Genomic DNA, 72,089 nt, shown 5'->3' with positions numbered 1-72,089 from the left:
GACAAATGGGTTAAAATAATCTCTGATAATCTACGCTCACTGAGGTGGAAAATATCAAATACAGGCTCAGCAGCAATGATTTCATTGAGAAGTTGGACAGCTCTTGGAATATGAGCCATTCGATTTGATAATTCGAAAATTTTCTATAAATTTTTGGTTGGTTTGGTGAGCAATCCTCAAATTCTTACAGTATCCAGCTTTAATGTTCCCAGCCAACTCAGGTAAAATAGATACCCCAGTTTTGTTTTCTGGGCTTGATTTATAACCTTGCTACATTAAAATAAGTAGTGAGTTTTGGGTTTATATGGAATTTAAAATTAAAAAAATATATTTTGATACAAAAATCATCTATGTAACTTGAAATGCCGATTACTTCCACTACCCAACATTCTATGGAATGTTGTCAGTTTACAAATGAAGTACAGGAGTTAAAGCTTTGATATTTGAAATAAATTTAAATACCTTATGTAATTTATGTTTGACATGCCTGAAACTATTCTGATGTGATTAATTGCAATATTAGCAACTGTTGAATTTGTGAATTCGCATTAAAAATTATACTGCCGTTTTACAGCACACTCTCGTCGTTAAAGGTGGGGAAAAGTAGACCCAAGCTCGTAATCTGCCTAAAATAAACTGCTTTTACTATGTTTCAAACTATAAAAGCCGTTATCACGGTGAACTTCACACCTGCATTATTTAATACATCGCAAAGCATCAATTCAAAAATACCAGGTAACGTTCAGATTTTCATTGAATTTCCCGAAATTAGCTTCATAGCATGAAATCCGTTCAATTCGAACTAAAACAATTACACTTTAGAATGACTAGGTTAGTTCAAATTACTTCTGAACTTTATGTACACACATAGGTATGTTCACTAGAAAGGTAACCGTCTTGTTTGAGCTTTATCCCACTTAGTATTCCTTCGGGCAACATCCGACAGTGAACCAACTATAATTTCATTTGAATATAATCGATAGTTGCCCTAAGCTGCCCTACGGATAAACACGTTTAAACTTTCCAGTAAAAATTAATAATACAGTCTAAAACTTAAAATTAAACTATCTCTTGATATACTACAACTTAATATGAAAACACTGGATAGTTCTTCATAAAACATTTCATTATGATTTAAATATTAAAATGGCTATCGTATCTAATGTGTAATTTCGAAAGAGACTTTGCATGTAACTATATATATGTATGTAAATATTGTTGGTTCGTAAATCCGTGACGTCATCGAACAAATGAATATTCAAACAAATTTAATAAAATTTTTACTATTAGATTGGCCATATTTAAACGGTTTATATTACAAATACCGAACGAAGCCGGGTAAAAGCACTAGTTTAATGTATAGTAAGCTGTATGTATATATACATATGTACATATAGGTACATATGTATGTTTGCTTGAAAGCAACCTTTTTGTGCTTTAACATTTTTAACATTTAAGGTAACATTTTTTTTAATGTTTGTCACATAAATACGTATTTATGTAGTAGAATCGCTTCATATATGACCCCATATATAGGGTTGTCAGATTTCATGCAAGTCAAACCGGGACACTCCCCCCAAAAAAAATCAGATCTTTGACTTTTCTATAGATATATTTTCAATCGAATGATAATATTTAGAATATCTGTTATTGATTTTTTTTCCTTCTATTTGTAATATAAGTAAATGAATGAAAAGTTCTACAATTACAATGAAGAAACAAAAGATAGACTTCACTGAGATGATAAGTGAAAAAACCTAATAAGGTTTTTGATGCTTTTTCTTCAGTTAAAAAAAAGCTTTTAAAGCTTCAAAATATTGCGTTCTATTTCAGGTAATAGTGATAGCCACTTAGCTTTTGAATGTGATTCGTCTTTCTGTTCTAACAGTGTGTATTCCGCGTCTGCGTGTGATGAATCATTCTTAGTATGAGAAAATTATCGATTCAAGATAAATTGATTGATGCCTGATCCACATTTTTCGTCTCCATTCTACACATAGTTCTCCAAAAAGTATAAGACAGAGACAAATAGTTCTTTGTTGGATATTGCTGCAGTGTTTACGAGACTGTCTGGTCCAGACATCGACTTTTTGTTTATAGTTTATGTTAATTCTGAATTAAAAACTTCTGTAGGAATTTAAAAAGTAGTAAACCAGGAAATTTGGGAGAGTTCCGTCCCGAGAGTTTTGTTTGGGACACCGGGACACAAGACTTTAAACTGGTGACAATCCCGATTAATCGGGACGTCTGACAACCCTACCCATACATGAAGCGATTTTTCGTTGTAATTGGTCAGGTGATTTATCGTAGTGACAAACAACAAAGTTGGTAAAGGTCCTTCAGAACCACTTCGTCACCATACGACTACCGGTGGGCGCTTGAGCTAGGTTCGAATCACCACGCGCCCGCCTATAGGCACATAATCCCCACACCTTAAATAAAGTTTAATAAATTTTGGTTTCTTTACAACGACATTTATGAATAGTTTTTAAATCTAATGCAGTTGAAAAAAATCTAATACATTTTTGGTGAGTTTTTGACTATTTTTGATACAGGTAAGACAACGTGCGGCAATGGAGTGGTCCATTAACTTATAATATTAATCGTTATTTTAATTTGTTTTTTATATACATGTGTATATATAGAACTGGTGGCCTGTAATACGTTTATTCTGCTTTCCCGAGATTCTGGACACATCAAATTACAAGAAATGATAATAATTTTCGAATTAAGTTAAACAGGCATAATGTTTTTGGAACTGAAAATTGGTCTTCTGCCACTTTTAAAGGCTCATATCTTTCTTATATCATTATTTATTTATTTATTTTTTACATATATACTAGGAAGGCCTTACAGGCAAACCCCAATGCACCTTCCTGGCCAATTACAAAATACAATTACAATTACAATGCAGCATTTTTATTACAAGTCGTTAAATTAACGAGACATCTATGAATTGTACATAAATTTTATTGTACATTAATCGTACTTAAAATAGTGGTGACATAGTAGGTAGAAAGGATTTATAGGCAATTTTTAAACGGGAACCGTTTCAACAATGAAATCACAGAAAATTGGCAAACTCTGATAGGAAACGATCGACCTGGAGTCACAATATCCAAGTCTGACCAGCAGCACTACAGATGTACTCGGAAAAATTCTTTTCCAATCGAAGTCAGCTCATGCGATCGAACCCGGCGCCTCTCGGTGTTAAGCAGAAGCTTAACGGCCGAGCTATGCTGCTGGTTTATAATTTTTTTTTTTTTTTTTATTTACACCAAGAAGGCCTTACAGGTAAACCCAATGCGCCTGGCCAAAGACAATTATATAAACATATATGTACACACAAATACTTACACGTATACACAAATACACATACATACATACATAAATATAAAAATACACATATATACATATACATACATACACACCTACACATATATATATTCACATATACATATACACATACACATACATTACATACATACATAAACATACAAACATTATACATGCATATACACATAAACACATAAATACACATAAATAAAGATAAATTACTCATATATATAAAAATAAAAAATAGCATACATATATAAATAAAGATAAAACCAACATACATACTACACATTATGCTAAATAATAAAATAACAAAATGAAAACAACAAGGTTAAATATGTATGTAGCTAAAAGTCATTTAAAATATGCTGCCTGACAGAACTGTATGATGCAGTAAAAACATCAAGGCTCCCAGAAAGCAGGTTAAATAGTCGAATGGCTCTTGAAAGGGGTGAGTCATCAAGCACATTAGTTCTGGCCCGAATAGGCAAGAATAGAGTTCTGGAGCGAAATTCTCTCAGTTTCTCAGGTACCCAAGTTTAAGATTACACAGAACTTCAGGAAGATTCACCCCTTAGAATTTTTAGAAAAAGCTTACCAAGAGAGTTTATCTTATATATATAGAGGCTCATGTATATAGAGGCTTAGAGTTTAAAGCTTATCTTATATATATATAGAGGCTCATGTTTTTCTTGCAGGCCCGAGACTAACATGACATATTAAATCAAACAAAAAGTGGTTGTTACAACAAAAAATGTGACGCTCAGGAAATCGATGGGTTTCTGCTGCGTTTCTACCTATATTTACTTTACAGCTATGGATTGTGGGTCACATTTATGGATTCTGGTTAGACTTTAGTTAATTATTTGCCTGTTTATTCTTTATTATCCACTTTGCCAAGCCCGGTTGACTCACTATGGTGACTTACAGCGGGAATCCATTGATACCATCAACACTTCCAACTTTATCAGTTTGAAGCAATAAGTAAAAGTAAAAGATCAGCTGCATCCTCAATTTTCGTCTTGCAATAAACATTTCATAAAATAATTAGGAAAAAAAACACATTCTAAGAGATATGTATATTAGCATGGGGTAGGCGGAAAGGGGTGGCGTTTACGTGAAGTGCAGTTCAGCCGCTTTACGAGGATCAGTGGTGCTCATTAGGTGGGTCGCGTGCTCTCACTCCCCACCCATCCTCTCAACCCTCATCCCTCACAGCTTCCCTCGCTCCGCACTTCCGGCGGGACCGCAACTGCACCCCGTGTACCGAAACTGGCCTCCCCCACAACCCCCCTTCGCGTTTGTATAATTATTATTTCTGATTATTCCGCACCATTGGCGCACACCGAAATTGCCCGGTGGATGCTCGCAGACGCCAAGTGGTTTTCCGTGTATTACTTACTGCGGTAATCTTGATACCACCGTAATTACCATACACACACAAACACCCCTGATAGGTATGCACATACCCCCACAATAATATATTAGTTCAAAGTTTGCAAATTGAGAATGTTTCGATCCGACCAACTCGGCACCAACTGATATTACATGTAGATATATGTATATGTGTGTGTGGGTGGTCGCGAATCTCGCACACGTGCACTCTAGATATTAAGTTACCGTTCAACACGTGTACAGTATCGGTTAGTTTGAACGTATAACCACAGGTTGTTCGAGTTCAATTTGTATTGTTGTTTTGATTGCACATATTTGTGCGTTTGATTTTATGCATAAAAAAAATTCTCGAGCTATTGGTTGCTGATTTTATTATTATTTTATTACATTTTATACCAGGAAGGCCTTACAGGTAAACCCCAATGCGCCTTGCTGGCTAATTACAAACATTACAGCATTTTTATTATACAAGTCGTTGAATTACGAGACACTGAAAACTCGCAGATTAACGAGACATCTATGAATTTTTACATAATTTGTACATTAATCATACTTAAATAGTGGTGACATAGTAGATAGGAAAGTTTTTAGCCAATTTTAATCGGGAACCGTTTTAACAATGAAATCAGAGAAAATTGGCAAACTCTGATAGGAAACGATCGACCTGGAGTCACAAATGTCCAGGTCTGACCAGCAGCACTACAGATTTTTTATTTTTTTTATTTTTTTATTTTATTTTATTATTTTTTTTATTTCATACCAGGAAGGCATTACAGGTAAACCCCAATGCGCCTTCCTGGCCAAATTACAAACAATACAGCATTTTTTATTATATAAGTCGCTAAATTACGAGACACTGACTTAAACTCGACAATTAACGAGACATCTATGAATTGTACATACATTTTTATTGTAATATTTACATTAATCATACTCAAATAGTGGTGACATAGTGGGTAGGAAGGATTTTTAGCCAATTTTTAATCGGGAATCGTTTCAACAATGAAATCAGAGAAAATTGGCAAACTCTGATAGGAAACGATCAACCAGGAGTCACAAATCCTGGTCTGACCAGCAGCATTACAGATATACTCGGAAAAAATATTTTCAATCGAGGTCAACTCATGGGATCGAACCCGGTGCCTCTCGGTGTTAGGCAGAAGCTTAGCGACCGAGCTATGCTGGCTGTTATGTAATATATGGAAGTGGACCAAGATCTCATGCATCGTTGGATTGTTAAATTAAGCCCAAATTCAAAGTAGATCAATCTTTACTAATTGTACATATTAGGTATTCTAAATATACTGTTACGTACGCCGCGGATTGAGCGAATTGCACTTAGACCAACGGATATTTGTTATCGGATTAACTAAGTGCATGCACTTACTTCCAAGGATTATATCTGGACTCTAAGTGCATTTAGGCTAAACAATGACCGTTATTAGTTATTTCTCAGAATCGGTACGGGGAGACCCAATGTCGTGGAAATACATATCCGAATACGTGACTATACAACAGGTAAACAGATTAGGCGTCCTGAGAGATCTACCCTTTATAAGGCGGTACGTAGGCGATATCATGTCATTCTGGACTGAGCATTGTCAGTGCGTGTATCTCCTTAATCATCAATAAATGCTGTGATACGACTGTTGGCCTTTTACTTGGATCCTCCACCCACCCCTACGCAACAATACCGTCACTACCGGTACTACGGGAAAAAGTCTTATGTCAATAGAACCGGTATCTAATTTCAGTAGTAACGGTATCTAGTTTCGATAGTACCGGTATTTAGTGTGAGTAGTAACGGTATCTAGTATCGGTAGTACCGGCTTCTACTGATGGTTGTGCCAGTATGTAATTTCGGTATTACTGGTATATACTGACGGTAGTACCGGTATCTATTGTCATTAGTACCGGTATTTTTATTTATTTCAGCAATTAGTGAAATAAAAGTCAATTAATTACCAATAAAATATTAACTAAATAGTTGTAGGTGTATTATTAATTATTTTAATGAATTAATGTTTGAGACAGGACCCTCTGCCCTTTATCATTATGAAATAAGTGCTTTGGGTTTGCTTAAAAAAAAAGTAAAACGCAATGTACACTCGTAGCATATGCTTTGTGTGTGACAGCAGCAACGGTTTCTTTTTTACGAGGAATGGTCGAAAATGTGTGTAGATGTTGTTATTGGGGATTTTTTCAGAAAACCTGTTGACGAAAGTACGAATCTCTGATAAAGAATTAAAATACCGAATAGGAACAAAACTAAAACCACCAGTCAATCCGTTTCATTGCCATGTTTCAATTGATAATGAGTTAATAATAATGTTCTGGGATTGAGTAGAATTTTTTATCAACCGTACCAATATGCCAATATTAATGGGTCGATACGATACGAGAAAACCCAGACTGAGTCACTAGTACGAGTTAATCGTAACGTGGCATCGTCCGAGTGACCAAATTATCGAACTCAATCTGGGTTCACTCGTATCGTATCAACCCTGTATGAAGCGACCAAAATTATACATTGAGATCACTTACTGAAGATACTACATTCCAAAGAAAAAACATCTAATAATAACACTGTTCGACACGAAAAATGGTTCAGGGACGAGATATGACTTTTCTTATAGATCTATTCCTAGTAAGCACGAATCTGGTAATAAACAAGGTTGATTGATTGATGATTTTTCTAAGTGGAATTTTATTTCATTCTCATATAAAGACAATTTAATATATTATCCCTATTAATTCAATTCGGTTCGTGTAAATACGAGTACATACTAGTACGAGCTTTTAGCTCGCAATTTTACCGATTTAAAATTCAGCACACTTCCAATTAATCCTTTTAAACGAAAACAAAAAATATTGTGGCCAGAAAACTATCCCAATAAACGTGTTTCAATAGAAAATACTCAATATAAAATAGTATTAAAAGTGGGAAAAAAGTAAATATACGTACTTTTGACTTTTGATTTGAACTGGACGACTACTTAAAGACATTTGAAAGCTGAAAAGTACTACAAATGAAAGATAAAATACCCGACTATAGATTCCAATATTTATTTTGAACAGGAAATTGACAGATTTTGAGATATCGACTGAATAACACCAAGATATAGAAAAATCGCGTGATTTAAAAAACACATATATCTCCGAATCTCGAGCCAATCAACATTTTTTATTACCAGATTCGTGTTCACTGGGCATAGATCTATAAGAAAAGTCATATCTTGTCTTTAAACCAAAAAAAAAGTCGTCATTTGTCGGACAGTGTAATTTGTGTGCTCCAAGCAATGACTTAATAAAAATACTTCACCTCTACAAGATTCGTTCGATCCGTTTCCAGTTTCTGACATGAGACATCTGCAAATGGCCTCGATCTGATACTTAAGATACATATTCTCCGTATCTGTTCACGTGTTATATAATGTTTATGACGACAGACATAACAAAGAGCGCACGCTGTGAATATTCCTTTCGAGAGTACAAAAAGGACGCATCTGAAATTTGAAGTACACTTAACTAGAGTGCATTAGTGAGCACATGTCAGATGTAGACAACTGGCGCACCGCCACGTTGCGAAATTGTTTTTACTAATGAGGGCCGACAACGTTTATTTACTTGTCGTAGGACACCATTGCAACTACGTAGCACGTAGAGATCCGTAGACATAGAGTCCACATGCCGTCGTACGTGCTACGCCAACAGTAGAAATGCACACGACAAAAACAGTCAAATGTCCACCGCATTGCTAAAACATTCGAACGTTTCAATTACAATTTTTTTAATGCTTTTATAAATCTGTGTGCTTCCATCGTAAATGCATACTTACTATAAATATCACAGTGAATGGAATCTATTTACATATATAAAATTGAATGTCTGTCTGTCTCGTATAGGCATCTAAACCACTCAACCGATTACGATGGAACCTTCAGGATTTGTTGTATGCATGTCCAGGAAGATTACTGTGAAAAAAAACGGGAAAAAACCTTTTAATAATAATATTCGTAATTACGATTTACCGACGCGAAAGTTTGAAGCGTCATTGTGTAGTCAAGGAAATGTGTTCGCTGGTAACCACGTTACCAGTTGGTTTATGACGACACGGCGTTGAAGACGTTAGTTGAGCTCCAAGCATCACTTGAAACGGGATCGGGAACGGGAACGGGAACGGGAACGGGAATCGCATGTCTTATTATGGCATTGCAATACATGCCGGGTTCAGCTATTAAATATATATGTACATATGTATACATGGCAAACTACCCAAGCTCGAATGTGTAGATGGGTCGCACTCGGCACTCACGACTCGGAATCGGCATCTACCATATGTACAAATATGTGCAACACACACAGGCGGCCGAAAGAAATGAGAGTTGAAAAAATTATAATCCTTAAAAAATACGAAACAAGACATCGCATTTTTTTTAAATGCATTTACATTGTCTTGTTTTATACTTTTGGTAACACACCCGAACTATAAATGGGGGAAATAACAGGATAGCAAATAGCGAGCTAGGTTTAAACAGCCATGTTTTTATAGAGGTTTTACATCTTAAAATATTTTTGTTATTTTTTTATATACAAAAAATATCAGTTTTTTCCTACTTGAAAAAATTTTGAAAACTTATGCTGCCTCTATTATTTTTTATGTTGACACAGATGGTTGTATTTGTTTTTATTTGATTGAATAAACATTAGACAAACAAAAAAATAATAACTGACTAACATACCTCTTTTAACTTGGACATTATTAGCAATTAGCTGTGAGATTTTGGTATATTTACTAAAAATCTTTAAAAATGAAATTAAATGTTGGAAATTATGTGGCTCACAATTATGTAAGCTATCAACCCTTCAAGGCTTTGTATCGACATACAGGACGCCCTGTATATTAGAGAATCTAAACACAACTTTACAAAACTCGAAATCCTAGGTGGTAGTTATCTAGGGTTTTTTTTTGGATTAGCTACAATTTTTATACCTGCTTTCTATTGGATTTCTAAATAATTCTAGTTGGAAATTTTGGCAAAATTTTCAGCGTGGCGGGCTTTTAACAGAAAAGACGTCAGCACTCGAAGGGTTAAATGTGATGTCGTCGAATCGAAATGACTATTATAGTACAGGGAGCGTTATCGCAGACACACAGACACACAGAATAGCGATATTATATATATATATATATATATATATATATATATATATATATATATATGTATATATATATATATATATATATATATATATATATATATATATATATATATACATATATATGATACATAAGTTAGGGTATTGTATTTTGGGGAAATATTTAAGGACCAGTGCTACTTGAGTTTGTCATGGTTAAGGTCTGCAATTAAATCCCAATTAAATTGGCTCAACTTGGCCCTCAAGGCAAATAAAATGTTTGAGACGCCATTTTGAATATTATAACCTAAAACAGTTTGTTACCTTCGGGACGCGTTGTAGCGAGCATGCGTACATAACCACAAAAGTTTAATTTAAAAAAAACTTTTTTGTGAGTTGATCCGTGTACTTTGAGCTGATGCACGTGCATAAAATTTAGATACATATATGATGAAGAAAATTGTCGTCTGTGTAATTGTCGAGGGGGCTTTTAAACGTGTGAGCGCACACGCCCGTGTAGCCAGTTGCCTAATCCGCGCCTGCTTTGCAAGCTTTTCGCAGGTGCTTGGTTCTCAAGATTTAGTTCTCTCGGAGCTTTCAAGACCGGTGAGCTTCTTGGAGGCGTGCACAAAGTGTCGCAAGTGCGCAGCGGAACCGGATATGAAGATAACTTTGTAGCGCGTTTATCGCCCCAAGAGGCTGTCGTTATCTGCCACACGGACGCACTCTACGCGAATGCCTCTGCACTTTTACTGCGGTATTCCTCTTTTACCTCCTACCCCTAAAAAAAAGGAAAAACCGACGAGGAAATCGTCGACGGTCGTGATGTTTTCCAGACGTGAGCAAGAAGCAAATGGTACACATCTGCAAATTTTACCCCCGATGAGTTCATATTATTTATATGCATATTGCATACATGTGTCAATGAATAAGAAACGGATGCATTAAATACATTAAATACAGAAGATTTGTGACAGCAGGTAGGATGATTTTTTTTTGACAGCAGGCAGGATGGATGATTTTTTTTTGACAGCAGGTAGGTTGATACATATATTGAATTTTGTAACGAACGGATTTACGCGCTTTTATCTGATCTCGCGGTGGAAGTGCAGAGGGCGTTTACTCCGTTATTCTTCCAAGGGTCGGGTTATGTAGAAACGTGGACTAACCTTGGGATAGTTATATATATATTTTATTTTTATTTTTATTTTTATTTTACATATATACCAGGAAGGCCTTACAGGTAAATCCCAATGCGCCTTCCTGGCCAATTACAAATACAAATGCAGCATTTTTTTTATTATAAGTCGTTGAATTGCGAGACACTGAAAAAACTCGCAAATTAACGAGACATCTATGAATTGTACATAAATTTTTATTGTACATCCATCAAATTTCAAATAGTGGTGACATAGTAGGTAGGAAGGATTTTTAGCCAATTTTTTTTTTTCCGGGAACCGTTTCAACAATGAAAATCAGAGAAAATTGGCAAACTCTGATAGGAAACGATCAACCTGGAGTCACAAATCCAGGTCTGACCAACAGCATACTCTGAAAAATTCATTTTCATTCAGGGATAGAACCCGGCACCTTCTTGACGGTAAGCAGAAGCTTAACGTCCGAGCTATGCTGCTGGCATAGCTCGGACGTTAAGTCCGATATATGCCAGCATAATATAAATATATGTATATAGTCGGGGAGGTTCCTCACTGCAAGTCGTCTTCGTTGATAACAGCTTCCTCGTGCTCGGGAAGCGGGCTCTGCGGTCGTCTCCTCGTTTAAGCACCGCTGGTCAGGTCACAGCAGCGGGAGGTGGAGGCAGGAGACAAACTCCGTACTGCCTCGTGTGGACACAAGATGGCGATCTCTGGGCGTCTCTGAAGACGCTCGGCGGAGATGCCGGATGGGGAGGTCCTTCCCGGATGATGGCTGGCTGTAGAGAGAGCTGCTCTCGATACTGCCCGAGAGGGGTATGGTGTTGGCGCGGTTAAGTAACTGGTGGCACCCTAAAGATTACTACCGCCACCAACTGAAGAGACACTCGGGAGAACGTCGCGTTACAATTTGAAATTAGCTTCTGAAATTTATTTTTAAATGTGTTGTTTCTTATGGGTTTGGTGCATCCTCTCTAAAATCGCCAGATAAACGAACGACAGATTAACAGAACGGCAGCTTTAAACGCAATTCTCGACTTCACGAATGAAAAATTGCACATCAGATGACGAGTAACCTTTCAATGTGCACAGATGCAATTATTAAAATGGTAATTATTAGAATTGAGTTGGATCTTTCAGGCGAGTTTAATAAGGCAAGATTCGATAAGTTCCGAATTACGTTTAGAGCTGCCGTTCTGTTTATCTGCGTTCGTTTGTCTGGCGATTTTAGAGCGGATGCACCAAACCCAGAGTAGGTATGTTGGGACTTCGGGTAGATTTCGCTTAGTGTAAGTGCGAGCAGTGCGCACGCATAAGATACTTTTTATTTTATTTTATTTTATTTTATTTTACGGTCAAGAAAAAATTGACCATTTTACATGTTGGAAATAGAGAAAGAAAAAGAAAAAAAATTAAAATGAAATATAAAAGAAAAATACACATACATTCATATACTACAAAATAAATTACATTATATTAAAAAAATATTTAAATAAAATAAATTTCATGTTATATTTACTAACAATGAATAAATCGACCATGGATAATTCGTTTCCAACTCTGTGCAGTCTCAACATAGCTGAGTTCAATGAGTAATTAGTGGTAAACCTGGGCATATCAAAAAGATGGTTACATCTAATTGATCTACCCGGCACATGGAAGCACACTAAACTCACCAAGTCAGAGCATTTAATAGTGCCATTAAGAAGACCACACAGAACTGAAATATCGTTAATTTTCCTTCTGTCATATAATTTTAGCAAATTAAGTTTCCTATAAATAATAACGTTACTGACATAGTGATTATGACTTTTAAAAAATTTAAATTTGATGAATCTAGTGAACTTTATTTGCACTGACTCTATTATGTTAATTTGTTTCATTAAATAAGGAGACCAAATGGTAGAATTGTACTCTAATTGGTTTCTAACCAGAGTGGTGTATAAAATTTTAATCGTATTTACATTTTTGAAGTGAGTACTATTTCTTATTAAGAAACCAAGTGTTTTGATGGCATTTTTTGTGATAAAATTTATATGAGAATTAAAAGTTAATTTGTCGTCAAAAATAACTCCTAGATCTTTAATTAGCGATGATGATGGTAATGATTCATTATTTATATGATAATTATAAATAATTTTGTTATTTGACCTACTGAACCTGACAACAGAACACTTCTTAATGTTTAAATATAATTTATTAAAAGAACACCAATCGTTTAATGAGTTTAAATTAGTTTGTAAAGTAGCACAATCGTTAGTGTCTTTTATACATTTAAATATTTTTAAATCGTCTGCAAATAAGAGCACTTTAACATCATTAAATATATTTATAATATCATTTATAAAAATATTGAATAGGACTGGTCCCATGTGAGATCCTTGGGGAACGCCACTAGTTGGATTAAAGGAGTAAGATTTAGAATGGCCGATTTTAACTAATAATGATCTATTGGACAAATAGCTCCGAAACCAGTTTAGTAATACACCGCTGATTCCGATACTGTTTAGTTTATATAATAAAATCTCAATATCAACTTTGTCAAATGCTTTACTGAAATCAGTGTAAATTGAGTCAACTTGCAATTTAACAGATAAGGCACTAGAAATAAAATTTTCATATAATAATAAATTGGATAAGGTAGATCTACCAGAAGTAAAACCATGTTGTTGTGGAATAATAATGTTATTAATGAAAGGAATAAATTCGTCTAATACTAAACTTTCAAAAAGTTTTGGAATAGTTGATAGTTGACAGATGGCTCTATAGTTCATTACATTATGTTTATCCCCATTTTTATGGAGAGGCATTAAATAGCCAGACTTCCAAGAATTGGGAAATATACCAGTGGAAATAGATTGATTAAAGAGATTAAAAAGAGGATAAGTTAATACATTGGCACAATTCTTGATAAAAATTGGGGGTATGTTGTCAGGACCCGCAGATTTAGATATATCTAAGGCATTTATTTTGTTAATTAATTTTTGAATAGATATATTTATAGAATGTAAAGGTGAAATCAGGACATTATTATTTACAATGCTATAATTAGAATTATTGTTGTTGTTTTTGACATAGATCGATTTGAAAAAATCAGCAAAAAGATTGACTGAATCATTAGTATTGTCAACAAATTTACCGTTAAGTTGAATGTTTTCTGGTATATATGTTTTATTGTTGTTTAATTCTTTAGTAAATGACCAAAAATATTTGGAATTTGAATCAATGAATGATTCTGTTTTTTTAATATAAAGTTTAAAACATTTGTATATATGTAGTTTACACAAAGCTCTTAGTTTTTTGAATTCAATATATATGTGTGTAGAGTTATAAATTTTGAATAATTTGTGCACACTTTTTTTTTTATGTATTAGGTTTTTTAATTCGGGACTAAACCATTTTGGAAAAAAATGCAACTTATTTTTATATTGAGGAACATGGTTGTATATACAAGAGATTAATAATTCATTCAGCATAATGACTTTTGATTCAAAGTTAATGTTATCGTTTAAGAACGACCAATTAGTGACATTTAATTGGTTCATGATTTCGTTATAATCGGCTCTGTGAAAATCAAAAATATTTTGCTGAATTAAAGGTAGATTAGTAGATTTATTTAAAGTAATAATAATATCTAGGGGTGGATGATGGCCATCCACTGGAGATAGAACATCATGAGATTTCATAACGTTAGTGTTTTTGAAATTGGAAAAAACTAAATCTAAGACACGATCATTCAAGTTGGAAATAGTATTAAATTGTTTAAGACCTAAATTTAAAGATAAATTTATAATTTCTTGATGAATTGGAGAATTTTCATTCATTTCAAGGTTTTGCCAGTCCAAATTTGGTAGATTAAAATCACCAGTTATTAAGAATTTTGAATCAGGATATTTTAATCTGATTGTTTCAATATTATTTATAAAATTATTATATACACTAATGTCAGAGGATGGAGGGATGTAAACACAACCGAATATGCACTTTACATTGAAAATTTGGGTTGATATAAATATTTGTTCGATGGAATTGTTTGTGTTGATGATGACAGATGATGAATGAACTTTTTTAATAAGAATTGCCACGCCACCGCCTCGAGTCTTCGTACTGGTGTTTATGTTTCTATCATATCTATACATATTGTATGTATGAAAGTTTAGTTCGGAGTCATTTATAAGGTTGTTTAGCCACGTTTCTGTTAATAATATGATGTCATATGCGGAAGCAGCTATAGCATTTTTAAGGAATTGTATTTTAGATATAATGCTTCGAACATTTTGGTAATATATTGTTAGTTTTTTGTACTATTTTTATTTATTATTTTAGGCACTCCATTAAAATATTTTATTATTAAGTCACTTTCACCTTTGTCTTTTCTGGTATTCATTTCGATCCACAAATTGTTTATATGTAGTCTTTGCATGTACGTTAGGTCATTTTTTATTTTAATTCCTAATTTGGGTCCTTTTCTAAGTAATGATATTGCTGTTTGCTGTACATCGAGTTTAACTTTTAGGGGCCTTGGCTTCGTACCTTGTTTTAATCCGATTCTATGAGCGGTGAATTTGTGGTTAGGTAGCTCGGCTTTTGACAATAAATTTGCGATTACATTATTGTCGTCATTATTACCTGTTTCAGTAATGTCAAATATGATAACATTGTTTTTTCTATTTTTTCTTTCTTCCATTTCACTAACAAGTTCCAATGTCGATTCAATCGTGGTGGGTGTATCTTTAGACATATAAATTTTGGTAGCTGACAGCTCTCCTTCCAGCATTGCAATATTACAGGACATTTCGCCTACAGTTTGCGAGATATCAGAGGTGAAAGGCATCAATTTGGCCATTTGGTCCTTGCTAAATCTATTGACAGGGTCCATGAGGACTTGGACCATACTCTCTAATATTTTGGAGACGCTTTGCACGTACTTGGCCATTTTATATTTTATTTAGTAACAATGAAGAAGTAGCAAAAACACACTTTGGCGACACGACCGAACGCGACAACGAACACACTTCAATTCAATACACGTGTCGTTAATCTGTGGTTCAGTCTGTCTGGCGCTTTTCGATCGTTTGCACCGCATCGATTAAAAAGTCGTCTCACTCCAATCACCCCCTATACCATGTTTTTATTTTCAAATGACTTAAAATGTTTCTTTTACCTAATTGAATTGTGTACAAATTCAGAGCCGCCAAAAGAAAATCCGGGTCTTAGTGAAGCTACGAACCCACTCTATATTTTTTTTTCGTTACACATACATAAGACAATTTTATTTATATTTTTGTAAGATCGCCAATTTAGTAGTCGGCGGTCATCAGTGTAAGACAGGTAGTGCTGGCTGTTGCGAAGTTGCGACGTTCGTTGAGGGGGTCACCAGTGTAAGATCGCCAATTTAGTAGTCGGCGGTCATCAGTGTAAGACAGGTGAGAGGGTCACCAGTTATAGAAACAGGGGTCACCAGTGTAAGACAGGGAAGGTATGTTGACCGTATCCCGGTCTAACGAAACACGTGTTGTGTAGTTTGAAAGAGGATCGTTTATTTGCGTTCAATTGGTACAATGGTTATTGTATGTACGAAGAGGTTTCTTCGGAGATGTGATCTAGTTGAACTCTAGAGGCTCACTCTGCCGGTGGAGGTTGCTGCGTTGCTTTATAAACGTTTTGGGTTGAAGTGTGTCGTGTGCACATCTTTTGTTCTTGGTACTCGCGCTGCCCTAGTTATGTTTTATGGGTTCATACGCCTGGACGTAGTTCGTGGTTTTTATGGGTTCAGTGTGTTCTTCCTTTGTTTCCCAGATACGTGTATAGAAACACGTGTCGACCTTTTGACGAGGCGAGCGTGTGCCATGCGTTAATGACTTTCCTGGATATGTGTCGCAGTGAACTGATGAGATCATTTCAGTTGTACTATATGCCTACATTTTGTAACGCGACGTTCTCCCCATAGTCCCATAGGGCAACACTCGCCTTTTATTTCGAGTGGCCACACAGAAAAGCGCGCCATATAGGCACGCGCGCATCGAGAGCGAGCCTCTCACCCGCCATCCATCGCCGAGAAAGGATCTCTCCTGTGCACGTCTCCACGGGGAGACGGGGCTCAGAGATCCGCCATCTTGCTGAAGAACCGCTGTGAGGTCGAGTGCAGCACCCCTCCCTCCCAAGAGTTCCAGCCAACGTCCTCGTATTGCTCACGCTATTTCCGAAGAAACATCAGACGCGAGTGGACCGGCCCGAATCGCAGAGCCAGCTCCCGACCACGAGGAAGCTGTTATCAACAAGACGATTTGCAGTCAGGAACCTCCCCGACTATATAAACTGTATCCCAAGGTTAGTTCACGTTTCCCTATAACCCGACCCTTGGAAGAAGAACGACGTATCCGCCCTCTGGATCTCCCACCGCGAGATCAGTAAGCGCGCGTAAAACCTTTGGTTTTGGCGTTTTATGGCATGAAAACTATCCATAATTTAAATATTATAAACTATGACCTGGGCCCTGGTTATTAGCATCGGCTGGTATCCCCTCTCATCAGGCCTGTGTACACTGTACAAAGGTAAATCACATCGTCCCATTGATTTATATATGGCCGTATTTAGGTGTATTATGGTGTTTGTCAAAATCAAAGCCACTCCTTTCATTCATAACTTTCATTGGTGCTCTTGCGCAGCTGTTGCGCATGCGCAGTACGATCTTAGATAAGGGAAACTCATTCAAGTATCTAAAGTTACGATTGTATACCTATATGTAGTGTGTAGACTAAATATAGAGTTCTAGTCGCCTTTGTGAACCAATTAAGTCTTGGAACAAACACTTCTGCCAAATATCCAAGACCCCCTTCTCACCTTCGTACTTCTATCGACGTCCATTGCCTCAAGACGAGCTGATAAGCTATCTATATATAGTTTACAAGCTTGAATATCTGAATAGTATACAATCGAACAATGGCCAAATTCAACAAGATTCGAAGTGAACATTCTGTGACTATTTTAGGACGGATGTATGATTTTTATAAAGAAAATGTGTTGTGTGATTTAGATTTGGTAATTGGCGCTAACAGGTAATATTTGAGAAGTTGCATACATAGTACATGAGAAGAAATTTTTAATCAATGCTAATTGTTATCCTTTTCAGACTTCCAGTTCACAAGTTGATCTTAATTTCTAATAGCAAATATTTTAAGAATAAAATAAACGATGCTACTAATGAAGTTGTTTTGGAAGATACACTTAATATTTTCGCTCTTAAGAAGACTATAGAATATTTCTATAACGGAAATATTAGTAAAAATAAATATTTATATCTATTTACATAATATGTATATTTTTGTTTGATGAAATAATGCCACTAATTAAAAATATATATTTTCAGGTATAGAAAAACATCAAGTAGTGAACTTGATTAAATTCTCTAAATTGATTAAAGCGTCTGATCTCGAAAAATATTGTTTGTCTTATCTTGAGAAATTTATAGACAGTGATAATTTCCTTTTCATCGAAGAGTATGCAAGAGAGCAAGGAAACGTACAATTGCTTGAGAAAACAAAAAAATTCATTTTGAACAATTATTTAGAGGTAGTTTTTGGAATACAGAATAAACATTAAAAATTGAAAAATTAAGCATAAATGGGAGCAATTGTTCATCTTCACAAGACAAAAAACTTGATAAAAAAAGCACCCTTTTAGAGTAAAGATTTTTTTCTTTTGCTTATTCTGTATCCTCTAAAACAAAGGTGCCAAATTTTTTTGGAAAAATAACAGCTGATTTTACATCTATCATTCAGATAATTCAGAGAGATGAATTTCTCAACATGAGCTCTGATCTACTGGGTGAATTGCTACAGTCGGATGATTTAAAAGTAACAAACGAAGAACAAGTATTTAAGGGGCTGGAGGTTTGGGTGCTTAAAGACTTTGAATCTCGGAAGAAGCATTTAAATACTATGTTGCATTACGTCAGACTGCCACTGCTATCTGCCACGGTATTCAGTTTTAATATTATCAACTTATAATCAATGATGAATTTACTAATTGGTTTTTGATAATAATTTCTAGTTCTTTCTAAATGAAGTAAAACCAATCTGTTATGATTCCATAGATTTAAGTCAATTATGGGATATGTTAGAATTCTATATTAACCCTGAGAAGAGATCGTATTTATCTATCGTGAATTCAAGACCCCGAAAATACGCTGCACAAACTTTGGTAATTGTCGGAGGAGAATCCGAAGTAAGCTTCGTATAATTGACATTGAAATTAAATTAAATTGTAACATTGAAATTGGTAAGATTGTTTAAACAATATATATATTTTGTGGGGAATTTAGAGCTCTGGCGAAATTGAAACTTACAATGCTAACACTGACGAATGGACTACCTTTTACAATTTGAACAATAAAAATCGTTGGTATAAAGCTGTTGTATTGGAAAACAAACTTATTACGATCGGTGGTAATATAAATAAGACAACCACAAACAAGGTATTATATTATACATGCTGTAGATTCCATTAATAATATTAATTTCATTGATGTTCAACTTGGCATGTGCCATCAACAGGTGTTGTGTTTTGATCTTAGCACCAAGCAGACGACAGAATTACAACCGATGCTTCAAGAACGCGAATCTTTCGCAATTGCCGTGATCGATGGCCATATATTCGCGATTGGAGGGCGTCGTACTAATGATTTGAACAGGCTAGACTCTGTAGAAAGGTTAGCGTATATTCAAAATGATATAAATTGGTCACTTTCATCATCAAACTTGTTCGGAGTAAAGTATTTTTGGAAATAAATCAACGGAATGTTATTTCAGATATGATTTATCTACCAACACTTGGACTTATGTAGCTCCGATGTTGACCCAGCGCTTTTATCATCAAACAGTAGTAATCGGAGAAAATATCTATGTCATAGGAGGTATCGATAGCCATCGTTTAAACACAATGGAAATATATAATGTGAAACAAAACAAATGGACAAGTTGTCCGTCAATGGCAGAGTGGAGAAGCTCATTTTCCGTAATTTATTTTATTATTGTTATTAAATTTTTTTATAGTGTAGCGTAGGGGTGAGTTGAGGATCCAAATTAAAGGCCAAAGTCGCTTCACAGCATTTATTAAATGATTCAGGGGGTCCACACGCAGCCAGCGCTCGCTCCAGAATAATCGATGTACCAAGTGTACCTCCTTTTAAAGGGCAAATTGCTCACTACAGCTTCCCTGATCCATTTATTTATCCATTGTCTAGGCACGTATAGTTTTACAGTCTCACGCTCTCGTCCAGATTCTTATGATTCTAACAGGTACTTACCGAGTACCGTTCGGCCTAATCCGGGGGTCCCTATTGTCCACCCCCAAATGCACTTAGCCAGCGGATGCTCTTCTCCCCCGTTCCCATGTTACAATAGTATTGATAGTTTCTAATAAGTAACTCAATTCTATAAATTTAGTTGATAAAATAAAATTGACTATAACATATAGGCTGTCGTCGTAAAAAACTACATCTACGCTATTGGCGGCTATGATGGAGTATCACATCTTAGTTCTGTGGAACGATTTGACATCAAATCACAGGCCTGGACATGGGTGAAGAGTCTTTCTGAACCAATGGTGAGACACAGTGGAATTGCTTTCAATGGAAAAATCATTTGCGTCGGTGAGTGAAATGGCGAGAGTTGTATCATTATTTTTTTTTATTATATCCTGCTAATTTAATTCATATGGTATCGTTTTATTTTCAGGAGGCTATGAATCGTCATTGGTATTAGAATACAAACCCAATGAAAATGAGTGGAAAAGGCGTAAATCCATCTCAAGTTCACGGTCCCATTTCAATTTGCTAATTGCTCCAATTGAACTATTTAAAAATTAATATATTTTACTATACATACATATGTACATATTTAATTTTTATTGTTTTTCAAAGTCTGTATAATTATTCAAAAACTACAGTTTCATATTCTATTATAGATATTTCTATTATAGAAACTTCTCATTTCTTCCAATTTTAGCCTAAAATTTCTAATAAAATGACTCTCGACCCAGGGAAAACTAATTTAAAAAGTTAAACTACCTTTGTAACTGATGGTATTTTGATATCGCAAGTCGTGTGCCTAAGGGCGAAATCACACAGCGTGGTATGTGGGACGTGGGTTTTTTTAGATAGTTTTAAACATATAGAAAAAAAATATGGCGTTCATTGCGTAGGGGTGTGTGGAGGATCCAAATAAAAGGCCAAAGTCGTCTCACAGCAGTTATTGATGATTAAGGAGATACACGCACTGGCAGTGCTCAGTCCAGAATGACTTGATATCGCCTAAGTATCGCCTTATAAGGGATAGATCTCTCAAGACATCTTCGACGTCTAATTTGTTTACCTATTATTTTGGTCAAGTACGGATATGTCTTCCCACGACATTCGGTCCCACGGTACAGGTCAATTCTGAGAAGGGACCAATAACAGCCAACTCGGTCAGCATTGTTTAGCCTACATGCACTTAGGGTATAGATATAATCCCCGAAACCAATTATAAACGGTCACACAGTCTCTGGGATTATATTCGGCTTAATCCGATTGCACTTACGCGGTGTACGTAACAGTACCATACCTGATACCGTCTTTTCAAAACGAAACATTTGAGCTGTTTCGTTGATATTCTATAGTAGTGTTTATCCATGCTTGACAGTGATATATACCAAAACAACCTTTTGGACCATTTTCGGTAAAATTTTATCCTTGCTTGACAGTGATCAATAACGGTGTATCGACAATTTCTTCAAATATGGGATACGCCATTATCGATCACTGTTAATCAAGTATAAACACTACTATAGAATTTCAACGAAACAGCTCAAATGTTTCGTTTTAAAAAGACGGTACCAGGTATGGTACCATGAACGCTATATTTTTTCTATGTTTAAAACTATCTAAAAAAAACCCACGTCCCACATCCCACCCTGTGTGATCCCACCCCTTACTGGCTTATGTGCGAGAAGGATGCAGAATCCAAGCCAAGCCCACATTAACACAATAGTATTTTAATATTATTTTTAATACAGGTATAACCCATTAGCCAGCAGTATGACTCGGTGGTTGCGTTTATGTTTAGCACCGAGAGGTTACCGGGTTCGATCCCATGCTAATCATTAATGCTGCTGGTCAGACTTGGATATTTGTGACTCCAAGTCGATCGTTTCCTATCAGAGTTTGCCAATTTATCTGATTTAATTGTTGAAACGTTTCCTCCATCAAATTGGCAAAAACCATCCTACGTAGAAATGTATGAATAAAAGAAATAAATATTTTTTTACTAAAAAAAAATGGATCAAAATCAATCGTTCTCTCACTCCTACCAAACATGTCTCATATGTTGCAAATAAATCATTCTCCCAAAAATTTTTACGAATACAATACCTATTGAAACCTTCAAATATATAATATATTTTTTACAGTTGAAGTGTATCTTTCAGTTGTAATATATTTCGACTAATTGGAATATATTCCATCTAACTTGGTACCAACTACCGTTATAAATGTAGTTTATTTTATTTTCAGTTGATATATATTTTGACTAGTTAGAATATATTCCGTCTAACCCACATAAGGTGATTCTTATGGCGAATTACATACATTCCAATTGTTCAAAATGTATTACGACTGAAAATACAGTTAAACTAAAAATTAGTATCGGGTTAGATAGAAAGGTTACGTTTTTGTGAAAACATCACTCGACTAGTACATTGAGTTGGAAAGTAACATTTCTATTTTGAATACTCATCACTAGTCACCGGGGCCTGAGGGGGCCGTGTATTGTTCAAAGGTTGTAAATGCATTGTTAAAGGTTGGCCGAACAATGGATAGCACTGTGACTATCCTACCTCTACTCATCACAATACAGTACTCGTTACCTTAATTCGCAATACCTATCAAATATTAGCGCATTATTGAATTCTAAAGCATTCGTAAAAACATCAAAGCTGTCAAAACTCAACTGTTATACTACTACTGGCGCACATTGTTGAAAGTACATTTGCGCTTGTAGACATATAATTTACTAATTGAATTGTATTCCAATATGAATGATCTAAAACGCCAGTTGAAATACATTCCAACTGAAAATATACTTCGACTAACATATGTATACACATATCCCAGCAGTATGGCTTAACGGTAGCGTATATGTTTAGCACCAAGTGATCAGTGGGTTCGATCCGCTATACTGCTGGTTATATTTGGGGGTTTTGTGACTCCAAATCGATCGTTTCTTATCAGAGTTTGCCAATTTTATCTGATCATTGTTGAAACGGTTCCTTAAAATTGGCAAAAATCATCTTTCCTGTTGTCACAAATCTTCTATTTATTGTATGTACAATTTGTAAAAATTGTGTACAAAATTTAAATCCATAGATGTCTCAATGGATTAATTCTGTAATTAATTAATTAATTGTTATTTCGTGTTCTTCAGCTTCTGGAAATACAGTGATTTATGTAATAATAAAATACTGCATTATTTGTAATTAATTGTCCAGGAAGGCGCATTGGGGTCTTCCTGTCAAGCTTTCCTGGTATATATCTATGTAAAATAAAATAAAATATATACATATGTACAACGATTTGTAGATACAAATTTAAATGTTTGCGTGTGTTTAATTTGAGGCCGGTTTGTCTTCACATAAATATTGTATATAATAATAAAATGACTTATGAAAAGTTGATAGCAAACAAAGTGGTTTCGATAGTTGGGCGGCAGCTCTAGCTAGTTTTATAAATGCAACCAATAAACAAATAAAAACATCCGCCCCGCTTCCGGGCGAAAACCGGAAAACTTAATCCGTTTAAAATAGCTATAGTGGCTTTTCTCAACGGGAAAACTTTTCCAATCGGCACGAAGAGCTGGCAATCGGCCGCGCCTCACTCAAACGCAGTCGTAACGTCCCGGAAAATTCCCACAAAACCTTATGGCGTCTTCGATAATAAATCTACCGAGTACATCACTGATGACACCGTAAAAGTTCAATCACGAAAAATGTTTACAGCGTCCTGAAACATAAAAGACCAGCCGAAACATTGTATGTACCATTTTCACATTACCATACCAAAAGAAAAACTGTATAGGCTTAGTAGTCCACAGAGAAAAAAAAAATCGGATATGACCAACCCATGACTTCGTCTATGTATTTGAGGAATATAAGAAGGTAACAAAACAAAATTCGATATTGAACCGTACAGACTACAGATTACGAAATACTAATAGCTAAAGCGCGGACCCAGAGCGCGCCGTCTATTGTTCAATCATTGTAAATTATTTGTAAAAAAGGTTCGGCAAACCTTTAACAATGCATTTACAACATGTGAACAATGAACAGCGCGCTCTGGGTCCGCTCTTTACTAATAGCTATGACAGCATTACACACACACACACACATTTTTTTCTAGATGATGAAAACGTGATCAGTGATCGATTCTGAGTTCGAATCAGTCAAAATCTCGAGTTCGAATATTCGCATGATCACAAAACTTCTATTGTTACTACGTACATAGATAAAGTAAAAATATGTATATGTACATATTAAAGAAAAATAGGATTTGTATTACATATAACAGGCTTTTCCTCCCGTATTAATGTGCGCGCGCAGAATACGGGAGGAAAAGCATGTTCCTCTTGTTCCTGTTGTATCCTGCTCGCGCAAATTAAGTGAGTATGTACCGTTTACCATGCATCATTTTTTTTTGATCTTTCGATTTTCGATCTTTGCCTTGCCGATATTTGTGTTTTCTGTAAGTTAACATTCTGTCTCGTCACTTAGACCCAGCTCTAGCAGACCTTAGATTTTAAAAAAAAAATCTGGAAATATTCTATTCCAATTTTCATTCGCCCAAGCAATGCCAGTAAATTTTTACAGTACAATTTTTCCGAGACATAAATTTTATTCGAATCATAATTTATTTAAAGAGAGAAAAAAAGCTGCGTAAAATTCGAGTCACCATTCCCCTATATGCAATGCGCTTAGGATGTGCTAATAATTAGCCAGAAGAGTCTGCACTACATATGAGCGAACTGTGTACATACAGTTGATTGAGGTGTAGCGTTTCACTTTAGTTCACGTCCGAAAAAATTTACACTAGTGAGAAATTCAAAGTTTCACTTCAAAAAGGGAACATTGCACATTGACGTTTTATCAGCAAGATTAAGCGGAAAGCACCGAATTCAACCCTCACACGATCGAAGGCGATTTTTCCGTTGATTTATGGTGCGAACGAGGGCGAATATTATGACGCGTTATCAGAAAATTCAGCAATAAAAAAATAAAGTGATGAACAAAAGAAGAGGAAAATCCGGGGGAGAAGTATGTATATATCTTACGAACGGTTTTTTTTTTTGTGCGGATTTCGCACTCGTGCCCGCGAGGTGAACGATGAAAAATGGAGAAAAAGTTAAGTAATGTGCGAAAATTTGCGAAACGTTGACACTTATCGCGCGGGGTAAGTTTTCGCGTTTTCGCGCGGGGAAAACTCCCCCTCCACGTTGGTTTTTATGTGCAAGAAGAGAAGAGACGTTGATTTATTAAAATATTTCCTTTTTTTCCTCTGCACACTTCGTCTTCATTTATATCGTATAAACATCGTGTTTTATATCGTGAGAAATGTACGCGGCGAGACAAGAAAACGAGCGATTAAAAAACTGACTTTTCCGGATATTGTTATAATAAGTAATATCCGGTTTCTTACTGTCATTTATTGATCATAAAATATTCAACTGCGATAAAACCTTTTTTGGAAATCAGAGCAAGTCACTAATATTCAACAGATAAATAATAAAAGAATATGTGGATTAAGTATTTATAAAACATTGTATTTGAAATGCCAATAGAGCTTAATGGCCGATAATCGTAATAGAGGTCCTAATTATTTTACATGCAATATCAATAAACAACCAGAATTCTTTCAAATAAAGCTGAAGCTTAGTTCAAAGTTTAATATTTTATGATTATTTTGTAAAATACATATGTATATAGGTACATATGTAACGAATGTACGACATGGACGAAACTCCATCGTGTGACTTGGGACTAACTCGGCCATGTTGGTTTGCCGCTGCTTTACTTCCTTCCTATTCACTGTTTAAACCATTGTTTTACCAGTAGAGAGGTCGAGAGTTCGAATTTCGATTTGTATACGCTGCCGGTAAGATCTGGGTGGTTATGAATGCAGATCGACCATCTCCTGTTAAAGTTTACCATTTTATCTAGCTTAATTGTTGTGATGGATCCATTAAAAATCGGCATTCTACCCCTACCCCTTCGTTAAATATACCTACATTGTAAAATGTGTTTGGTAGTACAAATTTGGCCATAAGTATAACTTTGGGGCAACCTGTTATGGTGCCTATGGTAAAAATGAAATATGCATATATCAATAAAAGTCCCAACATCACATTGAAGTGTAGATATCAGGTAATTGGTGCTCGTGGACCGCTGGTTTATCATCACTAATCGCCTGATCGCGCAGTTGTGCCAAAAAGGCCTCGACGTATGAACAAGCTGTATACAACAGCCAATAAGATCTCGCGACCCAGCGACCAATGATCTATCTGTATTGAGTGTACACGCTGGGGTATAAATATTAGGCGGTTTTGTTCCGCGATTCATTCGGAGCTGGCGGGCCGACGGATCAAGAAAAATAAACTACCTCTACCAATACCACTGCGTCTTTCACTCAGATCTTGGAAACCCCTCTTCACGTCCACGCTACAATATATTATAATATGTTTCATTGTACATTATGATGAAAGTAATCTTATATCTAAAAATTTCATAACTTTCAGCTTAGCAAGATTCGAGATTTCATAAGCATGCATAATATCTTCACTGCATATTACATAATGAATGAACCAAATCATATACAATATTAGTAATGTACAGGCAACATTGTAATCCAAATTCACAAGGAATAAGTTTACGTAAAACTCGGTTTATGTCTCATACGTTAAGAAAATCGTTCAAATATGACTTTGTTGCACGGCATTGACGTAAAACAAGAAGATGCACCACGTACACGTTACCGTGGCGTATTTAATAATATCACGGTCGGTTTACGGGGTTAGAAAAGTAAACTTTCAATCCCCTGGTCGCTGCATATAAAACCCTGCATGTTGTGTGCAGTGAGTGCACTTTTCAGGTACGTTGGATGCGTTTACTTTAACACCACTCCAAACGGCAAGCTTGTAATCTTTGTACGTATACGTGTACGTCAATACATTATAAGGGAGTCGTAAGCTTGGATAGATTATATTCTAGGAAATGAATCAAAATCGCAAAATGTTTACAAATATATTTTAATACAATAATATATTCACACTAAACGCATATTTACAATAGAATATAATAATCAATCTTTAAAAATTAAACTAAAAATGACAGAAATCATATTTTTGGAAATTCTAATATGTAGCTTTTCAAGTAAGTATGAGGATCAATAATATGCCTAACCAATCCTTTTGATAGTATTTACCACAACTCGTATATATATATACATAGAGTGTATTTAGCTCACGAAGGCGTATTTTACTAATTCAATTAGACAAGTTTAAATGTATATGAAACAAATATGTATTCTTTGAAACTGTATAAGAAAAAATGCGGCACGGAATGCGTAGATGTACTCCAGGTGTGATAGGCGTGTCTTTGCGTCATTGTTAATTCGTATGATCTTATTATATCGACAAGTTTCTCCTATACTTCTTTAAATAGGGAAATCACCGTTATCGATCACTGTCAAACCTATCAATACAAGGATAAAATATCACCGAAAACACTTGAGGGGGTAGGTTTGCAAAGAATTGCGATAGTTCAGATTTGACCATTTTTTTCATGTGCAAATCTATCCAAAAAAAAAACAAGTACCGCGTACCTCTTACCTTTATATATACCTTTAACCTTTATATATTAGACTACTGTTGTGCCCGTTGATTTAAGTGGGTGGTTTCGGAAAGGAATTAAAATAAAGTTTTATGTTATATATACATAAATATAATTGAAGGTAATTTATAGGCGCACGTATTAATAAAAAAAATATGAGTGCGCGCATTAAACGCTCGACGATCCAACCCTCTCTCTCGGCCTGGCGTCGCTCAGTGCTCAATATCAGGAGCACGTGTCCACCCCCCCCCCCACTTCCCCTCGACACGATCGCAGGCCATATCCCTATAGTGGATGCTTAAAATGTACCCGTTGGTCAGAATGACAATACATTCCTCTAATTGGTCAAAGGTTTAAGTCCATGTGGACCACTTGACTGTGCGCCTTGTTCGCGTGTATTTATTTTATTAAATATCTCCATACTTGTACACGCGTAAGCCACAAACACGTACATCGCGTATTTTAACCATAAAGCCTTCAACGTGAAGCCCATCCCAAATAATACAGTCTGACATACGGTTGTCCAGCTATATTGTACCAGAACAACCACACATCACTGCAAACCTGGACGTGTAGAGGGGTTTCCGAGATCAAAGTGAAAGACGCAGCGAGTAGTGGTAAAGATGGTTTATTGTTATTGATCCGTCAACCACCCTGCTCCGAATATGTACACACATCTTATATTCTCAGCGCAGAGAGGTCATTGGTCGATAGGTCGTGAGACCTGATTGGCTGTTATACACAGCTTGTTCATACGTCGAGGCCTTTTTGGCGCGAACGCGCGAATCGGGCGATTATTTTTTATTTATTTATTTACAATTTCGCCATAGTGACATTACAGATTACACTATAGCTACTATTAGTGATAGTCCACGAGCACCAATTGACTAACTTCTACGTTACAATACTAAAAAAATGTGAAAGATCACTGAATCAGTAAAAATGTAAGATATATTGTGGATACATTTACAGAACAATAAAAATAAAATAAATTGAATACTTTTTAATGTCATCAAATTCAAATCGTGAAATACGCCATCATGAGATGAAAACAATTTCAGGTATAACTTAAGGTTGTGGCTATTTGCAGCTACTGCATCTGCGAATTATTGGCTATTTGCAGGTACTATATCTGCGAATTATTGGCTATTTGCAGGTACTATATCTGCGACAAGCGCAAAGCCTTCTGCGCATGCGCGTGAACTTATAATCCTATTATAATTTCTTACATTTAATGTATGCTAGACTTGTTTAATCGATCGTTCATTATACACGAGGCAAATAAATTTCGCACGTCATTATAATAGATTTATATAATTTAGCTAGTTCGCGGCTTGTACTTACATTTATAAAGGTATTATACTTTGTAAATGATAATAATTTTCTAACAATTAATAAAATTAACTAATTTGGATTATATTTTTTACTCTACGTCACTTTACGAGTTTGAACTAAATTTTAAGAGGTTTAAAACAAAATTTTAACAGTAAACACGCTGACAGTGACAGCTCACGCGCATGCGCACAAGGCTTTGCGCCTGTCGTAGATACAGTACCTGCAAATAGCCAATAATTCGCATATATAGTACCTGCAAATAGCCAATAATTTGCAGCTATAGTACCTGCAAATAGCCGCAACCATAACTTAATAATATAGTACAAAATTTACATTTTAATATACAAACATACATTACCTACCTTAATTATACAATATTCGCATTGAAAATAATACTTACAATTTATTCATTATGGAAATGACTCAATGAATCGGAATTGAATTCATGAAAAAAAATTGTTTCACTCAAACTACCGTATAGTAACTACCGACACCATTTTACTAATTAAATTATTGATTTACGTGTATTTAAATCATCATCATGCACGATGGGAAGCCTCATCATTATGACTCGATGCAATTAAACAATTTTACAGCAAATGTAAATGTTTAGCTGCCGTCCGTCCGGATTACGCTTTGAATGCTCGCATGCGCTGCATTAGATCGCAGTGCGGCTTTGAATCAAACACAAAGCTGTCATTATCGGTACGGTGCACTCGCGAATATTCAATTGCACGGTGCATAGATAAAAACAAAAACGTTCATCTGAATACGGCTGCAATTTTTCCATTGTTCGACGTCACCGCGTCCGAAACCCATTTATGTACATAGTTGCATCAAATCGCAAAAAAATTAGGAACGCATGAAACGCGCGAATGTAAATATAAGCGGTTTTGCAAAGCACGAAAAAAAACCGAATGCGTTTCATATCAAAACCGACCGGGTACTTTGCGAGATCATTTCCCTCCGCAAATGAAACTGTAAGCCTCCCGTAGCGATAAACCGGCAGTAATGGTCGGGTATTAAAATCCTAATTTGCGTTCGCCGGCTACTGCTGGTTTTACAACGCACCACAAACTAACAAAAAATATATATAAACATGTAAATCATACAGTGCCTGTTTTCCGACAAACGCAAAAAGTATTTTACGGACAGTAAAAAAACATATTACTAAATACACATACATAGTTATTCGTAATGGACATAGCCTTCATAAACAATTTAATGCAAGACATAAAAGAAAGCTTAATAATAAGTAAGCAATGATAAAAATAATGATTTTATATTTACAATGTACTCGCAGACATACCCAGCATCCGAGTAGATAATATTTTTGAAATGAATCAGTGGTTCTCAAGAGCGGTAAAATTTCACATGAGAACCACTGAAATATGATTCATATATTGAGATTAAAATGTATGGAATGATTGCTTTCAGACAAGCATACAAACTTTCAATTCCGTGTTTAGATTGTACAAAAATGAATTAAGAGAATTACATATGTATGAACGTACGTCTATTACGCAAAACTACATTTAAATATACAATATAAGATATGTATTATATTTATATACATGTTACAGTCCAAGTGTACATTTCGTTCGTTCATGAACATACTTGAAACATTTTCATTTTTAAATAATTTAATCGTATTAATTAGACTGACACCCTATTGGCTCTATATTTTGCGTTTTCTGTGGTTTATTCAATAGTTTGAATAATATCTTTAGTGTTTTGCCAATGTTGATTCGCATCAATGATTTCAACATGTTTGAAGAGTGCAGTTTGGCTGTCATCGATGGAATATTTGCGAGGCGGAGATGACGATGATGATGTAATGTTGGGACAGTCGACCTTTCTGGTTGAATTGAGTGGAACAGCAGCACTATTGAGGCGCACTGCAATCAACTTTTAAGTTTTGCTCGATGAATTGGAAAAAGGGACATCTAAATGAGTGGAAGAAATGAAAATCTTCTGCAGTGGAAGAGTTGAGTGGCAGGGGTTGTCACAGTGTTGTCAACTCATGTTTTGTATATAATAAATATGTGTAATTATGTTATTTGGTACTTATGTACAATTGTTTGTTTATTTACCGTAACAACGCAGGTGGCGACGCGAACACATTTGAAATTATTGCGTTGCAATGCCACTCATTCCTGTTCTCGTTTTTGGGCGATTTTTTTTTTACAGAAACCATCACGGGCATACACACAATAGCTCATGTAAGTTTGATCGCAATCGGTTGGATGGTATAGGAACGCATACTTGACAGACAGACAAACATTAATTTTTATATATTATATATACATATGTATGTAGATAAATATTTAGAAACCTTTTTGGTGTCAATGTTTTGAAAAAATATTGTAATACTGTGTGTTTCTGTTTTTAAAAAATAATACTTAGTTTGTTCATACACGAAACAAACTGACCAGTTATACTGTTCACAAAAGAACAAATTGACAAACTATTAGGCATAAGTTTAAGTATTCTCAATCGTTTATCCCATCCTCTATGTAGATACATATGCTTACCCTGGGTTGCAATATTAAAAAAAATGCGAAAACAGGAATTATAGCAACGTTCTAATGAGGTTTTCATAAGATTTCCAATTTGAAATACTTGGCGTTTTGACAGCCAAAAGTTTCACGCGACACCTGGTGGGAGTCTATTTGTAGATATCTTTTGACTGCTAGCACTTCAATAGTTCGTGTATGAACAAACTAGTATGTTCATAAACGAACCAGAATGAACATTTGTACTGTAACATATACATAAATTGATGTGTGTACTGACATGACGTGATAAATCATACATACAAACATATAAAAAATGACATTAAAAAATTTTGAAAATGTAAGTGTGTGTGTGTTATATTTATATAAAATAAATTAAATAAAACTATAATTTCTCCTAGAATGTCAAAAAATGATTTTATGTACAGTTTCTTTTTCGTTATCGGTGAAATGGAGCACTGCGGCGATTGCATTAAACATGTGTCTTTTGCTGTATGAATTCGTACTCAAAAGGTAAGATAGTACAACATTCTTTAAATACTCCAAATTCGCACCTTCTCTTGATTGGATGCGACGCAATCTAAAAAAAATAAATTGCACACAAGTATTGAAATATACATATGATCATTCGAATAAAATATTAAAAACAAATAATACAAACCTATCTATTTCCTCCTTTAGATTTCGCCTGACTTCCTTAAATCGATCTTTTTCTATAGTAGCGTCTCTTTGAGAGTCCCTGCCAATAAAATAATACATTTAATGAAATCATTACGTTATTACTTTATCTATGTACGTAGTAACAATAGATGAAGTTTTGTGATCATGCGAAAATTCGAAATTTTGACTGATTCGAACTCAGAATCGGTCACTGATCAATTTTTCATGATCTAGAAAAAATATGTGTCTGTGTATTTTGGGGATTTTTTGAACACCGTTAGTCCTATGGAACTGAAACTTAGTATCGGCTACTGAAATTCTTATCGATACGACGTAAATTTTTTAGTTGACCGGAAATGGTACCTCCCCTTATAGATGTCCTCTTGTTTTTAAGTTTTTAAATTCAATTATCTCCCAAGCCACTAATCGAATAGGACCGAAAAGTGTTTACATGTAATAGAAATTATAAATTTTGTACCCGAATATTTTTTAAATATTTTTATCTGAACCGGAAGTAGTAGTTTTACTCTAGATAATTGAGGTTTTTTATGTTTTTCTCAGAAACCTTTCAGTTTATTGAACTGAAATTTCATATCTAGAAGTTTAAGCGTAATAGCAAGTTATGGATAAAATTTGGTAAGCATACCTCAACCGAAAGTGGCAGTTTACACTTGTTCGATTTTTCTTCAACTATTTTTTCGACCCCTTAAACATGTGTGCTCTTCACGAAAATATTCAAGTATAATTCTTGCATCAATTTGATGAAAATAAAAAAAAATCACTAAATTTAATAAACCGGAAGTGGGATTTTTTCCTCTTAGAAAGATCAAAAATGTTGTGACCACGATTCATTCCACACCCCTAAACGTATCAAGCTGAAAATTTATATTTGTATTCTTTATGTACTAACTTAGAGCTGATAAAATTTTGGTCAGAATTCGTAAACCGGAAGTAGTATTTTTTTTAAAGCAATATTTCATTATTTTATTTTGACCTTTTAAATTATTTTTATTTTTTTGATATTTAATATATATAATAATTATAGTGATTTTAAGTAATAAAAAAATTTCGAACAAAATCCGACAACCGGAAGTAAAACTTTTGTCCTGTATAAGTTTCCCTATATTTGCATCGAAAATGCTCTCATAACCAGTATGTGTGAATGTATATGTATGTTTAATTATCAAATTTTGTTTTGTGATCTTATATTCCTCAAATACATAGATAAAGTTATTGGTTTGATCACATCCGAATTTTTATTTTTATACGCGTATACATATTTTCACCTAAGTTGTCCTTCCATTATATGCTTCTCTTTCCTTAGACCAGATATTTCCAAATCCTTTCTTGCTAACTCGTGTGCATAATGTAGCATATGAGGTGGAGCTGAAATTTCCTGTTAATATGACAATAAATAAATAAAATAAAACAAAAATTAGTTTCGATACAAACTTTTGAATTTGGATTTTCAAATTGCATTATTACCTGTAATGATCCGTTGAAGTCATGTTTATGATTAGTGTCAGACTTATCGCTCTCTACCTGCCTTGCTTTAATCTCACCTTCCCTTTCTGCCAAAAGTACGGCATATCTATCTCTTTGAACTTTTAACTGTTGCTCTAACGTTTGCACCCTGTTTTTATGTTCCAATACTTCTTCTTTATATGATAATCTTTCAGTGTTAAATTTCTTAAAATAAAACAAAAACATGTACTCGATTTTCTAATGGAAATTCAAAGCTTACAAAATATGGTAAATAAAAAAAAAACCTCATGTTCAATTTTGATTTTAGCTTCGCATTCTTTTTCTATTTCTTCTATTTGCTGATTGAGTACTTCGACTTTATCTTGGAGTGTTTTTATATGCGACTTTAATTGATACAATTCATTTTCGCTTGCTTTCTTTGGCTCCGGTGTTGAATCAATATCTAAGCTGTTTTTATGTGACAATTTTCTTTTATAAACATCGCACTCAGCTTTCAAAGCCGCCAATTCTGATTTACATCCAAAGTGTATGTTTGAAACACCAGAACCATTTGCATTGAATATGTTCCAAACGTCAATAGGACTTCCCATCTTTTCGTTGACAATAATAAGCTCTTTCTTCAAAGAGTGGATTTTATCAATAATTTTTTGAAGGCACACCATATTAGACGATTGTGAATTCAATACCAAATCGTCATCTGAAATTTTTGCATGTGATTTTAAATGCAATGACCTTTTTCTGAGTAGATTTTAATTCAGAATTAATTATACCTTCGGTCAGTGATGTTTTTCTATCCGCATGTGATTTATCCTTGTGTAATTTAGTCTCCACATTATCCCTAAGATGTTGTATAATTTCTTGATCTTTTCTGCGCTGTATATCATATTCACCGACAGTATTTGACAGCTCGGCTAATCTCGCTTCAAGAGCAGCGACCCTTTCCTCTTGACTTGCGCACATATTTCTTGCAGTTTCTTCAGCTTTTTTTGCTTTAATACGTTCCTTTATATATAAAAAAAACAGTTTATATAAATATCATTCGAAATATGTATAAATTTATAACTGAAACAATGCTTATCGTTTTAAAGCATAGATGTTGGAACTAGTTTTATCGGTTCGGTGATCAAAATTTCGATCACGGAACATCTGGCACCCAAAAACTCTATCAATCGAAAGCTACACATGCGAAATATTGTACTAACGAGAACTCGAGTGCCAGATGTTCCGTGATCGAGATTTTAGTGACTTGTGCGAGGTCGCTTTTTACAGAATAATCCGTTTACCGTTTTATCAACTCATTTTAGAAATATGAAAACAATACCTCTCGTAATGCAACTATGTGATTTTGCTTCATTTGAGAGATTTCGTCCTGTAATTGCACTAACATTTGAGGGGTTTCTATCGTTCTCGCTTCAGCCCTATTGAGTTTCCTTTGTGTCGCTTCCAATTCACTGTTTAAATCTCTAAATCTCTTTTCTAACTCTCGGCTACCTGGATACAAATTAAAACAAATGTATAAATATTTAAAATGAAACGTTTCAAATAAAATATGTGCCGTTATATGTATTTGAAAGTGGCTAAAGACTATTTAAGTTTGACTTAATTCACAAATTGTTATCACTAATTTTAATTCAATATGTCCAGAATCTTGGAAAAGCTGAATAGATTTATTACAGGCCATCAATATTTTTAAATATTGTAAAACGCAAAACATTATATCTTATGATTTGTGAGATATTTCTAGAACTAGATCTAGACAAGTGGATTTAAACCAATTTCAAACATAACAGCTCATATATCGGAATGTATGTAAATACCCGGATCATTGGATATGACAAACTTATCCTCCAATTTTTCTTTTGATCTTCTTTCTGCGCTAAGCTTGGTTTGAAATTCCCTTAAAAATGTATTTTATTGTTAATAATAATACAAAACAACAATATGTGTACCAACATTTCAAATAAAAAACAAACTTTAGCATTAAGGTATGTTCAACGTGTTCCTTTTCTCTTTCCTGTATTTCAAAAGCCAACTTAGCCTTAATATTTTCTAATTCAGACTGTCTCTGTTTTGAAAGATTATGCAACTGATCTTGAAGTTCCTTCAATATTTTATCATTCTGCAAAAAATATATCAAATATTAAACCAACAGAACAAATAAACATTTAATCATTACAAATTAACAACACAAACCTCTTCTCTAGCTAGTCGCTTATCGTTTTGATACGCTTCCTCCATTCTAGCTTTTTCAGCAACCAAAGTCGAAACAGATAGCGTAAGTTTAGCAACCGAAGCATCTGAAACATGTAACCAGTAAAGTAGGGTTGCCAACAGTGTTAGGGTTTCCAACAAAAATTTTCGCAATCCATATCAAAATTAATCCGAATTGCCAGTACAAACTGAACCCTCCGAGTGCTGACGTTTTTTATTCTGTTGAAAATTTCGCCAACATTTCCAACTAGAATTATTTAGAAATCCAATCGGAAGCAGGTATAAAAATTGTTGCTAATCCAAACAAACCCTAGATAACTACCGTCAAGGATTTCGAGTTTTCTAAAGGTGTGTTTCGGCTTTCTAATATATCTTGCGACAATATAAAATAAACAAAATAAGTCTATTAATGAATGTATTTTTCCAAAACTAGTTCCTTGTTCTTCATTGTTGTTAAAAGGTAATGCTCACAATCTAAAATACTCAGCAACTATTTCCATCGGGAAATTCTGCTATGGTTGTAAAAATTCAGAAATTCCGGTGTAACTCAGTCTTTATAAACGTTGACGACTGAATGACACGGATTACACGACCCACGTTCAATGCATTTTGTTTCAATGCTACCTAGAAAGGCTTAGCGAGTAGTATTCTTGTTTTCTTTGTACATGCTCAAAATACAACGCCTATCGGCGTTTTTCTGGCCTATGGATTTGTTGGCAAAACGCCGATCCGCGTTGGTCAGCATTCAAAGGGTTAACTAAATTTATGTGCATTATATTTCTATCATTCCTCCAAATGGATTCCATTATAGAAAAAATGCGTTCAACAAATGCATTGCTGATTGGGATGGATAAAACTTTCGATACTATTGTTTTAATTTCAGTTATGTTTTCGAATGATTTAAAAATTGTCAACCAGATCCGCCCCGTACTTGCACAGATTATGAACATGTTGTTTGGTAATATTAATTTCGTCATAAATCGATTCATTCATTAATTTGTATTTTCAAACCGGTGACCGGAAAAATGCACTCTCGAGACATCCAAACTTTCAAAGATGCTCAAGGAGAACTAACGCAATAGAATTCCACAAAAAAGCGTCAAGGGGTAGTTGTATGTTATCCGAGGATGTTAACCTTTTTTTGTGAAGTTCTATTGCGTAAGTTATTTTTGAGCACCTTTGAAAATTAGGACTTCTCGAAACAGCGCTACTATTCAGTGCAATTTAGTGCATCTTTCCGGGAACCTTTCAAAACAGGGGCAATTTTTAGAACTTTTTCATATTTCAGATAATTTTTCTTAATGTTTAATACAGCCAAATATCTATAACAACTATTTTCAAAATCATAATATTTGTATTTGTGTTGACTGCAGAACACCATAGGCTGAAGATAATAGAGTAAGCAATTCGGACCACCTGCTCTCATTCTTATCACTTAGCACCTGAGTGCACGAAAGAGATAAAAATCCACCGCACATGCTGGCCGACACTTATTATATTTGCATCTCATTTACTGGCCAAAGCAACGGTCGAAATCAATTATTTCGTTTACAATAATAGATTCGTCAGCACCAACTTTTATTTCTTGACATTTGTTTTATATAGTAATTATGTTTTCCTACCACGAATGACAGAATTAGACCACTGTTCGGGAGATTTTGTTTATAAACTCTAAGCCCGGAGATCGACCGTCAAACCCGGAGTCTCCGGGTCAAAATGACTGTGTTGAAAACCCTACAGTAAAGTAACGTTGAATACCTTCAACGAGAAATTTAAGAAATGAAATAAAAAAGCATATGGCATACCTTGTGCAAGACCTTTTTCGGTATTGTTAATAGCAGCAAGGCTAGACTCTAGCGCTTCTTTTTCTCTCATAAGTCCTTTATAAGCAGTCACAACATCTGGAAATAAACAAAACACAGCCCATTTTAGAATGACCAAATTCTAATCGTACAATTCTAGGAAGGAGAATCCGACATAAAATACCTCGCAAACGATATTCGTATCTTTGAAGTTGTTCTTTCTGCTTGGATATGGTATCAACCAGGGTCGCCCTGGACATTTTCTCCATGATGAGGAGTCAACGATAAAGTTACAGCGTCCAAAAACAGAAAAATTTGACAACTGACAGCCACATTCACATTTGACGTTTGATGTTTGACATTCACCAACGGCTCGTAACAACCATAAACACGGCCATCACTTTTATTTTTTATTTTGAAACGCTTGAATGTATTTCGATTAAAATATTGCGAAACACAGCTAAAATGATGCGCTTTACTTTTTAAAAATATATTTTAATGATGTCTGTCTTGACTTTACTTACTTTTGTAACATCTCTTTAAGAAAAATAGCTATTTAAACATACTTACTTCACTTAATTTAGCATATCTCTCATTTCTGGACCAAAATTATATAAATATATTAACGTATTATTTGAACACAACACGCAGGAAACTTGTATGTATTAATAGAAAGATATATTTTGAATCCTTTATTCATAAAAATTACATATTATCTCAATTGAAAGTCAAATGCAAAGACAATACTAGACTTGTAAAACACATTGTTTTGTTGAGCAATTCAATTTACTGAAGATTGTATACAATTTATTGGTTACATTTATTTTTGTTATTTCAAAATGGACACATATAATATGCTTACATTGACTGTCATAAATACAAATGTTACTATTTTAACCGTATGGAATTCATCATGTCTTCCATACTTTTCTTGTTTGTTCTTTATCCATGTAAAAAATGCAACAGGTAAAGCAAGTACAACATTGTTTCCAATATATAACATAATATCCATTTAAAAATGTCTCTCGACGATTGTAAAATTTGTATCATATTTGTAAAATCACCACAAAAAAATGGCATCATACAGTAAATTGCTTTTCATTTCAGTTATTGCAAATTATCCTAAACACACTTAAACACATCGAAACTCCAATAAACTTACAAATAAATATCCTTAAAAAAATTTTTTGACTTATTTAAAACGGTTACAACACTTTTCTGATATGACAAAGACAACACTTCATTACAGAACTCCTTCGAAATGTAAATAAAATTAATAGTACTTGGCCGCTTCATTGTGCTACAGATACATTTTCTATTTGATACATTGTGAACGAGATCAATTACAATAAACACTGGATAGTCCAATTGATCCGAGTGCCGATATTCGTTTGCACGCTCATTGCGTCTGCCAATCCTCAAAACATTTAAATATGTATTGCATTTATTCATTTAACATTTCCAACAGCTAAGTTAATAAAAATCGACGGTTGACATCAATTCAAACATTTAACATCAGATTTAAATTGTCGTTAAAAACTAATGAAATATTAAACATCAATTTACATAAAACTCTTAATTAATTCATGTTTTCCATCAGTCTTATTTTTTTAAGTCTAGAATACAATGAGTATGGACAAACACCGATCGACTATTTAAAACTATGTAATTAATTTAACAATGTTCCATTATAAATTATTGCATTTACATTTCATTGGTTTTTATTTCAATATATCATCTGATTTCAAATATACAAATGTTTAAACCTAACGTGCAACGGAACACATGTTTCCCGTACATACGTATTACATTATATATCCGAAGCCGGCATTCTCCTGCATCTTGATGAAATCAAACAATGATGCTTTCATCGCAAGATTGATTGTGAAATCATAAGATAGATGGGAAATGTTAGTCGAAAACCAAAATGAGACAGTTAGTCTGAAAGAATGTTAAATGCATATGAATCGGCAAACACAATAATAACAAATGGAACGCATAATAATCATTGGGGGGGGGGGGCGGGGGGGGGGGGAAAACTTTAGGAAAATGAGTCGTGGGTGAAAAATAAAAGATGAAATAAAATTTTGAGGTGTTTATTATTGCTAGAATCAATAATAATAATCTAAATGGATCTACCAAGATTACATTCGTTGACGTTTACAATTTAACCAAATTAACATCGAAGGAGATTGCTTTGCACCGACCACTGGATAAATCCGATGGGGAACATAACATATCAAGCCCTATCTAAAATCTAGGCCACACCATTTATTTAAACCCATACCTGCCCAAAATAAAAATTAAATTAAATACAAATAAAATAAATGGAAACGAACAAAATGAAATAATAATACACATAACCTACTACTGAATAATTCTTGTTAATAAAATAAATCAAACTTAAACCTACGATAATAAAACGAAAATGTATCATATTTTTCAATGCTAACGAGAAAAAATCATAAACGAATATTTTAATAATTGGTCTAGATTTCGGACAGGTATATTCCAAAAAATCTTCGATGTGTAGACTTAACTGCTCTGGTTCAGTTAGCATACATGAAACATATGACAACACAACACAAAATATTCAATTCATCATATAACTTATAATACATAACATCTAATTCATTTGATCTCCAATAATTGGAGCCTTGTGACTAGTTTAGGACACACGTACATGAACAAGGTTAGAAATTAATTGTAAATAGTTATATAGCATTTTTAATGAAATATTTAGTATGAAAGATCTGGTCATGAAATAGAAAAAAAAAAAGCAATAAATTAAATCAACTTACAACGTACATCCTAGATAAACTTATTACACCTAGAGTTGCGCAAATGTAATAATTGCTGACTAGTTCGATTTGTAAATGTAAGTACTTTCAATAATTGATTGCCTGTTTACATTTAGGCTTTTACCTAACTTAATCTTATCTAAAAAAATGTCATCAGATCATGAAAACATTGTCACAACAATTGATTTTATTTTTAATTTCAAAATATAAATAAATACATTTATTCCTGTCGCTGAGGGATGGGGTATGCGGGGGAATTTTTCAGAGTGGGACACGAACGAAACGAAGGATGAGAAGCCGCGTAAGACTACACGAGTACGTAAGATTCATTAATAATGATTCGTCAATGAGATTTACCGTATAAAAATATCTTTTCAAACTACTGTTTCAACTGTTTATATGGCAAGCATACGCCGTCATCCACGTAACCTGGATTTAATTAGATTTATAATAATAATATAGATATATATATATATATATATATGTAAATATAATTGATTGTATTTGAGTCATTGTTGATGTGAGTGTTTGTCGGTACGGTACAAACGGTACGGTACGTTTGTGGCCAATATGTATGATAGTACTTTATTTAAATAATTTGAAACTAACGTAGACGTAAGACTAAATATATTTTAAATAAACTATACTACGCGCACGAAAAGAAAAACGGCTAAGGCAAAATACATACATCCAACAAAACCGAACACAATACTTTCAAGCGATACTTTTCCTAAATCTATGTACAATCGATTCGAAGTGAGAAAACAAACTGCAACGTACTTTCATCTTACCGATTGATTTTACACAAGTGAGAGAGACATAAATTACAACAAAGATAGACAAACATATTGAGTAAATGTAAGATACGTACTAATATTAATGATTACTTAAAGTCAACTATTATAAATTAGAGAGAGACGCATTTCAAATAAGTATGGTACTGTCTTATGTTCAAAAATAAAGGTACTTTTAGCTATTATCACAATGTGCGTAGAAATAAATGATCTTTCATTACATTTTACATTTTAAATAAAACAAATCGATAATTTTATCAAGTCAACGTAACATTATTTGTTATCTATATATGTAGTATATACATATAAGTGATCGTATAAAACTAGGAAGCGCCGGAGCGGACTCGGCCAGTTTTGTATATGTGTATTAATTTACTGAAGACAACGTCACATACTTATATAGGAAGATAGAGCATCGTCGGGACGGCTGCGACTCCTCGCCCCGCGATCACGTCTTAACATTATGTACATGAAACTTAATGAAGAGCTACATTGCACCAGCTTTGAGAGGTGTTTCGACCGCTGTATACGCAGTCGGACGATACTTTCGTCACAATATATTAAAAAATATTACTAGGGTCGGAGGTGGGCCGGCGAGCCGCGGACGACGCGCAGTCGGGAATGATTCGACGGTTAATCTAGAGCCGTCGTCCGGGAGACGCGGGCCGACCGTCCGTCGCCGCGACCTCAACAGTCACACATTATAATACTTTCTCCACGTCTAGCGGAGGCGGGACTCCGCTTTTGAAACGCGCCCGCCTCCGCTTTACATTGTAAAATTTCTTCTAAAATGCATCATATTATTCCTATAAAGAGTTCACCGTCGTCGGATGATTAATTTATATTATATTATATTAATTTTTATTTTTTTTCCATGTAATTTTTTTTTATTCACCATCGTAGAAAAGTCTCAAACGTATAAAAGTTGATGGGTTCAGATTTGAGCGGTGGTGTTGATTATTCTCGGGGTACCCGCCTCGGTGTTTAGGATTTGCTTTTGTTCGTTTTGAAGCTGACTTGCAAGACCTGCCCGGCGAGCACGTACCCGTTCAGCGACTGGATGGCGATCACCGCCTCGTCGTAGTTGGTCATCGTGACGAAGCCGTACCCCTTGCATTTGTTGGTGGCCGAGTCGCGGATCACTTTGACGCTCTGCACGGCACCGAACGGCCCGAACAGCTGCCACAGCACGCTATCGTCAGTATCCGCTGCAAGATTATACACAAAGATACACCAGCCGGAGCCTTGCAAGGCGGCCGCAGCAGCAGCCGCCGGCAACAACGCTTCCCCAGCCAACGGACTGAATCGTTGCATGCCTTTGTTTATGGCGAGCAAAGCTTTCCCGGCAGCGGCCCCCAGCCGTCTCTGTAAGTATGCCGGAGGGAGTGGAAGCTTTGCAGCTGCCGCTGCCGGACTGTTGGCGCATTTGACCGTGATGGGAGCGGCCGCTCCGGCCGGGACCGACCCGTGCAACTCGGCGATGGCCCGCTCGGCTTCGACCCGCTGGTCGAATCGAATGAAGGCGACGCCACGGGACGCGCCCTCCTCCCCAGCCGCGCCCCCGGCAGCGGCGCCCTCATGCAATATGCGAGAGCTTATGATGCGTCCGTAAGGACTGAACAGAGCCTCTAGCTCTTGTTGGCTCATGTGTTTGGGCAAGCCAGACACGTATAAGTTGGCCCCCTTGATGGCGTCCGAGCTGGGCCGCGCGAAGGATACTTTGATGATTTTGTTTTGGAGTTTGAGCCCGTTGAGAGTGTTGACGGCTTTCTCGGCGTCCTCGGGCCGGTGGTAGTTGACGAATGCATACCCGAGGCTCTGGCCGTTGAGGATGTGGTCGGGGTAGACGGTGACCTTGTCGCGGATCAGCTTGCAGCTCTCCACCTCGCCCACGCTGGAGAAGAGCGAGCGGATCTCCTCCTGGGTCATCGTCTGCGGCAGGTAGTTGACGATCAGGTTGGTCTTGGACTCCTTGGGCGAGCCGGTGCCGTTGTGGTTGGGCGCTTCGAGCGATTTGGCCATCATGGCTGTGGGCGGCGGACTGAGGAGTGAAGAGTGGAGAGCGAAGAGTGGAGAGTGAGGAGTCGGGGTGCGGGTGGTGGGGGCGGGGGCGCGCGGGGGGCGAGTCGCGAGTGCGGCCGAGCGGCGCCGACGAGTGCCGAGGAGTGGCGAGAGGCGAAGAGCGACGGGAGCGACGGGAGCGGGAGTGGGAGCGGCGGGTGCGGGCGACGGGGCGAGCGCGTGCTCCGAGCGCGCCTGACGGGGGCGGCGTCCGCGCGGCGTGCGCGCACCTGGCAACACTCGCGTGTCAATGACCTTGAGATTATAGATTTTGTGCCGCGAGCGGGAACCCGTTCCGCCACACAGCGACCCACATCGCCGCTTTTGCCGCTACTTTGCCGTCTCGACCCAGATGCGCCTTCGTTTTCGTTCGCATTGTGCAATTCGCAATTTTTATTCGCATCCTGCCACCCGGCTGCCTCTCTCGTAAAACCGCGTGCCCTTTTCCGACGATGGCTTCCTTCGGGTGCGACGCGAGGTGTGGCAACACCGCCCTACGCTTGTGCAATTTAGTCGATTGACCCGCCCTAAAAGAGTAAAAAAAAATTTTTTATTTTTTATTTATTTATTTAATATACTTGGGGGAGGCGGCAAAGCCGATAGGCCCAAGGGGTTTGAATAAACATATTTTACAAATTATTCATATATGCAATAAAAAAATGAGAAAAATTAAAATACATTAAAAAAAAACAATGTTAAAATAAAATAAAATAAGAGAAGAAAAAAAATATATAAACAAAAAAGATAAAAATACAGAAATATGATTATGGGAAAGAAGAATCACTTAAAAAAAAACGTCAACACACTAATTTTAACAATTTCTATGTTTGACTTATTTAATATTAATGCTATACAACCTAGAGTGATTATTGCAAATTTGTTTTTCGATGATTAATTTAATTGAAAAATTAACGATTGTGATTATGAATTTTTATTTTGATATATTTATTTTGTCTTTTTGTTATATATTATATTATTTTTATTATTTCATAATTTTTATCATATTATTATTCTTATTATTTTGATATTTTTATTATACTGTTATTTCTATTTTTTTCTTTTTGTTTCCTCTAACTATCTTACTCTATTATCATTTTTGTTTCTTATTTTAAATGTTTGAGCTTTCCTTTTTTTTACCTATATGTGAAAATTATTAATGGTTTATTTAACATAATTATGTTTTTTTTACTATCAATCTATGTAACTTAATAAACTGTAAATTTTCCAAATAAATAAAAATATTAATATTAATAGAGGTTACTAAATCGTTGGGAAGACTATTCCAAACTGAAACCACTCTGTTAGAAAAGAATGCATGTGTCTCTGATCAATTTATTAGATTTATCTTTTTGGAGTCTAAGCGAGTGACCTCTGAGGTGAGTGTTTGTGTTGAATGAAATAACATTAGACATATGACAATTATAGTGATTATTAAGAATTTTATAGACTTCGATTAAGTCACCTCTAGTTCTTCTCGTCTCCAATGTAGTGAGATTCATTATTTTCAATCTTTCATTATAAGTAAGTGATTTGAGTTCAGAAGGAATCTTTGAAATTCTCCTTTGAACCCTTTTAATACATGTAATATCCTTTTTAAAATGAGGATTCCATATGTTAAAAGCATATTCAATTCTAGGTCTGATGAAAGTTTTATATATTTTTGTTAAAATAGTTAAATTTAGAAAATTGAATACCCGCTTTATAACATACAAAAATGAGTAAGTTTTGTTGACAATATGATTTATATGTGCGGACCATTTTAGGTCGCAAGTGGTGATGATACCTAGGTCTAATTGGTATTGGACGATGTGAAATTTTTATTCTGTACTCACTTATTACAATTTATTTATTTACATATATACCAGGAAGGCTGGTCTCCGTGACGAGACAGAATGTTAAATGACAGAAAACGCAAATATCGAAAGGCAAAGATCGAAAATCGAAAGATCTTAAGTCGAAAGGTCAAAAAAAAAATGGTGCATGGTAAACGGTACATACTCACTTAATTTGCGCGAGCAGGATACAACAAGAACAAGAGGAACAGGCTTTTCCTCCCGTATTAATGTGCGCGCGCAGAATACGGGAGGAAAAGCATGTTCCTCTTGTTCCTGTTGTATCCTGCTCGCGCAAATTAAGTGAGAATGTATCGTTTACCATGTACTATTTTTTTTTGATCTTTCGATTTTCGATCTTTGCCTTCCAATATTTGCGTTTTCTATCATTTGACATTCTGTCTCGTCACGGTGTACGAACAATAAACGGTACGCTTCCGGTCCTACCTCTGGTAATAACATGTAAAGGCCGGATCCACAGCGCGCCGTTTATTGTTCAATTGTTGTAAAAGGTTGGCCCAAACTTTTTTTTGTAAATATAGTCAAACCACCCCGATTCCTGGAAAAAGCACTGTCTCTATATGCAGTCTAGTAATAAGCAGAGATAAGTGGCCAGGATTCTTTAATGCACAAAAAATGATTTACTGTTGTCAATTACTATTGTCCTAGAAAGCAAGTCACAAATTTGCAATTTGCAATTTTTCAGATCCTGCGACCCGGCCGCCTCCCTCGTAAAACCGCGTGCCCTTTTCTAAAGACGGCTTCTTTCGGGCTTGGCGCGAGGTGTGGCAACACCACCCTACGCTTGTGCAATTTAGTCGATTGACCCGCCCAAAAAGAGTCAGCCAAAAAGAGAAAAAAAATTGACTGAAATTTTCGCGTCGGTGATTATTTATTTATTTATTTATTTTATTTATTGAAAAATCAACAGACAACAAGATGTAGAAATGCATAAAAATAAAGAGTAAATATATAATTTTTACAAAGATAAACAAATGAAAAGGAAAATAATAAAAGCTATAACATGACTAAATAGCACATTGCATAACTAAACTAAAGTGTTAAAATATTGGAAAAAGGTTATAAAATAGAATAGAAGACGAAATGGATCAATCGGTCAAGACTATATTTATGTTAGTCCTGAATTGATGTAAGGAAATACCGAACAGATCAACCTCATTCAGTTCTCCGTTAAACATACGATAAACACGCTGCACATAAGAATATTTATAAAATAAAACATCCTCTGAATTGTAATCGTAAGTGAAACGTAAAGGAGGTTTGTAAAAAGGTTCACACCCAAAATATAAACTACGCCCGAAAAAAGCTCACTTGGCGAACACTGCAGTAAGTAGACCGCACGCTAAAGAAGCACCGACATTTTGTTGTGCAAGCGCTTGTGCTTTCCTACATCCATTGTAATAAGCAAAGATAAGTGGCCAGGATTCTTTTATGCACAAAAAATGATTTACTATTGTCCTAGAAAGCAAGTCACAAATTTGCAATTTGCCATTTTTTCAGATCCTGCGACCCGACCGCCTCTCTTATGAATCCGCGTGCCCTTTTCCAACGATGGCTTCCTTCGGGTGCGGCGCGAGGTGTGGCAACACCGCCCTACGCTTGTGCAATTTAGTCGATTGACCCGCCCTAAAAGAGTAAAAAAAAATGGAGTGAAATTTTTATTCTTTACTCACTTATTACAATTCATTTATTTATTTATTTATTTATATATACACCAGGAAGGCTGGTCTCCGTGACGAAACAGAATGTTAAATGACGGAAAACGCAAATATCGGAAGGCAAAGATCGAAAATCGAAAGATCTTAAGTCGAAAGATCAAAAAAAAATAGTGCATGGTAAACGGAACATACTCACGTACATACTCACTTAATTTGCGCGAGCAGGATACAACAGGAACAAGAGGAACAGGCTTTTCCTCCCGTATTAATGTGCGCGCGCAGAATACGGGAGGAAAAGCATGTTCCTCTTGTTCCTGTTGTATCCTGCTCGCGCAAATTAAGTGAGTATATACCGTTTACCATGCACCATTTTTTTTATTTTTCGACTTAAGATCTTTCGATTTTCGATCTTTGCCTTCCGATATTTGCATTTTCGGTAATTTAACATTCCAGCTCGTCACGTAGATCCCTTTATGCTAGTCCTGAATTGATGTAAGGAAATACCGAACAGATCAACCTCTCTCAGTTCCCCATTAAACATACGATAAACACGCTGCAGATAAGAATATTTTTGGGAATTGGTTTTGAAAGGATTAAGAAAAAAAAGTGTAACGTGTCTAGAATACCTAACTAGGATCCTGAAATTAACCTTACTCAGTAAATCAGAACAATCAAGGAAAACATTTATGAGCTTAAAGAAGAATGTAGCATCAGTAAGTCGTCGTCTGACAGAAAGATTATTAAAAGATAGGATTATTCTGCGCACACCACTAAAATCTCGATCACGGAACATCTGGCACCCAAAAACTCAATCCATCGAAAACCACTCACGCTAAAATTTCTATGAACGAGAACTCGAGTGCCAGAGATTGTATATGTTGTATAAGAATTATACAATAAGAAATAGAAATAAGAACAATTTAGTTGTATTTATAGTAGGAAAAAAGAAGACAGCTGGTGGTGTATTTCAAAGGGGTGTTTATATAGGGGAAATCATATAAATAAATAAATTAAAATGTTTGTATATTGTAAAAAACCAAATGGTGTGGTATTTCCGGTTCGGTGATTATTGGTCACAAAGCGCTCGCCCAAAAGTCACTAAAATCTCTATAACGGAACATTTGGCAGCCGAAAAGTCCATCATACTAACGAAAACTCGAGTGCCAGATATTCCGTATTCGCGATTTTTGTGGCAACGATTGTCGTGCGCGAGATCGTTTTTTGCGGAATAATCCGTTTATCGTATAAAAGCACAAGCGCTTGCACAACAAAATGTCGGCGCTACTTTAGCATATGGTCTCCCCAGTGGCGGATCAAGTAAATGGGGGACCGCAGGCGCATTTGAAACTTGAGGCCCCCACTTCTGTAAAAAAAAAATGCTACCGTCGTTTTTTACCATGCGAACAACAGAATATGGGTTTTCATACGGATTTTACATGCGCCATCGTTTTCGTTGGCATTGTGCAATTCGCAATTTTTCAGATCCTGGCATCGGACTGTCTCTCTCTGATAAAACCAGGTGCCCTTTTCCAAAGACTCCTTCCTCTGGGTTCGGAGCAGGGTGTGACAACACCACCCTACGCTTGTGCAATATACTCGATTGACCCATCCGAAATTAACCAAAAAAAAAAAATGGAATGAAATTTTTGGTTCGGTGATTATTCCGCGCACATCACTAAAATCTCGATCACGGAACATCTGGCACCCAAAAACTCCATCCATCGAAAATCACAAACGCGAAATATTGTATGAACGAGAACTCAAGTGCCAGAAAATGTATATGTTGTATATGTTTGTATATTGTAAAAAAAACAAATGGTGTGGTATTTCAAAATTTAGTATTTGCATTCGTCCTTTATGAGTAGTATAAAATAAAACGTCCTCTGAATTGTAATTGTAAAGGAGGTTTGTAAAAAGGTTCACACCCAAAATATAAACTACGCCCGAAAAAAGCTCACTTGGCGAACACTGCAGTAAGTAGACCGCACGCTAAAGAAGCACCGACATTTTGTTGTGCAAGCGCTTGTGCTTTCCTACATCCATTGTAATAAGCAAAGATAAGTGGCCAGGATTCTTTTATGCACAAAAAATGATTTACTATTGTCCTAGAAAGCAAGTCACAAATTTGCAATTTGCCATTTTTTCAGATCCTGCGACCCGACCGCCTCTCTTATGAATCCGCGTGCCCTTTTCCAACGATGGCTTCCTTCGGGTGCGGCGCGAGGTGTGGCAACACCGCCCTACGCTTGTGCAATTTAGTCGATTGACCCGCCCTAAAAGAGTAAAAAAAAATGGAGTGAAATTTTTATTCTTTACTCACTTATTACAATTCATTTATTTATTTATTTATTTATATATACACCAGGAAGGCTGGTCTCCGTGACGAAACAGAATGTTAAATGACGGAAAACGCAAATATCGGAAGGCAAAGATCGAAAATCGAAAGATCTTAAGTCGAAAGATCAAAAAAAAATAGTGCATGGTAAACGGAACATACTCACGTACATACTCACTTAATTTGCGCGAGCAGGATACAACAGGAACAAGAGGAACAGGCTTTTCCTCCCGTATTAATGTGCGCGCGCAGAATACGGGAGGAAAAGCATGTTCCTCTTGTTCCTGTTGTATCCTGCTCGCGCAAATTAAGTGAGTATATACCGTTTACCATGCACCATTTTTTTTATTTTTCGACTTAAGATCTTTCGATTTTCGATCTTTGCCTTCCGATATTTGCATTTTCGGTAATTTAACATTCCAGCTCGTCACGTAGATCCCTTTATGCTAGTCCTGAATTGATGTAAGGAAATACCGAACAGATCAACCTCTCTCAGTTCCCCATTAAACATACGATAAACACGCTGCAGATAAGAATATTTTTGGGAATTGGTTTTGAAAGGATTAAGAAAAAAAAGTGTAACGTGTCTAGAATACCTAACTAGGATCCTGAAATTAACCTTACTCAGTAAATCAGAACAATCAAGGAAAACATTTATGAGCTTAAAGAAGAATGTAGCATCAGTAAGTCGTCGTCTGACAGAAAGATTATTAAAAGATAGGATTATTCTGCGCACACCACTAAAATCTCGATCACGGAACATCTGGCACCCAAAAACTCAATCCATCGAAAACCACTCACGCTAAAATTTCTATGAACGAGAACTCGAGTGCCAGAGATTGTATATGTTGTATAAGAATTATACAATAAGAAATAGAAATAAGAACAATTTAGTTGTATTTATAGTAGGAAAAAAGAAGACAGCTGGTGGTGTATTTCAAAGGGGTGTTTATATAGGGGAAATCATATAAATAAATAAATTAAAATGTTTGTATATTGTAAAAAACCAAATGGTGATTATTGGTCACAAAGCGCTCGCCCAAAAGTCACTAAAATCTCTATAACGGAACATTTGGCAGCCGAAAAGTCCATCATACTAACGAAAACTCGAGTGCCAGATATTCCGTATTCGCGATTTTTGTGGCAACGATTGTCGTGCGCGAGATCGTTTTTTGCGGAATAATCCGTTTATCGTATAAAAGCACAAGCGCTTGCACAACAAAATGTCGGCGCTACTTTAGCATATGGTCTCCCCAGTGGCGGATCAAGTAAATGGGGGACCGCAGGCGCATTTGAAACTTGAGGCCCCCACTTCTGTAAAAAAAAAATGCTACCGTCGTTTTTTACCATGCGAACAACAGAATATGGGTTTTCATACGGATTTTACATGCGCCATCGTTTTCGTTGGCATTGTGCAATTCGCAATTTTTCAGATCCTGGCATCGGACTGTCTCTCTCTGATAAAACCAGGTGCCCTTTTCCAAAGACTCCTTCCTCTGGGTTCGGAGCAGGGTGTGACAACACCACCCTACGCTTGTGCAATATACTCGATTGACCCATCCGAAATTAACCAAAAAAAAAAAATGGAATGAAATTTTTGGTTCGGTGATTATTCCGCGCACATCACTAAAATCTCGATCACGGAACATCTGGCACCCAAAAACTCCATCCATCGAAAATCACAAACGCGAAATATTGTATGAACGAGAACTCAAGTGCCAGAAAATGTATATGTTGTATATGTTTGTATATTGTAAAAAAAACAAATGGTGTGGTATTTCAAAATTTAGTATTTGCATTCGTCCTTTATGAGTAGTATAAAATAAAACGTCCTCTGAATTGTAATTGTAAAGGAGGTTTGTAAAAAGGTTCACACCCAAAATATAAACTACGCCCGAAAAAAGCTCACTTGGCGAACACTGCAGTAAGTAGACCGCACGCTAAAGAAGCACCGACATTTTGTTGTGCAAGCGCTTGTGCTTTCCTTCATCCATTGTAATAAGCAGAGATAAGTGGACAAGATTCTTTAATGCACAAAAAATGATTTACTGTTGTCAATTACTATTGTCCTAGAAAGCAAGTCACAAATTTGCAATTTGCAATTTTACAGATCCTGCGACCCGACCGCCTCTCTTATGAATCCGCGTGCCCTTTTCCAAAGATGGCTTCTTTTGGGCTTGGCGCGGATGTGGCAACACTACCCTACACTTGTGCAATTTACTAGATTGACCCACCCGAAAATAGCAAAAAAAGAAATGGACTGAAATTTTTATTCTTTACTCACTTATTTTAATGGATTAATAAAGGCACAAGGGCTTGCGCAACAAAATATCGGCGCTACTTTGATGGGTGGTCTGGTATTTTAGTGGTAGTGGAGGGCCTCAGACACATTTGAAATTTGAGGCCCCCACTTCAGTAAAAAAAAATACTATCATCGTTTTTATCGTGCTTTTCAGTATATGCTTTTTCATAAGGATTTTACAAAACCATATTTTTTTATTATTTATTTAATACTAGTGATAGACCCGATGAAAATTTCATCGGATGTATTATAAGTAAAAGTTAGCTACCTACCTACATATAAACAATATAAAACAGCAGTAGAATAAATTAATTTTGAATAAATGGCGCTAAATGATCGTGGCAAAATTTTTCAAGTGGAAATATTGATAGCAAACAATATATATACAGGTTTTTTCTTGATTCTACGAACCAAAACTTATGTATGTATGAAAGCGTGATCGGATAAATGCACTCAAGAGAGCCCCACTCTCGAGAAATACAAACTTTCAAAGATGCTCAAGAAGAACTAACGCAATAGATTTCCACAAAAAGCGTCAAGAGGTATTTGTATGTTATCCGAAGGTGCTAACCGTTTTTTTTGTGGAATTCTTTTGCGTGAGTTCTTCTTGTGCACCATTAAAAATTGAGATTTCTCGAAACTGCGCCACTATTTATTTATTTATTTTGTTGGGAAAATTAACAGTTTATTAAATTACATAATTAATTGCAATTCAGTGCATTCTTCCAGGAACCGTATGAAAGCACAAACACTCGCACACAGCGCCGGCCTTACACCCAATGGCGCCCTCGGGCAATTTTTTCTAAACACACTGAAAAAAATGATAAAAAACTGGATTACCATCCTTCTTTTTCCCGGCCTTGGGACCTTGTGTCAGGCAGTGTCAGCAAAAGCATAGAAACCCAAATGTTTGTATATAATTCTTGTAAATTGTGCTGTTTTATAAAATTTAATATAATGAGTGAAAGGCTTTTAAATTGATAAGTTCATTGCTAATAATATCAGATTTTGAATTCGCGGTGAGCTTAATTTGAAGATTGGATTCTTCCAGTAGATTGTTTGGATAGAATTTGCCGAGTACAAATGTAGGGCCTTTGGCGTTCTAATTTTAATTTTAAAGCGCTTTTGGCGCATCGAGCGGCGCCCTAACTTATTTGGCGCCCTCGGGTACCACCCGACCCAGCCCCCCCCCCTAAAACCGGCACTGCTCGCATAACAAAATATTGGCGCTACTTTAGCGTGCGATCTACATTCTTACTGCAGTGTTCACCAAGTGAACTTTTTTCGGGGGTAGTTTATACCTATCTTTTGTATTCGACTAATAAAAGACGAATACTATAAATAAATAAATTGATATTGTTTTCGCATATTTTGAAAGGAAATAGTTGCAATGAATTCTTATGGTATTTTAGTACTTGCTCTGCCGGTTCATTAAGACTTCAGGAGTAATTTCATTTGTATGAAATTACTCTTTTCTCTAAGTGAGACATTATTTAGCTGCCAGCAGGGATGTTCATTTTATTTAAAAATAATACCTCAAAAGACCCTTTAGGCAGGCTCATGACTGAAGATTTAAATTGAAATATTTATCTTTCCAATTGTTTTTATATAATTGCTTATTTGCAATGGATGTATGAAAGCACAAGCGCTTGCACAACAAAATGTCGGCGCTACTTTAGCGCACGGTCTACCTACCAGCCGACGGGAGCGCGTCAACATTTTACATTCTTACTGTTTTATTTAGTGTTAATTCAAATTTGATAAAAAATTCTAGATCCACGATGTCCTTTTCAGATAGCGGGACGCAATATATGAAAAAAAATACCGTTAGAATTCGTACAATGTTTTACGCCTGTCGTGTCGTGTTCACAAAATTTCCGTAGCCGCGCGCGACTCACCGAGCGCGCTTTGTCCCTTTCCGACAGAAAGGTTAAAAAAAAAAAAAATACGCACTTCCTATAGTAACGCGAGAAGCATTCAATTTTTTCGCCTTGAGGTTTCTATACACTCTCTATTTTAAATTTTATATAATGTTATTTACTGTTTACTTTTTAACTTATTCAAAAAATATAGATGTTTTGGTGATTATATTTTTATACAAAAAGCTTAGTAAATATTACTCTTAGTAAATGTAAGTGAATATACTAAAATGTCTAATGGGTGATCCAAATATGATGCTATCACTTTATATATAAAAATGCCGAACCCATAGATTTTTTAAATTTATTATTAGGTCAGGAGTTTTATAATCTCGTGATAGAACAAAGCAATTTATATGCAGTAGAAATATTAACTAGATCAAATTGTGAGTATATCCGTATAGCACGCTGGAAAGATATAACAGTCAACGAATTTAAAATTTGGCTAGGACTTTTGCTGCACATGGGGACCATACGATTGAATCGTCAAAGTGATTATTGGAAAAAACATTATTTATTCAATTTATGTCTCGTGATAGATTTTTTTTTTGATTCAGAGGGCTTTGAATTTTAATAATAATGAAGAAGATGATACTAGCGAAAATAATGAATAAATATAGGTACTGTATAGCGTGCTTTATGCAAGATGCAGGTAGACGCGCCTTCCAAGAACTGTTTAGACCTCCACACTGTCAAAACATTTGTGAGACAGAGCTATTTTATAAAATATCAGCATAGCATGGATTCTAGCTCAGCATTGAAAGTGTTAATTTCTTAGAAAAAACATGCTCTTTTGCTCATGCCCACTTGCTTTGAACACAAATGGGGCGGTCTATTATTATTTGCAAAAGCATTCGCTACTCGCTGCCCTTTAGTCATCAGCGGTGCCGGGCTTACACCCAATGGCGCCCTCGGGCAATTTTTTCTAAGCACCATTAGAAAAAAATTTGCCTTTGGCGCTCTAATCTAAAATTTTGTATGGCTTTTGGCGCTCTAATTTTAAAATTTAAAGCGCCTTTGACGCATCGAGCGGCGCCCTAACTTATTTGGCGCCCTCGGGCACCGCCCGATCCAGCCCCCCCCCCCCTAAAACCGGCACTGGTCATCAGTAGACTTCGGTGGATGAGCGTGCTAAAATGGGTTCCTATTGTCAATCTCTATTGTTAACCTTTAGCGACCGTAGACCGCATTATATGCGAACCAGGCAGTATATGTCGGAGTATTTCATTGGGTAAAAGTCGAGTTAATTCAGGGCACGTCAATACTAAAGTACTCGCAAAGAGCAACCAATGACAGGAAGAAGCGGTTTGACCGAGCCTCGCTTCCGAGCCTAGATGGTCCACCCTGTCGAGAATTCCGTCTTTTACCTCTCTAGAGAGCAAAAAAAAGGTTAACAATAGAAATCACTAGTCACCAGTGTAATGGTCACAAAAAAGGAATTGAACAAAAAAATCGAATTTGGGGGGCCCAATTAGACAATAATTTTATATTTTTCTGGAAATTATTATAATTTATAAAATTTAAATTGTTAATTAACCCTTTGAATGCTGACCAACGCCGATTGACATTTTGCCAACAAGGCCATGGGCCTGAAAAACGCTGATAGGCGTTGTATTTTGAGCATGTACAGAGTAAACAAGAATACTACCCGCTAAGAATTTCAATCAATTTTCAACGTTTATATATACTGGTTTACACCGGAATATCTGAATTTATAAACAGCTGTAACGAACTGTTTTACGCGCGCTTACTGATCTCGCGTTGGGAGATCCAGAGGGCGGATACGTCGTTCTTCTTCCAAGGGTCGGGTTATAGGGAAACGTGAACTAGCCTTGGGATACAGTTTATATAGTCGGGGAGGTTCCTGACTGCAAATCGTCTCGTTGATAACAGCTTCCTCGTGGTCGGGAGCTGGCTCTGCGCTTCGGACCGGTCCACTCGCGTCTGATGTTTCTCCTGAAACGGCGTGAGCAATACGAGGACGTTGGCTGGAACTCTTGGGAGGGAGTGATGCTGCACTCGACCTCACAGCGGTTCTTCAGCAAGATGGCGGATCTTTGGGCCCCGTCTCCCCGTGGAGACGTGCACAGGAGAGGTCCTTCTTCGGCGGGGGATGGCGGTAGAGAGAACTCGCTTTCGATGCGAGCGAGATGAGCATAGTCGTTGGCGCGGTAATGTCATGGGTGCCACCCTAAGTATTACTATCGTTACCAACTGAAGGGACACTCGGGAGAACGTCGCGTTACACAGCAAAATTTCCCGATGGAAGTCCCTAACTGCTGAGTATTTTAGATTGTGGCTTGGCATTTAGATTGTAAGCTTTACATTTTAACAACAATGAAGAAAATCGAACTAGTTTTGGAAAAATACATTCCTGATTTTCGTAGCGGCAGTTATCCTGGTTCACACTTGGGAAGTAATCACCGAACCGTCTAAAAGTATCTAACAAAAAACAGACCACTTACCACTCATTGAGTTTTCGCCCTTATGAGCACGAAGTTGTCACGGAGAGGGACTAACGTGAATAGTGAACATTATTATTGTGAAGTGGCAGCACTGTACATAAGTCCGAAATTCAAATACGCTTTGACTCGATTTTAATTTGTTATGGCACGATTGATGTTTTGTGTTGGATTATTGCACAATTTTCAATTTCTTCTACAGCGCACGAAACCGGTTTTGCTTCATTTTCGTATTTTAGGGATGGCAATACTTGCGCGGAATGTGCACAATTTCATTGCCGAGCTTATTCTCTGCGCCGGCTGTCGCTGGGAAGGGGGTTATGGGGTTATAGCTCTCGCGTACACTTTCCCGGAATGTCACCGATAATGTGGGGGCCGATATGATTTTAATTTCCATGTCAATTTGTTTCTTTAGCTGCAAAAATACCACAAATGAAGTCGCACTTGTCGCAGGCCTCCATACTTTTTATTATTTCGCCCATCCTCTTCAAGTATTGACCGCTAAACAAATATTGCAATACAAATACGCGATTTTATCCGGCCATACCTTTCTATTTCTAATTAATATTCAAATCGATGCGGTCATTCATTCATGCGATATCGACTTTCACTCGATTTGTGCAATTTTTTAACATCGAAAGTAATTTAGGTTATGCCCGTTTTCTCCGCTGTTGCATTCGAATGTTCGCAAACGCAAAACCACGAAATTAGCCATTTAAAATCATATACATATATATATTCCAATGAAACAAATTCGGCATCAATATTTATGAAGCGGAATAAAAAAAACATCGCTAAAATTTTCTTTGAATTGCAGGTCACTGCTTTACCGACGCTTCGGCAAAAGAAGCTTTCGAATTGAAAAACTTTACAATATGACCGATAGGTGAAAACGAACGCATTCAAATTATTTACAATATTTATTTATTTAGTTAGCTGTATGGCTCGGTGTTTGCGTTTATGATTAGCACCACGAGGTTACCGGGTTCCATCCCGTGCTTATCTTTAATACTGCTGGTCAGACTTGGATATTTTTTTGCCAATTTATCTGATTTCATTGTTGAAACTGTTCCTCCATCAAATTGGCAAAAATCATCCTACCCGCTATGTCACAAATATCTGAATTTTATTTATGTACAGTATGTAAAATCTTATGTACAAATCTAAATCCATAGATGTCTCTATGGATTAATTCATTAATTAATTAGTTGTTAATTTCGTGCTCTTCAGCCTCAGCGATTTATGTAATAAATCTTCTGTAATGTTGGTAATTAAGGGCCGGGCCACACCGTGCAACTTTGTCGGCCGACTAGTTGCGCGACACGAAAAAATGTATGGAAATGTGTGCGACAGACAAGTTGACGGGTGTGGCACGTCCCATCTACCTGCATGCATTGGTCTGGTCGCCCTCAACCATGTCGCTCGCAAGTCGCACGGTGCGGACCGGCCCTAATTGTCTAGGAAGGTGCATTGGGTCTTACCTGTTAGGCCTTCCTGGTATATATCTATGTAAAATAAAATAAAATAAATAATACGTTCTATCTAATTTAAAATAAAAAAAATGACATAAAACATAGTATTTAATTTATTTCACTGCTCGATTTCTGACTTGTTTAGTTATTACCAGATTTTCCTAAACAAATGAAGAACGTTTTCATTTAAAATATAATACATAGCAACGTATCAACGAACACGGAATAAAAAGCTATTTTATTCACTTTAAGGAGCATTTATCTAGTGATCGTCATATTTATACATTTCCAAGGACTTTTTTCGTAAGTTTGATTTACTTTATTATAATGCATCATTTTAAACAATGAGTTGTAGTTGAAAATTGCTTAAAAATCGATGGTTTTTCTGTATTATAGAGAAATAAAATCACATTGATTACATTATACGCACAATAACGTATACACAACCATACTATATATGTTATTAATGGGGTTTTGACGTATGTTTACCTTCAAGTTCACGGCAAAAACATCTCTCGCTTGACGAGCATGCCGGCATCCAGTCTGTATTCGGACGCGGCGTGGTGCTCACGCGAACGAACGTTTCCGCCGGAAACTCGCGAAAATTTTCTTTTACGAACGAAATTAGCTTTGTATTAAATTTTCCAAAAATGAATTACAATCACACCGATATAAATTTAAAGTTTCGTTCCAATTCCTCGTGTCGAATATGAGTTTTAGTAAATTTTCACACCAAGTTTACATTCACAGTGCAATAAAAATTACACTCGCACACAGCGAAGACATTATTACGTATGTAAACGACTTTTTATATTAGTTAAGTATTTGTTTTTTTTTTTTTTAAGATATTTGCAATCGACCCGTCGGTCATAAGCAAATTTTATCACAATTTAAATTTTATCCCAACATAAGTATTTGTAATGCCAAAAAAATATGTAATTATATACGCGTGCAAAAAAATTTATATCGTTTGAACATTGCCGAAAGAATTTACGCTCAATTTGACTTTGCTAATGACTTCTAATATACATACATTCAAGCGAGTTTATTATCATTATAAATGTTTTTTTTTTTAATTAATTGTTCAAATACTTTTAAGTACGTTCACGCTAAATTCATTTGTTTCTCTATTTTCGTTTTCATTTTGTATGAAACTCGATAAATTTTTCAAATAAAACACATTAGCCCCAAACGTTTCGCCAGACCATCATCAAATGATGATGTCATTGCGTATATATATGCATATATATGTATATTTAAATCGGTTAAGTCACGTTTGTTGCTGATTTTTCCCGAGCAAAATACTCCTTCCGAAGAATATTGATTCGATTTTTTCATTTCCTGTCTGTTTTTCCGATATCAATCTCAATTTTCCTTTCGTCTCTTTCCATTCGAGTCGTTTGCGATTTGATATGCTGATTGTGGGCGTCGACAGAAAATTTAATTTCCTATTAGTATCGTAAATTGTGTTTAATTTCGCAATTAAATGATAAGTCAACGACACGTTTATCGAGTGGTAGCAACATTAGGCTAATTATAAGACATACCATCATTGAATATGTCTAATTTTTTATTCATTGAAAATGTGGGTCTGACTGCAATAGATTGGTTTCCTGCACTAGACTGGGGTAGAGAAGCATTAGGTGACGAGTGCATTGTGGAACTAACCCTTACTTCTTGTCTCATATTCAGTGTTGCACTCTTTTCATATTATTTACTGTCAAATAAATACACATTTTTGACTGCGATGAACTGTTGTTCAATATAAGGTTGACTAAATGATTTAGCTTGGTGGTTGCGTTAGTGATAACCACCGAGAGGTTCCCGAGTTTGAGACCTGGATTATGCTCGATTGAAAAAAAATATATTCCGAGTTTTTCCGCAGTGCTGCTGGTCAGACTTGGATATTTGTGATTTAAATATCCAATGGCAATCGTTTCCTTTCAGAATTTGCCAATTTATCTGATTTCATTGTTCCTCATCAAATATCACCATTATTCGAATATGATTTAAAATTTATAATCAATAAATGTAATATGAACAACCTAAATACCATAGGTGTCGCTCAGGGGCAACTCGTAAATTAAAGTAAAGTTTAAAAAAAAATGTTTTGAAACTTTCAGAGCCTATGTACATATATATGTACATACATACATAGTTGGGTGTCACTTTTAGGCGCAGTCACAAATTATTCTCCAGCATCCTTGATATACAATATCTCCCAAAGTCTTGTATGCATCCTGCCGGTTGTTTAGTTGAGTAGTACTAACTTTTATAGTTCATATATACTTGAGAATAATAAAAGTTCATAAATATAAATAATTGTTTATAAATTTAAATATGAGCCAAGAACTTAAAATTGGATGCTAATGAACTGCAAAAAAACACAGTCTTATTATGCAAAATAAATTTACAAACTATTCTTACTTGTCGAAGAGGCGCCAAGTTGCCGCAATTACATATACATAAATATGTATGTATGTATAAAGGTTCGTTTATACCAGAACGTCTCAAAATAATATATACATGGACACATTATTATCTTCCGTATTGTGTTAGTGACGTATTCGAAAGAGCAGTAACCGACACGATCTATTCATATTATATAGCAGTACATAAATGTCACCGAAAGTAATTGATCATTTTGATGTATTGTAAACATTCTTGCCGCAATATCAATTTTGAAATTCCAAATTTTAACTCCCCCCCCCCCCACTCTCTTCTACATTTCTTATTACTTATTACTTGAATCATTTCTAATGTCAAAGCTTTTGTTTTTGAGCTACAAGTATTGGAAGTAATTGTTCATTTTAATATTGTGGAAATCATTTTTGCATTTTCAGATGTCTATTATCCCCCCCCCCCTTCCCTCCACTACAATACCTACTACTTATTGTAAAGCTATGTAGCTAGTTTAAAAATGAAATTCGGGAGCTAAAGCTTTAGTATTTCAAATAATTTCAGTTGAGTTTTGAAGAAAAATTAAGGTCGCTGAGAATTGGATCGTAACGGTGATCGGTACTGTACTCCTATACTGTACTGTACACACATAATTCTATTTTTTAAATGAAATGTTTTTAATAAATGAATTTCTACTAGCTAGTTTTCAAGAAGTAGTGAAAGTAATTGATCATTTGGATGTAGTTGAAACGTTCTTGCCGCAATATCAATTTTGAAATTCCAAATTTGCACTACCCCCTCCACTCCACTCTCTTCCACATTACTTACTACTTATTACTTAACTTATCATTTATAATGACAAAGCTTTAGCTCTTGGGCTTCAATTTCAATAAGTATTGGAAGTAATTGATTATTTTAATGTTGTAGAAATAATGTTTGCATTTTCATATGTCAATTACCCCCCCCCCCCCCCCCCCATACATTCCTCCATTGCAATATCTACTACTTAATGTAATGTAACTAGTTTTAAAATGAAACTCGGTAGCTAAAGCTTTGATATTTCAAATGATTTCAGTTGAGTTTTTAAGAAAAACAATTCACCGAGGATTGTATCGTGACGGTGATCGGTACTGTACTTCTATGCACATTATTTATTTTTTGAAATGAAATGTTTTGGCTAAATTTTTTTTTTAAAAAAGCAAATAAAAAAAAGGATCCTCGAAATGTCGCACATGTGAAAAACGCGGCTTTTGTTCGATTTACGTATTTCCTTCGATTCTTTCTCTTTTTTCAATCTTCGGCATTGTTTATTTAATATTAAGGCTCTACTTTACACGTAAAAACAACACCTGCGCACGGAATCGGATTAAGGATTTCACGCGTCCCGCAGGAAAATACTCGCCGGAGAAAATTCAACTCGTATATTATTACTTTTCCTATCGCCGATACTTTGTACGGTATAAAATAAGCTCGGAAAAATCGTTTTTTTTTTTTCTCCTCTTCTCTTCCTTTTTTCTTCACAATGAATCAATTACGCCGCGATCGTCAAAAGATAACGTTTCACTGGGGAGACTTACAATAATATCGTTATTATTATTGTATTATAGAATGTATATATATATATATATATATATATATATATATATATATATATATATATATATATATATATATATATATATATATATATATATATATATATATATATCGTTGAATATATCGTACGCAAGCTATAAGGAACAAATCTCGCATTAGCGATCTCCGCGTAATCGATTTCGGAATTTGGGGATTATCCGATCGGATTGCGATATGAAATGAATTAAAAATAAATACGTAGGCGTCATCGCGAGCCGTCCGTGATGTTTTTTCTCTTTCTTTTTATTTCTATCGTTGCAGGGGTTGGGATCATAATAGGAATTGCAGTATGGACGTGTGCCCGCCATTGTCGAATCGTTTGAATGATCCATTGTACCGAAAAATACACATTGAGTACCGTGCACGAGCGTCGTCAAACATTGGCCGCTAGTTTCGAGGGTGAATTTTAGAAAAATCTCATTTATTCAAATCGAATTTCGGGTTTGACCTGTGAATGAAGCGAGCGAAAATTTTCCTTGTATGATTTTATTTTTATTTTTTGGAACATTTTTAGTAATTCATTCAAGATCGCTCTTGAAATTAATTAATACGTCAAAGATTGCCAAAATAATATTTCATAAGCGCGTCTTGAATTTAATGTAACATAATTTATAGGCAAAATTTGAGCGTTTTCTTAGAATGCTTAATTTGATAAATTGTGATATTGAGAATATCAATTATGTGGGTGCTTTTAATAACGGATGTTCGTGGATAGGTTTCACGATGTCTTTAAATTTTTCGGTTTTAAAATAGATATTTTTTGAATTTAAGTTCTAAAAAAAGTCTGGTTAGTTTGAGACTAATGAATTAATTATTGCTGTGATTCGTATCTGGAAATTTACTACAATTTATTCAAGTCGATCGATCATGTTTGCAGATAAGATTGAATATATGTACTTGTGTGTATTGGTTGAGTCCAATCTGACAGGTCCACAAGCAGGCCTGTCTAACCATTGTGGACGATGCTTGACCAGTAGTGGGATTAATTTTGTGAATTGTAAATATTTTTGTATTATTGAAAAGTAAAGCCCTTCTGACAGAGATTGCTAATTTTAGCTGACTTGCTTTTTAAGTTAGTTTCATACTTTTGTTGTAAAGAAGGTTAAGCCATTGTGTGCATTGATTGATTCCAATCTGACAGCTCTATAAACAGGCTTGTCTAACCATTGTGACCAGTAGTGGGATTATTGTGAATTATAAATCTTTTTGTATTCAATGTATATATTTTCTATTAGAGATTACCAATTTTACTTTTTCAGGTAATTTCATACTTTTTTTTGTAAAGAAGGTCAAATCGTTGTGTTCCTTGATTGAGTCCAATCTGACAGCTCTACGTGACCAGTACTGAGATAATTGTTGACAATCGTAATCCTTTTATTATAATTAGAAAGTAAAGGTCTTCTATTAGTTTACTTAGAGCTACTTTTTGAGGTAGTTTATAGACATTTTTGGATAGAAGGTTGAATCATCATGTGTTTTGATTAAGTCCAATCTGACCAGTTGAGAGATAACTTTTACAAATTTGTAAATATTTTTGTATTATTGAAAAGTTAAAGTTTTTATCGGAGATTGCTAATTTTATCCGACTTACTTTTTGAGGTAGTTCCATACTTTTTTTGTTGTTATAAAGAAGGTTAAATTATTATGTGCATTGATTGAGTCAATCTGACATCTCTAGAAGCAGTCCTATCTAACCATTGTGGAAGATATTTTACCAGCAGTAAGATCATTCACTATTGTGATTCGTAAATCTCTTTGTATTTTTATTTTATTTTATTTCATAGAACATGAACACTCGCCTTTACAGATCGCTCCAAAGCGACGAGTGCACTTAAACAGATATAATACAATTAATCAATATACATAAGCATTTTATACAATGCGAATTAATACATCTATGTATGGCGAAATTTTTGCAGCATTTTATAATCAAATTTGCGAACCTCAAGACGTTGAATAACTTGAGATTAGCAAGAGAGGTAGGAGGGAGATGCCAATTATATACATAGGAACCGTTTCAATTAAAATCCGAAAAATTGGCAAACTTTGTTAAGAAACGATCGATCTGGAGCCACAAAATAAGATCTGGCCAGCAGCGGGACTCTAGTGGGACTAGAACCCGTGACCACTCTGCTCGACATCATAATATGCTAACCACTTGTCCACGTCGCTTATTTTATTTAGTTTATATTGTTGAATTTAAAGTATAGGTCTTCTATTGCAGATTGCTGATTTTATCTGACGTACATACATACGTATGTACCTTATGTGGTAGCTTCATACTTTTTTTATCGTCACATCACTTTTCTTATTCTAGTCACTGTTGTTCTTTTAGAGGGTAATATGAACCTACTACACTCTAGATATTTAACCACAGTATGGTAGGTACACTTACGTATATTGTAGTTTCCTTTCTCGTATGTTTTAATCCTTAGAGACATTTGTGATATTTATAAATATCGTGTGTACTTTCGTACCAGAAAAAGTTACCAAGCACACAAATGCATGGATGAATTATTTGAGCATTCGCCCAACGAATGCCTCGTATTTTAATTAACTCGAATCTCCAAGGGTATTGCATTTTGCAGATCGTACCTTTTACTATGTATGTATGTCCTGTACGCTAAATGAAAAATATTCGATCTAGTTTTTGCATTAAATTTTTTAATTGAAATGGTGGATTTTGAAATAGCAATATATGTAAATACAAGTGCATGTATGGGTGTATTTGTGAACGTGTCTGTGGGTGGTTTTTCGTTTTTCCCCTTTTTGGAAGTGGGTTGAAAGGATTTCACGGGCACTGAAAACGGATCATAAGAACTCACTTCAAGGGTTTCATTTCTGCATAGCGAAACATGCGCATTGTATTGACACGGTATTTAAGGTGAACTCACACATCTTTTCGGTGATAAATTTGTTTTTTTTTTTGCATATGTATGTAGGTACATACATACATATATATGTATGCTAAATTTAGAATTGATGTGTAGAGTTTGAAATTTTATATAATTTTCCTCATCCTTGAAGTCCAATTTTAACTGCTTATAGAAACGATCGATTTGCATAAGTAAAATACATATTGTATTAAATTAGAATAGCTTTCATCTTCATCATCCATCATTTTCGATTATAACCGTTTATCATTTACCCATAGGTGAAAGCATTCCTTTTCACTTTTACTTATGTAGAGCGAGCGGGCTTTGTCAACTGTATTTTATTAATTGCATCTTTTCGACATTAAACTGGCCTTCATATTTTACTTTTGCATCTTTTGCGATATCTTTGGAACATTTTTTTATACTACATCTAACTAATATCCATTTATCTGCTTATATAATATATTCCACTATCGCTACTTTTTATCCTTTTTTTATATTTTTTGTTAATATAAATGTTTATCCATTAGAAATTTTAAGTCAGATACATACATATATGGGAATATATCCATGTATGTACATATATGTAATATATTGGAGCTTCTGAAAATATCTAATATTTTCAAAATTAGCACATCTAAAGGTGACATCTATGGAGAAATTTTTGAAGCATTTTATAATCAAACTGCTGAATAACCTCAAGATGTTGAATAACTTGAGACTAGCAAAATAGATAGGAAAGGAGATGTCAATTTTACAGGAACCGTTTCAATGAAAATCAGAAAAATTGGCAAACTCTGATACGAAACAATCGACCTGGAGTCACAAACCAAGGTCGGGCCGGTAGCGCGACTTAAGTGGGACTCGAACCCGTGAAACTCTGCTCGAAACCACAACCACTAGTCCACGCCGCTGGTTTAATATTTAATATTAAATATTCATTCGAATTTTAATCTCTTCAAGATATAATACTTGGTTTGAAAATTGAATATCCACCTCGCCAAAGTAAACAGTAAGCAAAGGGGGGGGGGGGGGGCGGAAAAAAAGTTAAGAGAGCATATTATTTGCTCAGCGGGCTAATTTGTGAAATATAAGAACTTTTTCCACGAGTAGCCCGTAACAAATACAATCAAAAGTTTTGAAACTTAGATTGAACGACGAATAGTCCGTCGTCGGTGCTTGAGACTCAATATTAACTTTTACATTAAGTCCCTTTAGATTCGTACGAACGAATTCAATGTGACATATCGATGGCAAAATATCGCTCGATTCAAAAACACAAAAAACAAAAAATAAAAAGACAAAACAACAGTTATCAGCGTAAAAGCTTTGACGTTCCATTCGTTCGTTCGAGAGTCGTCGCTATTTTTGCACGTTTCGTGCAATTTTTTTTGTCTTTCGAGCTTAAATTCACATCGGACATCTGTCGGTTTTACACTGGCCATTTCTGAATAGTACACCGATATTGTTGTGTTTGGCGCAACTATCATCGAAAACGTTTTCAACGATGACAAATGGGAGTTTGGCGCTGTGCACCGTTGACTCGCGAATGCTCCTCGGGCCCATCATCCCCTATAGCGTCGGATGGGGTGAAACGTTTTATGCATCCCCTTTCTATTCAATACCTATGAAAGTACACAAGTCGGTGTATACATGTTATACACAGTCCCGAAATCAAATGGATGTTGTTAACAGGCGTGCACTAAATTTTTTCCCTAATTCCTGACGCGTGCCGGTGTGCCCCGTCTACATTTACATTGTAGGTAACTCTCTCTCCGGCAGACACAAAAGCCGTTCCAATACCTTTACACACGAATGAAATAACAAAGAGGGATGTTTTTGAATAATTAAAAATATTTTGCATTCACTTTCAAGTCAAAGTGAATTTTTACTGTAATCTGCGAGCGGCTCCGATGGCGAGTAATTCGCGCAAAATTTCCTCCTCCTTGAAATGTCAGACAGATTTGTATGAATCATATTACTATGCATCGTGTTCGATTATTTATTGTATGCAAACTTGAATGTAAATGTTGGCGTGCTTATTTCGACGGGTATTCTTCTATGGAGCGGGGATTAGAAAATTATTTGGAACATTGGGGTGCTGTCGGTTCTCTCTTCCTCTTTGAAATGTGGTGAAGTGTCTCGAGTAGGATTCTTTTGCTTTTTGAATACGACTGAATGAATGATTTTACACGAAGAATAAAAGATTTTGAGTGCTATTATTATAGATATGTGTACTAGTCTGTAAGACCCGGGTTACACAGAGCAACTATGTATGTTGGCCGATTATGTAGTCGCGCCACCTCAAAAAATGTATGGAAATGTGAGCGACCATGAATTTAGTGGGTGTGGCACGCCCCATCTAAGGCGAAAACACACAGAGTGGTACGGAACGTCATTTCCTTGACTTCCCGCTGTGACAGTTACGCACACCGAATTCGGGTATAGTTACACGTCTAGAGGGCATATGGTTCGTCTATATTTCTTCAAATATGGGATTCACCGTTATCGATCATTGCCAAGCAAGGATAACATATCACCGAAAACACTACAGGGGGTCATTTTCGTAACTGTGTACCATGTATATGGGCTAGGGGTGTTGCGTTTTTTTCGCATGTTTAAAAGTATTTAAAAAAAAACACTTACTACGTACTATTCAGCGTGTTTTTGCCCTAACTGCATACATTGGTCTGGTCGCCTTCAACCAAGTTGCTCGCAAGTCGCTCGGTGTGGCCCGGGTCTTATGTAATTACGCCTATCTTGAAAAGTGTCGAGGCGCAAACACACATATCTGTACGGCACGGAATGTCTAGATAGACACTGGCTGTGAATGGGCGTCTCTTCGTGTCATTGTTAATTCGATCTTATTATTTCGACAAATTTTTCTAAGATTTCTTCGAGTATAGGAATTACTGTCAAACTAATGTTAATATAAAAAAGTACTCTAGCGTTTGAGTTTTGGCCCGAGTTGCCATGCTAGTCATTTTTTTACATGTGAAAAACTGTTCGATCTATTCGTACTGTTGCTATCCTCTCCAAAAATCGACTTCTGGAGTGTTTTCGTTGATGTTTATCCTTAAATTGACATAGGTTTGAAAGTCATCGATAATTGTGATTCCCATATTTGAAGAAATGAGGGAGAAACTTGTCGAAATGATAAGATCGTATGAATCAGCAATGACATAAGACACGCAACCAACCCAACCAGCCGTGCCGTGCCAAATTTTTTAGTGTGTTATTACTTATTACCTTAATATACTATTTGGAAATATTTCATCCGACAGACATTTGAAAGAGAGTTGATTTTTTTAATAGAATATAGTAATTATTTAGGGTCTGCTCTAGAGTATAGTTTGATAGCAGGTTTAAAATATGAGATTGATTGCTAGCAAATAATTATTTATTTTGCTACTAGTTAGGCAGTTCGATCATAAATAATTATGCCTTACTAGTACTACATGAATAATTCATTTTGATCGAACTGCCTAGCTATTAACTACATATATATTTACTTGCTAACAATCGATCCCATCTTAACCTATTGGCAAACGATTTAATATACTCTAGAGCAGACCGAATATTTGGAATGAAACCGTATTTAAAAATTTTTCATCTGTTTTATAATTGTAGATTAAATGAGACTCATTGAGCGGTTTAAGACATTGTTTACTGAGCGGAGCGCCACAATAATCTAAATTGTTTGACGCGTTACATGCATGTACAAGATGACAACTCGACCATTCTTAAACTCAAGCATGCCAACCTTATCATTAATACATGCATTCTTCTAGAATCTAGATGATAAAAATAAATCTCACATAATGAAACAGGCAATAAAATGCATCATTTCAAAGCATTGATTTTTGTTGGGGAAAGGAAGGAATCAATATATTCAGGGGTAGGAAACTATGAAGTGTCGTTTTCTTATGGAGAGCTTATAAATAGAAAAGAAAGGAAGAGTGATAGGAACAGGTTCAAAAAAGTTGGTTCAATGTATTTGAAAGAGTATCAATGATAATATTGAACAAACATTTCGAACGCCATCTCCATATTGGTGAGAGTAATGAAGTAATGAAGACTATTTTCAATGTGAATAATTCTGATATTTTTGAACGAAAATGTTGTGGGTTTCGTAGAGTAAGTTTCCCTCGAGATACAACCCGCATGAATGTAAGTGAGCCGAGTAATTGCTTTGTATGCAGATAACTTTCTATTGTTGAGCCACTCTCTGACTGGGACGTCATTAAAGGATTTCCTTTGTCATGCCTGTCAAACAATTAGAAGTGTCGGAAAATTACTCGAGTCCGCGGCGAATTTTCGCGAAAATTCCACATCGTTGTCGTGTTATTTTTGAAGTTCACTTCAAAACACCGAACTTCGAACGAAGTACATACATTGTACTTTATTAAATCATAAAGACGAAGAAAAAAAGTACACGAGTCCGCTCGTTCGGTTCAACGATATCGTTAGAATTTTAATACACCGAAAATATTATGAAAGAGTGTCGCGATGTTTATAGCCGGTCTTGATTGTCTCGAGTAATGAAAAATGTAAAAAGCTCGAGATTCAATTCGCTTAAAAACGGTCGTATAAATTAAGATCGGTCTCACGTTCTCGGAATCGGTCGAAATAATATACTCTTTGTGTTTAATCGTATCTCTGTTTCCCTCCCCCTCATCTCGGTTTGTGCTCTGGATCGAGATGAAAAAAAATGGGGTTTACCAAATTTGGATGTGGACGAATGGGTTCGAATTCGCCCAAACCCCCCCCGGTCCTCTCACAATGCGTTTCGTAATGTCGAAGAGTCAAATGATGAAAATGGTAAAAAAAAGGAACTCTTTCTCGTCCTGTTCTGTATAGGTAGGCAAAGCGTTCCGATCGCGAAACAATGGGAGCAGCATTTTAGGTTCCGGTCTGGGAATGCAGCGGTGCATTTTTGCCATTCTGCAATTTTTATTCATTCTATATAAAGAATTCGATATGAGAGGAAACGTCAACGGGACGACGTGGCTTAAAATATTGACTACGAATATTTAAAATACGTATCGCTTAATAAAATATGTATATATCAGTAAAAAAGTAAGTACATATGTACTTATTTTTTTGATTTTTAAATGCTTTTTATTATTACTAAACTATGTTCACAATGCATCTTATATATATTTTAATAGCTTCTGATCTACTGATCATTTTCTATTTTACAATTTTATTTTATTTTTGTTAGTAATTATAGTGTTATATTATTCTAATATTAGTGTACAGCATAATAGGAAACAGAGTTCAAAAACCTATTTACAATTCTTATAAATGCTCATAATACAACTTATACAAAATATTAACTAAAGACTCTCCAAAGTCGATGAACTGATGCAGATTGTGTTTAGGTAATCTGTGTTTATACCTGAAGGGGGAATAGACATTTTGTTGTAATCACTAATCAGTATCACCGAGACTCTTTACAAGTGTGTTAGTATGGGTATTAGTGATTCTGTCGTATAATCTATTGGTTGGTTTGTTAGTAATGTCTGTGACTAACGGAATATTAATTGAGACCGTATGAATTCGCTTTAAAACTTGTATGATAAATAGTGGAAATAAACCCTGCATTCATTATATATTTGGAGATATAAAATAAAATACAATTCTTGGTCATTCACGATCTATCACGGTGTGGAAAGTGTCAAGAACTTCCTTTAGTATCTATCTCTATTTTAAATACAAAATTATTTCAAAAAGATATCCGACTTTTTGGTCTTATTTTATGCCATGACGGGCGACACATGGTATTAAACTTGTACATTAACGATTATTAATTTATAGATTATAAATTTGAAATCATATTGAAATAGGGGGTAGAATGGTTTTGCCAATTTGACTAGGAACCGTGTCAACAATGCCACTTACCCCCCATTTGTCACCACTGTCTTAGTTATAATACTTTCAAATATAATATGTAAATTTATATATGTATAGTACATACATATTTACATTTGACCAAAGGTGTCAATTTGAAGCAACCTGTTATGACACCAATGGTAAAAATAAAATAATAATAAAAAACTATTTACAGTTAACAGAAGCTACATATGTTGGATAAATGGTATCTGTATTACCATTTTAATCAATCAACATTCAATGCTTGAATTTATGTATATATTGTGTGAATATATCATGTCAGGGAAGCTTTATAAAACAATGCTATATGATAATCTAAATTTATATTGTACTAACTGAACCCGGCCTGCGTTGCAATGCCACAATAACGCAAGCAATTCCAGTTCCCGTTCCCGTTTCTCGATGTGTTTCGATAAGTGAATGCTTCAGTTTCAAATTAATGCTTAATAATCAAATTAAATTACAGTAACGATAATTTGTCGGAAAACTGCAAGCAGCGAACAGCGTTTGTTTATTTTACTCCTGTAAGTTTCATCGCAATCGGTTGAACGCAAACGTGACAGACAAAAATTGATTTTTATATATATAGATAGATTATTAATATAATATAATGAAACTGAGTTGCATATATGCGTGTACATATGTATGTGCTTAAATCGATCAGCAGACCATAGCTCGGACTTTTCAACGTGTTTATGGTTTTCGCTGGTGCTTTTGAGAACTTCTCGGAACCATCGGACACGGAGTGTACATTTTATCGTGCGAAACTGATCAACAAGACTCCGGAGATCTGAAACGACACGTCCATTGGAGAAGGTTGACATTAAAATTTTCCCATTTCGTCGTCGTCGTCGTCAAAATTGGATTGAATTTATGCACAGTTTGAGAGACGCGTCGAGACGTCGCCATACCGTGAAAAAATACGGACTTAACCGAGAGCTATTTTTTTCACCGATTCAATTTACATCTCGATGGGTATATGTAATATAGATACACAGACAAATTGATACGTGTAAACGTCGGATCCGAACGATCGTAGGATATTCACCGGTTGAACTGTATGTAAACGGTTGCGGCCTGTGCCTAATAATAGTTTTTATATGTGTTCTCGCACCTTTTGAGACCCGACACAACACCGACAGGAGGTAATAAAGTAAACATTTTTACATAGCCACGGCACATGGTCGCTGTTAGCGTTGCCGTCGTGATGCTCTGTGGCAGACGGATTCTACGAGTATCCTGGCCGATGGTTATGACGGCAAGGAAGATGAGCTCTGGTGCCAGATGAGGTGGAACGTTAACAGGAAGGACGCTTTTGCACCGACCTGACCACTCCAAGATCACTGTATGTAGTTCAACTTCCAGACACTGTCTAGTGGCTGCGAGATACATACATACATACATATACTGTTTTAATCAATTTCCAAAAACGCGAAAGTCGCGATTTGAGACGTTAAGGAATGTAGAACTATGTGTGGGAAAATCGACTGGATGAAAGTTGAAGTGTCGATCTTGAGTGAAATGAGGTGAAATTTTCTATATTAACTATCCTAAAGAGATTCAATAATTTTGAAGTATCAAAACCAAGCTATATGATTTTTGTTTACTATATAATGCATCAGAATTTACATCTATGATACATCAGATTTATTTTTTTATTACGTTTTATACCAGGGAGG

General features: G+C 35.6%; 3 protein-coding genes across 3 annotated transcripts; 1 reads left to right on the top strand and 2 right to left on the bottom strand.

Annotated features, from left to right (window-relative positions):
- Positions 1-17,712: 17,712 nt before the first annotated feature.
- Positions 17,713-22,332, top strand: LOC143918117 (kelch-like protein 5). Its single transcript, XM_077439826.1, has 10 exons — positions 17,713-18,082; positions 18,157-18,305; positions 18,394-18,596; positions 18,806-19,003; positions 19,077-19,250; positions 19,348-19,500; positions 19,580-19,734; positions 19,835-20,039; positions 20,502-20,676; positions 20,762-22,332. Exons 1-10 carry the CDS (start codon positions 17,967-17,969, stop codon positions 20,890-20,892), a joined length of 1,659 nt encoding a protein of 552 aa, XP_077295952.1. The 5' UTR covers positions 17,713-17,966; the 3' UTR covers positions 20,893-22,332.
- Positions 22,333-31,614: 9,282 nt separating this feature from the next.
- Positions 31,615-38,394, bottom strand: GCC88 (GRIP and coiled-coil domain containing 88 kDa). Its single transcript, XM_077439604.1, has 12 exons — positions 38,132-38,394; positions 37,951-38,046; positions 36,128-36,231; positions 35,908-36,053; positions 35,752-35,831; positions 35,256-35,425; positions 34,705-34,936; positions 34,219-34,631; positions 33,935-34,138; positions 33,736-33,845; positions 32,451-32,528; positions 31,615-32,369 (listed from the first exon to the last, which is right to left on the bottom strand). Exons 1-12 carry the CDS (start codon positions 38,214-38,216, stop codon positions 32,195-32,197), a joined length of 1,893 nt encoding a protein of 630 aa, XP_077295730.1. The 5' UTR covers positions 38,217-38,394; the 3' UTR covers positions 31,615-32,194.
- A 3,477-nt stretch (positions 38,395-41,871) lies between these two features.
- Positions 41,872-43,863, bottom strand: LOC143917964 (protein elav-like). Its single transcript, XM_077439602.1, has one exon. It carries the CDS (start codon positions 43,565-43,567, stop codon positions 42,527-42,529), a length of 1,041 nt encoding a protein of 346 aa, XP_077295728.1. The 5' UTR covers positions 43,568-43,863; the 3' UTR covers positions 41,872-42,526.
- Positions 43,864-72,089: the final 28,226 nt, after the last annotated feature.

Source organism: Arctopsyche grandis, chromosome 10, assembly GCF_051622035.1.
Source record: "Arctopsyche grandis isolate Sample6627 chromosome 10, ASM5162203v2, whole genome shotgun sequence".
Classification (NCBI taxonomy): Eukaryota; Metazoa; Arthropoda; class Insecta; order Trichoptera; family Hydropsychidae; genus Arctopsyche; species Arctopsyche grandis.
This window is presented reverse-complemented; position numbering and strand designations above follow the sequence as displayed.

Bases quoted from the DNA above. Each gene is read 5' to 3' on its own strand.
- LOC143918117 (XM_077439826.1), top strand. From the start codon at position 17,967: ATGGCCAAATTCAACAAGATTCGAAGTGAACATTCTGTGACTATTTTA. The intron at 19,004-19,076 runs GTATTCAGTTTT...AATAATTTCTAG, and splicing joins TGCCACTGCTATCTGCCACG to TTCTTTCTAAATGAAGTAAA. The intron at 20,677-20,761 runs GTGAGTGAAATG...TTTTATTTTCAG, and splicing joins TGGAAAAATCATTTGCGTCG to GAGGCTATGAATCGTCATTG.
- GCC88 (XM_077439604.1), bottom strand. From the start codon at position 38,216: ATGGAGAAAATGTCCAGGGCGACCCTGGTTGATACCATATCCAAGCAG. The intron at 36,232-37,950 runs GTATGCCATATG...TACATGTTTCAG, and splicing joins CGAAAAAGGTCTTGCACAAG to ATGCTTCGGTTGCTAAACTT. The intron at 32,529-33,735 runs GTGAAAATATGT...TTTTATTGGCAG, and splicing joins ATAATGGAAGGACAACTTAG to GGACTCTCAAAGAGACGCTA.
- LOC143917964 (XM_077439602.1), bottom strand. From the start codon at position 43,567: ATGATGGCCAAATCGCTCGAAGCGCCCAACCACAACGGCACCGGCTCG.